The sequence below is a fragment of the Lycium ferocissimum genome, chromosome 4, assembly GCF_029784015.1.
Source record: "Lycium ferocissimum isolate CSIRO_LF1 chromosome 4, AGI_CSIRO_Lferr_CH_V1, whole genome shotgun sequence".
NCBI classification, from domain to species: Eukaryota; Viridiplantae; Streptophyta; class Magnoliopsida; order Solanales; family Solanaceae; genus Lycium; species Lycium ferocissimum.
In genome coordinates, this window is record NC_081345.1 from 48203694 (window position 1) to 48275782 (window position 72089).

Consider the following 72089-nt stretch of genomic DNA (forward strand, 5'->3'; position numbering starts at 1 on the left):
TAAAATATATACAACTTGTTCCAACATATTGGGCATCACTTGGAAAACCTAGAATCACTTAAAAGTTCAGCCGTCACGAGATTCTCCAAGTGTTCAAAACAAAGCTGACCACAGACTGAAGGACCAGATCCCAACAACTGAATATGCAAATGTCCCTTAATTTGTCTTGAGCTTTGTTTATGTTCTTTATCTTGTAAACCTACTCTTCTCCAAAGAAGCTGTTGTAGGTATTCTGAATTCTCAATAGTTATACACTTGTTTGTAAGTACGTTGAGTGGTACCCTTGGCTAGAGTTAGTTAAGGTGTATTAGTTTGGTTTGGTTAGAGTTAGTCAAACCTTGTTGAGTGTGTGGCTAGAGTTAGTCATAGCGTGTAGCTTACAATAGGGTTATTGTAAGGGTGAGGGATTAAGGGTTTAATTCCTAGATTACAAGAGGGTGTAATCTGAAGTTGCTTGGTGTAGTTGAAATCCTACATGGTAGGTCGTGATTTTTAATCCCTTGAGCGAGGAGTTTTCCATTGTAAAATCTTGTCTAAATTACTTACTGCACTGAAAAAGGGAACTGGTAGACAACCAGGTCCCTTCACACTTCGTTTAGTGAACGCATAGCCTTTAACAATACCCCTCTCGTCATTAAAGCTTTCGAATATACCCTGTCTTAACACAAATCCTCAACATTACCCGATTTTATTTTTAAACCCGCTCCATTTAAAACCGACCCAACTACATAAAAAAAAAAATCATATGCGACCAACTTGTTCCTGAGTCCTACATCTGGAGCCACTAGGCACAGGAGGAGGTAACCCATAGGCATTCCCGTCGTTTACTAGTTCTCCCTTTCCTTCTATATGTGATGAATCACTAGTGTTAGTACTTGTAGCTAGTCACGTCTCTGGTATCTTCTATCTTTGACTTCTGTAATTGCGTCTTGTGCTAACGTTCGCTTTGGGACTTTGCTCATATTTCCGTGGAGGAGGCCGAATTTTCACGGGGAGGACTCAGAATATAAAGAAATAAACTCGTAAAAAGACATATGAAACATCATTCTATTAGTGAAAGCTAGTGTACTTGAGTACATTATTACAATTATTAATGTACTCGATGAATTTTCATATCCTAAGATGCTTTTATGATAGTCTCGTTGGAAATAGTATTAAATACTTCTCTTTCAAGCAATGATACTGCTAAAAAATTCTTCATTCATTTGATTCCGTAGAGAGGCGAATGCATCTTATATTCGATTATAATTAAGTTGAATCCATTATTTTCGACACACACATATGAAAAATCACTAATATTAAATGTCAACCAAATATTAAATATCCATATAACTTCAAAATAAAAATAGATTTAGTTGTAAGAATCTTAAAAATTGAACCACCTTTTTAAATCTAAATTTGTCTCTATTTCACTTGTTATTCTTGATAAATTTCATAGTTGAAAGAGCTATTTCAAACTCATTGGTTTTTTTTCTAGTTTAATTTTGATGAATCCTTCTTTTTGCGAACAAATTGTGTTAACAGTGGAAATTAAATGGAAGAAAGATCCACAGAGTGATAAACCAGCAGTTCTTTGACTATTTTAAGTGATGAAATTGTCTTGGTCTCTCGTGGGCCCCGCTGATTTTCTCTATTTTTGTCCTTATGTATTTAAGGGAGATATCTATTCTTCTTTTTTTCCTTTTCTTCTTTTTCCGTTTGGGTTTATTTGATCATCAAATCAAAGCGAGATTTTCATCACAATTCTTCTCTTCACTACATTAAATAAGGGTCCTCATAATTGAGAAGATGGATAAGATTCACAATAGAAAACTTGTGAATAAAAGCCATAAATTTCTCTGTGACTTATAAGCATTCAAGCATTTCTCGACTAATTTGAAGTATTTAAAGATTAAGATAACGATTTAAGATCAAAATTTAAGCTCTTAAATTCGATTACACATCAAGTTGAAATCCATCAAATTCAAAGGTCCTTGAATCTATTTTTAAAAAAACATAAAAATTATTAAAGAATAAAGTATTCATTATATTTTTAAAAAAATGTTACATCTATTATTCAGTTTTTGTGTCTTGATTATTGCCAAGCGTGAGTATTGTTGTTACGAGTACCTACAGCCTCACCTAGCAGTGGCAAGTCACCAAATTTCACGAGCTAAATGTTGAAACTAGTAGGCCGTAGGTATCAGAAAATAGGAATATATAAGTTGTGAAAGTGACTGTTTGACAAGTAATATTTAAGTTATATATACCGCCAAGATTGTAGTGGATTGGTAAGTATTTCCATTTTTAATTAGAAATTTTGGGTTCGAGCCCTATGTATGGAATCGTCTTTAGTATAGGGAGCGGTTTACCCTCCAAAGTGAGACTTCCCGGAGCGAAATCGGATTAGTTGGGCCCCAAAGGGTGTATCGGACACCAGCGGACCCAAAAAAATATTTAAGGTGTATATAGTTTTAAATTCTCTACGCGGTATACGATATACGTTTTTGGAGTTTGACTAATTCAAATTCCCGTCAAAAAATTCTTACTTTGAAGAAAAACGTTTATTACTAAAGACTAATTCATATTCGAAGCTCGAATTTGAGATCTTTGATTAAAGATGGAAAAATACTTACCACTCCACCACAACATTTACATCTTTTTTGGATGGTTTGCTACCTATTGTATTCTATCGTATTGGTACGTTAAATATAATATTTTTTTCTGATTGTACTTAAATTTTATCGTATTGTATTGTCAAAGCCGTTTTTATGTAACGATGAAAAGTGTCATTTTATGTAACAATCATTTTGATGTTATTGCTAAGTTCCCATTTTTTTCTTTTTTGTTGATCATATTGACCTTACTTAGTACTATTAAATAAACTTATTTTGTGCTTCACTCTTTTTCTTTTTTATGGCAACTTTACCTTATACATTTGTTTTTCTCTATAATATTATAAAATGATATTTGTTAAATGATATACCTATTCAAATATATATTATATTCATTAAAGTAAAACAGAGTATATATGTAACAACCATCCAAGCAAGCTGGGACCACCACCCTTGGTTAGGCCGGCTTCATATTATAGAAAACAAAATAGAGTACTATTATACGTGGTGAAACTTTCCGTTTATTACAAGCCACTATGCCCATGTATAACAACTTATATATCAAATGCAAAAAAAGAAGAGTACGGTATATATTGATCCCACAACTCTTTCAAATCTCTAATTCTGCTTTCATGAAAATCAGGTTTTGATCATTAGCGAATTCATATATAGTTAAAGACGACGAAATCATGACGGTCGGAATCAGGACTTCTCTGGTGAGATCAACAGCGGAGTCCGACGATGGTGGCTGGGTGAGATGGTTAATTAGGAAGAAGGGATGCATGGATAATGAGAAGGGAAGATTGAGGGAGGCTGAGAAGGCAGAAAAAGTTATGCACCTCATTTGTTGGGAACCTAAGTAGGTAGAAATAACGTTCACTAGTCATTTTGTCCTTGTTTTCAAAAAAAAAAAAAAAGGTGAAATTTTGGCCGATTATCTCTTTTTAATAATTATTTAGTAAGATCCTTTTTCTATTTATCTTGTAACGTATGAAGTTTTCTTAATTATGATATAAAGATCTCTTTTTGGAGTAAATTAAAAATTGTATAACAAAATATTAGACTATGGTCTAAAAGTTTGTAACTCATTGTAAGTTAAATGACACTTTGATGTTTTGTATGTAAAATTGAGCAATATACGAGTAAACATTAGACCATAAAGACAATCTTAAGGGCTATATTTGCACAATTCTTAAAAATAAAAACAAGATTTAAATGGTGGCCTAAAAAGAAAGGACATATATACATGAATATAAATTACCTAAAGTTAACCATTGTCATGAAATTGAAGTAAACGAAGCCTTTGAAACAGAACAAAATAGATATTTACCCACAAATTATAATATATAAAAATTAGTTAGGACCCCAACAGCTCAAATACATTACAGTTCTGAGTGACTCCTCTGCTAGCTTTCGCCTGTAATTAGCACTAGCATTCGCTTCATTCACAAATTCTCCCTTTCCTTCTTTATGTGATGAATCACTAGTGTTAGTACTTGTAGAGTCAAGTCTCTGGTATCTTCTATCTTTGACTTGTGTAGTTGCTTCTTCTGCTAATGTTTGCTTTAGGACTTTGCTCATGTTTCTGCTGTGGAAATAAAGTTGTTTTGAGAGGATATGGACATACAATATGAAGCCCTTTAAGTTTGCTTCGTGCTTGTCATTCATCAAGTGATATATATAGACATAGTTGTATTTGTTGCGATCGAAATAATTAGGACATAATGTGGTAATTAACGATTGCAAACCTTGCATAAAGATAAATCAGACAACAAAGAGAACAATATAAGAAGAAGCATAATATTTTAATACGGTTTGATCAGTTGACCTATATATGAAAAAACTGATATAAAAGAGAGTATAAAAGCTAGAGACCATTCGTGGATGTTATTCCATTGTGGTATGAAGGAAAGATCCTCAAGTTATAGGTACAAAACACAATTACGGTAGAATTAAAATAAGATAGGAAATTTAGGACAAATCCTAGCGTATTTAAAGGAGTCACTGAAGCTAAGAATACCATTTTCAATTGCAATTTGCAGCTGATATATTTTTGGTTTCTCATTGGTGTCCGGTAACCATTTTGGGCTCCAACATATCAATTTTCAAATTCACACCACGTAAGGCTTCTAAAAGGGTAAACGATCCGTATTAGGATTTTTTTATTTTCAAGGCTCAAATTCAAATTTTTTAATTAAGAATAGAGGAACTCTATCCATCCCGGCACAACTCTTGAATGGTACAACAAACAGATATTTTGATGATATATATGTAGTACATACAATATGAAAAAACAGTTGTGCGCATGTGCATTACAAAATCCTGACTGATTTAGATTATCGTTTCCAAAGGTTATGCTACTTAAATACTCCTAAAATAGTATGTTCTGGTATTCACAGCTGGAATAGTGGTGGTTGTTTTTCTCTTACAATGATATACTGTATAGAATAACAACTTAGAAATGGAGCGAGTAACCTTTTGATCCATTAAACATTTCAAAAAGCATCCTACTTACTTAAGGGAATTAAGTTATATCCACTAATTATATAAAGACTTACACTATTTAATAAATTTTAACATAGTCATAACGAATCAACTAGTAACATTTTGTGTGTATATATATGATCAACTGAAAATGTAGAAAATATTTAGAAAGTCATATTACATATAAGGTTATAATAAATATTAATTATAATTAATTTGATAAAAATGATAACTAATCACATATTTAATGTTCATTGATAATGAAAAACAATTACTCTTACAGTATATAACGAATTAAATTCTTACGAGTTACTGGTATAGTGGTATATTTTCAGTCCAACGACAGTGGCAGACTTGCAGCTTGTCAGAAGATTCGGGCTTATCACTAGCTGAGTAATTTATATGCATTTGCAGATTTGTGCCCTCATTTTTTTTTTTTTTTATAAACCACCTATTGTTGGAGGGTTAGGTATAGACCCCGACCTGTGGATTTCACTGCAAAAGTTGAGAGTACAAGAGGTGGCTTTTTGGCCAAACCTCCTTGAGTTACATTGAGGATGAAAAGCTCATCCAGGTGAAGGAAGTGACCTATGCTAGAGTAAAAAGCATGAGAAAAAAAGGATACAAATAGTGTGAGTCATGGATAAAGTTATACAAAAGTATAGTGTCCTTTGACATGTCTAATTCTAAGACAAGGAAGTCCATCTTGATCATTCTTCAAAAGAGCTCTAACTTGAGTAGGCAAAGATACAGTTTGATTGAAGAAAATGTTTCTCCCGGTGAGCTCACCCCAATTAGCTAACTTGTCAGCCACCATGTTGGCCCTCATCCTTTCTCATAGAGCCTAGGTTTTAGAAAATTATTTATAGAAGTATAGCAAAGATATTATTAATTTATACTAGTGATTCAAATCAGCTTGCATGAATCTGAACTATTCCGGCAGACTAAGTTACTCGGACTCTTCAAAAGTGTTGCCGCACCCGTGTCGGATCCTCCTAAAATACACTATTTTTGAAGGATCTGACACGCACCCGACGACATTTTAGGAGAGTCCGAGTAACATAGCCGGTAGATATTTGTTATCTTCCATCATCATATAGATTTATAGATATCAGGTGATTTTTTACAACAACATATTCAGTGTAATTCCACAATAAGTGACTTACTCCTACCTTGTGAGTAGAGAGACTTTTTTCGATAGACCCTCGGCTCAATCAAAGTATTTCAGCAAAATGAAAATAAATTATTTAATATTTTATTTAATTTTGTTAGAATTTATACTCTGATATGCAAGATTTGCATAAATTTCATAGATCATTAGGCCACTAAGCTTGAGTACTAGATGCATGTTGCTTCTTATCACTCCCTCCATCTCAATTTATACGAGAGTGTTTGACCGAACACATAATTTAAGAAAGAACGAAAGAATTTTAAATTTTATGATTTAAAATAAGTCATAGAGACTTGTGTGACTATAAATCATCACATTAAAAATAAAATAAGTATTTTAAAGTTAAACTATTACTAAATATACAAAGATTTTACTCCCTCTTTCCTAAATTATGTGACACCCTTTCCCTTTAAGTATGTCCAAAAAAAACGTCACGTTTCTATAATTAAAAAAATCTTAACTTTAAAGCTCCCCCTTTACCTAGGATAATATGATTCATAGCTACACAAATGTTTAAGGTTTATTTTAGACCATAAATTTCAAAAGTCATCTTTTCATTCTTAAACTTTATGTCAAATTAAATGGGTGCCACATAAATTGGGACGGAAAAAGTACTAAATATAATAAAAATATCATTTTTCATAGAAATTCACTAACAAAGAAAGAGTATCATGTGCATCGAAAGGAGCCAGTAGTTGATTTTTAATCTTGTGCTTGCATTTTGGGATGAAGTTTAATTATCCAAGATTGCATAAAGATTGCTCCCATGTTGTCTCCACAGGTATTGGAGAAATGGGAATATAAGCATGTGAAACCTTTTCATAAAGCTGGTTTTATATTAGCACTGTTGTACTTCATCACGGTGTTAAGGATAAGATTAACACATAGACATGTCACAAGACTCGAAAATATCTATGTTTGCAAGTGACTGTTTCTTTTCCCTGTGCTTATAAAGAATTTGCATATGAATACATTATGCATGGAATCAGAGGCTGATTTTAAATTCTAAATTTATGAGTTCAACATTTTAGGACTTATAGCTTACTGGTTTAAGGAAATAACTTGCAAATATGAATATATTTTTTGGCAAATATATATAAATATATTAGCTAGCGAGTGTAAATAATTGTTTGACTGAGCGGCCAAATGTGTAACTTCTTCTTTAAAATATGAGGGAGGTGGTGTTATAGACCAACCAGGAGAGCTCAACCCAAAAGACTAGTCAGATAGGTAGGAGAGCTCATTTAGCCTATAAAACCATGAGCATTTCTTCCCTTAACCGATGAGGGACGATTGACACATAACAATCGCCCCCGCATGAGAACCAACAGCCTCATTGGTCACGGCTGGACCCAAGAGGGATGCTTATGCTCATGGGTTAATTAACATGCTCATAGAAAGGAAAGCAAAGAAATGCTTTAGTCGATCTTGATCAAGTCCATCCTAATCCAAGTAACCATTAATCCACTCATTTATTGATGCGCCTCATTTTAACCCGCCGAAATTCAGCCTCTAATCCGTTCATTTGACACCCCTAATCATAACATTTCAACTTCCGCGATTATTTTTCCTTTTGCCTCTTGTTTCCCTTCACTCTCCAACTTTTTTCTTATTCCTTTAAATTCTTACATACATTTTGGAGTGTGCCAAATAGTTATTTAGTTCCTCTTTGCTCAGTAAACTCATTAGTATGGCAAACTTTATACTGGTTCTGCCTTCAGAGAGAAGAAGGAAAGGAATCTCAAAAGGCTAATGAGGCTGCTACAAATTTCTCAGAACCTCATTGATTTGTCACACTAATATCAACAGTCACAATATGGTTAATTTACATTCTAATCATTCATAGAATGTAAAATGGTTTCTTAAGCTAGTTACACATGTTATTGAGAATTTTGTTTATAGGACCTGCTGCATATTATTCAACAAATGTTAACACTTCCATGTAAACATGTATCCACTTGTATTCAAGACAATAGGTAGATATACCCTTCATTTGACGGAAATTCCAAAATGATTCAAATAACCAATTTCATAAAAAATAACTCATTCTTGTATTTTACCCGCCTGACCCACCTCCTAAAATAACCCCTTCTTCCTTCTCTCTCATATTTTCTCCTCCAGCTATCAAGCCCGTTGATGGAGACTTACTTTCTCTTTAGCCGTTGGCTGATTCAAAAGTTAGTGTCATGTTTTAAGAGCTACAATTTTTATGTTTGAGTTAAGTCTTCTTAGGAGTCCTAATTATGTTGAAATTAGTTAGGTAATGGGGTCAACTCTTTTAGCCATTACTCCAGGTCATAGATTAGTGATAAGTTAGTGCTCTATTTATCTGCTTAGTTTGCTCTGCAGTACTAACTATTTAAAGGTATGTACTGGTTGTCTCCAAAATGACTGTCAAGTGTTTCCGTCTTTCTTTGCTTTCCTTTCTAAGAGAAGAGCTTGAACAAAATTTCTATGCAAATAGTGAACAATAGGTTTATAAATTATAGATGTTTGACAAAGATGAAATTTAAAATGTTTTCTGGTTTCAAAAATCACTTCTTAATCTTTCTTCTGGCTATAATTGATGGAATCGACGACTTGAGAGTTGTAGGAGAAAATATGAGAGAGAAGGAAGAATGAGTTATTTTAGGAGGTGGGTCGGGGCGGGTAAAATAGGAAGAATGGGTTATTTTTTATGAAATTGGGTTATCTGAATCAATTTGGGAATTTCCGTCAAATGAAGGGTATATTTGTTAACTTTCATAACTGTAGGGGCATAAATGACCCAAAATTAGTTCGGGGGATATTTTTAGCCATTAAAACAAAATAGAGGAATAATTTTTTACCCTTTTCCCATAATTTTATGATGCTGCTTGCTGGATATAAAAGGCATGCACTTATTATGCTGTTAAAATTATGAACATGTATTTAATTAAATTCTTGAGTTGCTTGAATTTAGTAGCTTAATTTATTTCAAGGCATAATTGGTGATAAATGAGACAGAAGTTGTCTTGCATTATTTTTATGAGCATTTTAGTGAACTTATCAATTATTACGAGAAAAATTATCTTAAACCACAACCTAAGTTGCGCGGACTCTTCGCTTTTGATGCCGCACCCGTATCGGATTCTAAAAAAAATCCCCTATTTTTGGAAACTCCGACACACATATGTAAACATTTTTGAAGAGTCCGAGAATCATAAACCACGACAAACAATACTATCTATACAAACACTGTATCCACAGTACAAAACAAAATGGTACATTATAAAACCTTAGAAAACAACAATCCAAACCGAGTTAGGCTCAAACCTTGCCTATATAAAGTTTACATGTTCCTGAAGAGAGTCGTCAAGGGTCTCTCGAACCGTATGCCAAGTAGTTCTCTATGCAAGTACTGAAATATCAATGCCATCATACCCCACATGAACTTAATATGGAGGATGTAGAAGCAAATTTTGAACAAACATGGTTTACAGAATTAACTGAGGTGAGAAATATCAATGTCATCAGGAATCTTGAATGTCTCTGCTGCCCCAAACTTTCTCTGCTCATCCCTAACCGAATCTTCTTCATCACTGCCGTCTTCGCCATCAGCATCATGATTTCCATGACTTGAAGGGTCATCTACACCTTTAGATATGCAACCATGGGTAGCAAGCATCTTAACTTGGCGAAGATGAGATATTTCTACCACAACTGTGTCGTCATCTACAGGGAGAGGTTGCTTCCATGGTTCCCCATCAATCCTCATGAATGTATGATCAGCTGCACCTTTGTGAAACTCAAATCGGATTCCATGTGCCTACAAGAAAGAAAATTGAACAAACATAAGACAATAGGCAGCTTAGTTTTTAGCGTGAATCAGGTAATCTTTTCTTTTTCTAGCCGAGAAATTCCCGAGTATAAGTGGTGCACAGTCCGAAACTCGGCTGACAATGGGCTCTACCCTATCCACTTATATACCAGGTTTTTGTCTGTGGCAGAGTTTGAACCTGTGACGTGTGCCTAACCCACACATTAATTACTTATTGCGCTCTTATCACTAAGCCGTGGCGGCTTCCATGACACAACAATCTGGTTTTTCAAAGCTCTAAAAGATCTGTTCCTCTCAGACAAATTCTCTATGAATATGCCCTTAAGCAACAAAACTGCAGGCCAAGTAGTTGCAAGTTTCTTAGTAGGCGTTTGACCATCGATTCCAAAAAAAAAAATCACTTTATTTGGAATTCATGAAGTTGGAGTTGAAGATAGAGTTATGTATGGTTGTACCTTGTGCAAAGAAGAGAATAGAGCATTTATTTGAAATTTATGAAGATCAAAAGATGGAGTTGGAAAACAGGTTTGGAGCATTTTTCCAAATTTGAAATCCAACTCTGAGTTGGATCTGGAAATTTTATAACCAAACACTAATTTTGAAATAAAGTGAAAAATTATGCCGAAACACTAATGTAGATCTTATGCAACCTTTTCATCCTAACTTACAATACGGGAGTTCACATAAAATATATAGGCATACTTATAGTTTTAGGAACACAATATTATCCCAAACCTGTGCAATACGTGTCCCATGACCGTTTGGAGCGAGAAGAACCATTCCATGCCAAGCATCTTTGAAGCCAACAACCTCAATAAGGCGATCATCAACAAATGGTGGAGTCAAGTCCCTCTGCCATCACATTGACAAACACATGCATGTGAACATACACTCGAAAGAAAAAAGAAAAAAGGGGGGGAAAATCAAGAAATAGTTTTCAGGCAGAAATATCGATATCCCTGGAAGCTCACAGAAGCATGCACGCACCAAGAAAAAGAAAAGTAGAAGGCCGAAGAATCTAGTAATAGAGTACATACATCTCGGCGTCTTCTGCTATTTGGTTTTCCCCAAGGATTCAGTCCACCAGAAAAGCTAGGCAAGTTTAGGCAAATAATTGACCTAATACTGCAAGTTTGGACAAACAGAAGAATAGAACAGTTTATAACTCAAAGGTTGTCATGCTTAGCAATCAACTTGCAATTATACATACGTATGTACGCGCGAGCTCCTCTCTCACACACACACATATATAGAAAGAGAGAGAAAGAGACGCCAAATGCAATCAGAATTATGCTAGAGGAAAAAAGCCAGAATCTTTTATTTGAAGAGAGACAAAAGTGTGGGATTTAAGTGGAGAAGGGTAAAGGGGCGGACTCATTATCCAGAGAGTTTCAAACTGTGTGCCACTGGCGCTTGAGGATTTCTTGGTTATCCAAAAAAAACCGAGATGATATCTAGTGGTCTTCTAGAGTTCCAACATTACAAATAATTGATGCTACCTGCTAGGGATGTGGACGTCTTGCCATTCACCTTGCCTTTTCATTATCTTAACCTTGACCAGTTGACCTATGTTCCTGCAGGAAATGCAAACATGTAAATTCTCATAACATATACCATCAAAGAAGGGATAGTAAAGATAACTGAATCCTATAGATACTTTCTTGAACCATAGCATGACATGAAATATTCTTCATTCCCTCTTGATGTGTTCAACAAAAGCATGATGATTTTCGTAGTTGTATATATTACTCGGCAAAAGTTATGAGTAGGACAAATCAGGATATCTATGATAGCTGCACAATTTGAAGTTGATGCTTGTTTCTTTCTTCATCCCTCTGTAAGTTGTCATATCGCTGGGCATCGTTATTTTCTTTTTTTCATACCAACCCTTAGGACCAACCTCAGCCTTTGAAAACTCGGGGATGATGGGCCCTCCTTTCACCCTTCTCCACTTAAATAGGACTGAAGTGCACTGATAGCCGATTTTAGGACCCCTATTTAAGGCATAGCCGAAGTTCATAGTCTTTTGTAAGCTTAGCCACTTTAAGACATATGCGTCTGAAGTATGCCTTGCCAAAGCTTAACACTTCAGACATACATATCTGAAATTTTAGTTGTCTGAAGAGATAACTGCTGAAATGAAGATACTAGAATAAACCAAGATGCCTAGCCTAGCAAAAGAGTACGAGAGATTTTGTTTCGACAAAGTTGTAAAGGATGTATCCAGAACCTAAGAAACTTGTGGAATTTTTTGGAAGTATCAGCAGATGAAGAAAGCTACTTCAAGTGTGTCTGAGAAAAGGGAGCTGCTCCTCAAAAGAATTAGAAGAAGAAGAAGAAGAAGCAGCAGCAGAGTAGAATGAAGAATTTGTAACGAAGAAGCAGCAGCAAAGCAACTGAAGAAGGAAAAAAGAGATGCAGTAGCGAAGCAAGAGGAAGAGGAGGATTGAGTTAAATATTTTGGAAAAACTGGATATAACTTAAAAAGCAGGGTAGAAACTGGCCACCCCATTAAATTAACTCAAGTGAGCTAAGCTGTGGAGGCTGCTGGGGATTGTTCCTTAAGCAAGAGTTCACATTTTACTGCATTTTAATGTCTTTACTAGTCATATTGTTGAAAAAACTTTTTATATAGTGTTAAGAAGGGTTTTTATTTCAAGAAAGTGGACACAATTCTATGACGAAAAGGAAGCAGGAACTGAATAAAACAAAAGGAGTGAGTAACTGGCTTGTAGCAGTCATTGAGTTCTGCACAAGTTCTGGTTTTTTATGTTTCCAATAATAAATTTAAGTAGATATACATGGGCACTGAATATTCTTACACAAGAAAAAGGCATCACAAGGCAACCGATAGATATAGTAAGTGGAGCATAAATTAATTCTGAATTTAAGGTTGGAGCTCCAATCCAGTAGAAGATTACGGGAACATTTTTTTGACTATTTGTTATTAAATCCTGATTTCTTCTTCTTGATTGTTTTTAGGAGACTAAACTAAAGAATCATAGTTAATTTTAATTTCCTTAGGTGTTCGAGGTGGCAGAGATACCATTACAAACACTTAAATTAGTATGAAAAGATTTACAAGGACTAGAGCATTAAACCACAGTGCAGATTCACCTTGAGGAAGAATGAAGACGGGACGGCAAAAACGATCCTTGTGTCCATCCAAGCTTTGCATATGTACCCTAAGGAGCAAACAAAAATACGGTAAGACATACTTCCCCTTCAAATACTACCAAAACTAAAAGAATGAGAAAAGCTAGTTTTCAGGATGTATTAATCCAGGTCTTTGCAAATTACTTAAGCCATCTATTTATTGACATGAAGGACCATATACACAATCAAGAGTAATAATTAACGGACCGGAGATCCTCAACATGTGAATCAATACTTATCTAAAATCGAATCATCTTCAAACAATGATCCTCTGTTGAGACAAACTTGCCCCATATACTTCTTAGGTACCAACACTAATTCATTAACCGTTGAATATTAAAGTGCAGTGCAAAATATACTTCCCCGCCAAAATATTTTTGGTCAAGCAATAAAATAAAGGGCAGCCCGGTGCACAAAGCATCCCTTGTTAGCAGGGTATGGGGAAGAGCTGCCCCCCAAGGGGTCAAGCAATCAAGTAAATGTAAATTCCATATAAATTGGGCCAAGTCATCTTAATTCCTGACGACCACTTCATTACCTGATTGACACGCTGGTTTTTGAATTTTTCTGGATGCATCTTTCTTTCTGAATGAAATGCATATGATACTTGTGCATCTATCCCTGTTGACAGAAACAATTTAAGATTAGAGGTGGTACCAGATAAACAATAGTACGAGTAGTTTAAAATGCACTCAGTATAACTCATAGCCAGTTTATTTATGTCTAATAGAATACTAAATTGCTTGGAATCCTGTACAAAGAAGGTTGATGCATGTTTTTTAATTAGAGGAATGTCTCTTGAATTTTGACAGTTTAGAAGGGAGGTCAATGTCATTAGCCCAAATTCTGTTGGCATTTAAAAGGTTCGCAAAAAAAAAAAAAAAAGAAGTGCACCAGCAATTACTTTTTCACAGTGGCATTAGTAACTAAACTTAATCTGCAGTGGCGACATTCACTCAAAATGTCAACAACAACAACATACTCAGTGAAATCCCACAAAGCGGGGTCTGGGGAGGGTACATCGTACGCAGACCTTACCCCTACCTTGGGAGGTAGAGAGACTAGTGACATTCACTCAAAACATCATGCACATAAAAATTAAAAAGAAATCGAGTTTTCACAAAACATGTGTGTGTATATGCACTTACCCATGCTGAAATAGTTCCAGAATCCTCCACGAAATGTGTGGCACCCTTCCTGTCGAATGTTAGATAAATTGTTTATAAAATGGATCAATGGGGAGGGTGGGTAAACGTTTGAACCAGACAAGACTATGAAACGTGATTCCCCAAATCCAGTAATTATCGATGCGTATTAGTGCAAATATACATGTTTTTACTTTTCATTTAATACTAATAATTTAGAATTTTGGTGTAGGAATGTTTAAATGGAATCACATCTGACCAAGCCACAACCTGGACCATGGTTTTCTTTTACACTTTATTGACTTCTAGGTAACATCACACGTGTCATCAAAGAATGTAAAACCAGAAAGAAAATAAACAGTGACAGGGACATCAAGCACACATGACAGATGGAGCCACTATTGCAACTTTACTCTATTCATGTTAGAAAATAAAAGTTTCCTTATGTATAGCTCTTACCACATTGAGTTCATCAGATGAAGACACCCGATGAAATGCATGCAAAGAATGAGGCAATTCTAGTGGTGCAATAGGATCACAGGAACCCTCATTTGGTGCTCTGAACCTCATTAGAAGGTGCCAACTGCATCAACAGCAAATTTTTCAATATTTGTTGAATGTGAATGAGTAATCAGGGTCATCGATTATAAAATGAAATCACTTATAATATTCTGAGTAGTGTATTCAATTAAACAAATCATCAGACCTCAACAAGCATATAGGACAGAGCAATACTTGAACTTCCACAAAACTTTGTTTTGACAGATCATAATTTCAACCAAACTTAAAAATTTCAGAAGTTCAAAAAAAGGAGTAGCTTAGTATCATTCTATAATATTATAACCAAGATGCTTCTAAGACAACCCACCTAAGTGATATTAAAAATTCCTACATCTATAGTTGTCCTTAACATGACCACAAAACAAAGAAAAACTTTTTGGAGATGTTGACAGTGATGGATTGCCAATGTTTACTTGTATTTTGTTAAATAAGTTATCATATCGCCAACATTTCGCACAATAATAGATCTGCAAAATATGGCCCCATTACCAATAGCATATGAAATATAATAAAACAACTGGACTTATCAGGTTGCAGTAATCACTTTTTTGTTTACTTTGGAACAAACTACTTAAGAACCTACAAAATATGGAGACATTGCAACTAGAGAGCATTTTGGCATTCCAAATATCTTTTTTTATTTAGGCTGACTTTCATCATTTCAAAGAATTACTAGGATACTCATTGGTTCCAAGTTCCAACTTAAGACTCCAAAAGTGTTCTCCAATTCCTAAGGAGTATATTTCACACAAGCCACTGTATTACACTTGAACTATCTCAAAGAAGACTAGACCATTTGAATCGAATAACCTGTCTATCTTCATCTCTTTTGCATCCATCACTTGCTTCAAGAATGAGATAACCGAGTTAGGGTCGGTTCCTGGATTCTTCTTGCCCTGCAAATGACCATGAGTGCATATTACATGATGTATCGTCCTCGATGCTGAATGTAAATCAAAATATTACAGATCAAATAAACTTGATATCGAGCAACTAACTTAAGAGAAATGGTCTAGATACTGGTTTGTATTCAAGAATTTCATGTGATTGATAGGTATTTCTACATAGCATAGCCTAAGAATTCATTTCATGTATGGTTAATAAACTTTACCCCATTATAACAGTAAGATCACGAAACTATTTTGACACATTAAAGTAACTGAAGTTTACCCACTATAGTAGTAAAGTCACAAAACTTTACATAAAAGTAACAGTAAAATCACTTTGATGGAAGGTTGTCATTATATTGGGTAAAGTATAACGTCTTTACCGTTATAGTGGGGTTAATAATAGGTAAATCTCTAGAGAAAATGACAACAATGGTCCTTATCCTTGGTAGTAGATTCAAAATAGTCTTTAAGTACCAACTGAGCAGTTTTGGTTGTTTAAGTTTGCCAAAAATGAGTGTTTTTTGTCTCCGTCAAATATTTATCCAAACTTTGGTTGTTAAATTTAATCGAAATTGTGAAGAAAAAACTTAACCAGAAACACCAAAAACCGCAACATAAAAAAATACACCAGACTCTTGACATAGACCAAAAATAACATAAACAACAAAATCTGTACTTCCAAATTATGTGAGTTCCCGTTAAATATTTTTTATTTTCACAGTTCCGATTAAATTTAACAATCAGAAGTTGGTAAATATCTTACAAAGATCAAAAGTGCTCACTTTTAACAAACTTAAAGGACCAAAACTGCTAAGTTTCTGAACCTACTATCAATTTTAAGGGACCTTTCTTGTCATTTGTTCGAAATCTCCATGATAAGCTTAATTGATAACCCGGTAAAATTGGTAACTAGCCTGCTACAATATTTTACCTAACCTGCTACAACATATTATGTGAATATTTTCTATTTTCACAGTTCCGATTAAATTTAACATTTAGAGTTTATTAAATATCTTACAGAGACCAAAAGTGCTCACTTTTGGCAAACTTACGGGACCAAAGCTGGTAAGGGACCATTTTGAACCTACTATCAATTTTAAGGGACCTCTTTTGGTCATTTTCTATAAATCTCTATGATAAGCTTAGTTGATAACCCGGTAAAATGGTAACTAACTTGCTACAACATACTCCATCCGTCTCAAATTATCTATCATGGTTATCTTTTACACACTCCTTAAGAAATACTAATTAGAAGGGTTTTATTTTTAAAACTATTTTACCCTTCATTAGTATCTGAACAATCATAATATCACCCCAAATTAAGGTATTTGTAGTCTTAAAGAAAAATAACTACTAAAGGTGAAACGGGAAAAAAATAATTAATTTTGTCTTGAACTTCTAAAACGACAACTAATTTGAGACAACTATTTTTTAAAAATCACAACAGATAATTTGAGACGGAGGAAGTAGATGCTTAGTTGAGCTAAAGATTGTTACCCATCCAAAAGCAAATGGAAGGTTATTTCCAGTTCCCAAAGGCACAGTAGCAATTGGTGGTGGCTGAGATAGTTTGAGATCAGATACAACTCCCAGAAGCCATCCAGCTGTGCCATCTCCACCTGCAACCTAATTAATAAACAACAATTCCATGTAAATTTATGAGAAACCTTATAGAAAAATCATACTCTCTTATTTTAATTTGTTTGTCTGGTTTTGACTTGACAGGAGTTTAAGAAAGTAAATATAAGCCTCTTGAATCTTATGGTGTTAAATTAAACATACGTAGAATGTACCACAATCTCATTTAATCTTGTGGCCTTAACATGTCATGTGAAAAGTTGAAATTATATAGAATGTATCAAAATGTCATTTAATCTTGTGGCCGTAAACATGCCACTTTGAAAGTTGAAATTATATAGAATGTATCAAAATATCATTTAATCTTGCGACCTTAAACATGTCGCGTGAAAAGTGTTAGAATTAAAGAATTGCGAAAAAAGGAAAGAGATATTCTTTTTGAAACAGACTAAAAAGGAAAGTAAGACAAATAAATTGAAACAAAGGAAAGAATTCCTTTTTTTGTGCAAGATTTGTGCTTACAATTATTCTGAGTCTCTCTTCAAGTAAGGTGGCAAATTCATCACCATTGCTCTTGAGCTTTGATAGATTCAGATATAGTCTGCGTAAAACACTATCAGGAGTTTCTTCTCCCAAATCAAATACCTGAAAATCAAATTCATCATATTGAAGTGCTGCTGTTAGCGGGGGACTCAAAATTTTGCATAAGCAATTTTATGTTGGAAAAAATGAACTTTGTATTGGAAGAACAAAAATATTTTGATTTCTGTGCTAGTATATGAATTATCTTAATTCATGAATTAGAAGTTTATTAATCCCTCCGTTCACATTTACGTCACTATACTAAAAATAAATTTTCATTTTTTACTTGTCCACTTTAGCATATTAAGAGAAAAATATTTTTTTTTTCCTATTTACCATTAACATTAACTACTCATTCTTAAATCATTTTCCAAATTTATTGAGATGCACCAATTAACATGAGTATTATGCTAAAACATGTGCATAATATTTCCAAAAGGGAGTGCAAAATTTATTGTGGACAAGTTAAGGTGAACAGAATAATATCTTAGACTGAATTTATTATTTTATTCATGAACTAGGGTTGTGAGAAAATTAAGAACTAAATTATGTACATGTAATAGAGTAGGTACATGCTAAAAAAGTCCTATAAATACTGGGCACTATTAACGTACTGCAAAAGCAAGTTGAGTGAGATAAAGAAAAAATAATTTTCTTACATATCTTCAAAGGAAAAATGAATGATTGAGAGCCTGGACTTCCCTTTAACCCCTCAACTATTGGATCAGGGAACCATGGTAATCCAATTGGTTAACTACTAAATCCCCATATTCCCCACCTGGTTCTTGCTCTTACTTCCATACCTTTGAACTTTTGTGAAATGGTCAAATTTGTTATTAATTAATAATGAGGTTTGATTTACATTTGTCATTACTTACATGAGATAGATTTTGCCGTGTTAACTAACGATAGAAGTTTTCCAGACACATGAACATTTTTTACAAGAGAAAAATGTCAAATTTGCTCTTAAACTACGAGAAGTGATCCGGGTTCACCCCTAAATGGTGAAGAACATGATCATTGTTTTGGCATTGACACTATTGTCTTCTTCAACGCTCAAAACCTCCAATAGCCAGGTCTCTATCCCCCAGCTCAAATTAACTACCATCAAGCCATCAACCCAAATGGAATTCGAATCTGAGAAAAATTAAGGGTCAAATTTATTCGATTTTACCCTTTGTTATACTATTTATATAAAAATACCCCGCCATTACCTAAATAATTCAAATATACCCCTCCTTCGTTAGGGTTGTCTAAGGTGAACACTCAATCCCACGTACCACTGACAACATTTCGATGAAGTGGACGCCACGTGACATGCCACCTCAGTGCCCCAACCCTCTTTACCCCTCCCTAAAGTCTAACTCTCTTTATTTGAAGAATTGGTAAAAATGATTAGGAAAAGTGATTATTTTTAGCTTCTTCTTATATAGTTCAAGGAAACCAGCTTAAACAAATACCTGATATCTGTTAAGAAGTGATCGATAAGTATGAAGAAGATCCCCACCAAGTTGACCTCCACTTCTTGAGTTGATAAAAACTAACACAGGGCATGTAGGTACATCAGCCAAATCTACATCATCACTACTTTCATCCTCAGAAAGTATATATGTAGGAATATAGAACTCTCTCTCATTGAAGTTGGAATCAACAGTCTCCATAATTAACTGTACCTGTAAGAAGTTAGGTAACAAGAAATGTGATCATTTGAATAAATTGGTCGAAAACTAATTCAGTATACATAAATCAACTAACTAGTTGAGGTGACCATTTGAATAATTTAGCAAAAACTAATCCAGGATACATAAATCAATTAACTAGTTGAGGTGACCATTTGACTCCTCTTATTCATCTTTCTGTGATGGTGATTTACAGTTTTCTTAACCAGAATAATTTAAGCAGAATTTGTAATTCTTAAATAGAAACAAAAACAGTAACGTTTAAACCAAAACCAGAATATGTAATGCTTACACAGAACAACAACAACAACACATCCAGTGTAATTCCATAAGTGGGGTCTGAAGAGGGTTCCTACTCATAGAGATAGAGAAGTTGTTTCAGATAGACCCTCGACTCAAGGAAAGCATTTCGCAATAGTTTAAAAAAGGGGGTACGGAAATAATGAAAGCAGTTAAAACAGCGAAATGATGTGATAGGAAAAGCAGTACATAGCATTCGGTAAAAAGACAGTAACAATAACGAAATAATGCGATTATAAACGAAGCACAAGAAACACAGGTGGTAATGCTTAAACAAAAATATAACATAAAATTCAATGTAGGCAGAGAAAAGAGAAGAACAAAAGTTTGAATTTCAATCAATCAGATCATTTGACTAAAGCCAAAGTCGAAGTCAAGCGAGCGAAGCGCGAGAGGTTTTTTTCTTCCCAACTAGATCAAATTAAAAAGAATATAAGCTAGCCAGGAGAGAAATTTTACTCAAGAAAGCAGAGGATTTGATGGGAAAATCTCAGTTGAATCAGAAAAAACAAAAACCAATAACTTTTGTTGAAAATAAGGTTTCAGATTTGCACGTTTATATAACATGTTCTCCATCAGTTAACTTAGTCTGCTAAACTACCTATGAGTCAAAAAAGCATAACGTCTGACATCTTTTAAAATTATAGTAATCATATTATATTCTTGAATATATATTAGTACTGTCCTTAATTTTTTAATAATCTATACAAGTGTGAACATTTTTTAAATTAAACGAATTTGTGTTCACATTGAAGATGCATAGTTGCACGTTGGAGTAGGAGAGTATTTGGTAAATATTGGAGTATGAGAGTATTTGGTGAAAATTTACTCATTCAGTGTACTTTTTCCTTTTTTAGTCGGCCAAAAAAAGAATGACATCATTCTATAATTAAAAATAATTTAACTCTAAATTTTATTTTACTTTTAATAAAATGATTTCTATTGACAAAATTTTGTTTGGCTTGTTTTTGACACAATATTCAAAAGTCTCATTTCTTTCTTAAACTTCGTGTCTAGCCAAACACGCTCATATAAATTGGGATGGAGGGTGTACATCTTTTTCAAATACTAAAATAATTAAATTATAGTTAATTTACGCACATTATGATCTAATTATTGAACACAGATAAATTTTTGGTGAGAGTGTTTTCTGTTTATGGGGACTTTATGATTCTCTTGTTTGAAAAGTGGGACCTCTCAAACAAATCCGCCATCTACTAAATTCATTTTGGTAAAGTTTACTTGATATGTTTGAGCATACTTGCTGTATTTGAAAAGGACGATTGGTAAATTATGTGTGTAAGATTGATGCCAGTAAAACTGTAAATGACTCTGTAAAGCTCAATTTTTCAGAAGTAGGTGATTGGCAGTGCACGGTGATGTTTTAGGAGAAACTAAATAAAGAAAAAGAAAAGTAAAAAGTAAAAATATATACTCCATTTTATAGTACTCTTCCTCTCACAATTTATATGACGACGGTACAAAATTTAAGAAAGAAATAAGATTCTTGAAACTTATTATTTAAAAGATTAGATGTAGACATTGTGTAACTATAAATTATGTCATTAAGAGTGTGTGTATGGAGGAAAATGATTTTCAAGGAAAATATTTTCCTGAAAAATGTGTTCGTGGAAAAATAAGTAAATTTCTTACTTATTTTGTCATGTTCAATTGATTAGTAAAAAATATTTTTCGGAAAATACTCACCACTCACCCTCCCCCCCCCCCCCAAAAAAAATCCCCACCCACCCAACACCCCCTCCGCAACACACCCCACTCCCACCATCCACCCCACGCCTGCCAAGACCCTCACCACCCAGGGGGTGGGGTAAGAAAAGGTTTTAAGATATATGAAATAGAAAATTTCGGGGTGGGCGGGGGGGAGGGGGAGGGTTGCAGGGGCGGGGTAGTGGGGTAAGAAATCTTTTTTTTCATCTTTTTATATAAGTAAAATAAAAATAGAAAATTCGGGGGGGGGGGGTGTGGGGGTAGGGGCAAAAAAATTCTTCGTTTTTATAAAAGTAAAATGAAATATATGAAATAAAAAATTCGGAAGGGGGAGGGGTGGGTGGTGGGGAGTAGTGTAGGGTGGGGTTGGGGTTTGGCTTGGTGGATGGGGTTAAAACGTGCGTGGTTGATAGGGGAAAGTTCAAGGGTGAAGAGGAGACAATTAATATAGAATGTCATTTGTGGATTTATTTTCCCTACTTTCATTTGAGAAGTCATTTTTTTCATTTTTAAGGAACTTGTTTTCGTAAAGAAATTATATTTTTCAAAAAACGGAACATGAGAAAATTGGAAAACATTTTCCTCCATACCGAACACACCCTAAAGGTAAAAATGAAAAATTTAAAATTAAACTATTTCTAAACAAGGAACTTAGAAATTCTTTTTAAAATAAATTAAAAATGAAAATATGCACTTAAATTAGGATGGAGAAAGTACTGTTTATGTAGTTTCTAAATATATAAGTTTCATTTAAAAGAGACTTGAAGGTTATGTCTGAATTCATACTGAAATTCTTGACCTAAACCTCATACTCCAAACAATATGGCAAAAGCGCTTGGGACCCCCCTGAACTTGCAACTTTTTATACAGTGCACAGCTAAACTATGCGGAGGATTAAAAACCCCCCTGAACTTGCAACTTTATGCGTCGCGTCCCCCTTAAGTGTCCACATGGCACAGAAGGTGACTTCAAATGTTCATTGGCGCGTGAGGGGGTCATTTTTTGTCCACATCAGACCCCCCAACGGTTAAAAACTTAAAATAACCATTTTCCTTTAATATTTTCCTTCCCCAACGTCTCTCTCTATTCTCTTCCTATTTATACACCACAACCCCTTCTCCTCCACCATATATTAGAAATTTCAAGAATTCCTCCATTAAATTTCTTCTCTTTGCCATCAATTTTCTTCCTTTCCATTAATCTTTGAACCAATGATTTATAATACTAGACTAATTATGGGTTGCATTGTATAGCGTACATGTTAATTGTTAAACACCACGAGAGGCACGAACCCATTGTCATTAACGTGAGATACTAACTACTATTCGCTTAATTCGAACAATTTATTGTTAGGTTTTGAAGTATATATACGAGGATCCACACGAATCTGCGAATATTGATTTGTTAATTTCTTTGGGATATAACTTAATTACCACAAACTCACCGTCATGGACGCAAAGTTTTATGGTTACTTTAAATTTAATAGCTCGATTCGAAAAAATCTAGTACTCTATATTCCGTTAAGTTGGACATATCGCTTGGGTTGCTTGTCTCAAGTCGAATTCATACTTATGTTAATTGTTGTTAATTTGTAAACCGAGATTAAGCATGTGAGTTGGAACAATATCTGCATAAGAAGATTAAAATGCAAGCTCGATCGAGGCATACTTTCTTAGAAATGCAAGTGAATATCTTTGGAGGGGGGCGTATTTTTAGTTATATTTAGTTATGCCGGATCCGAGACTTTTAGTTGTGTTTAACTAAAAGTCCGCCGGGAAAAACTTTTAGTTATGTTTAGTTATGCCGGTCCCATGAGACTTTTAGTTGTGTTTAACTAAAAGTCCGCCGAGGGGGCAGACTTTTAGTTATGTTTAGTTATGCCGGTCCCGTACTTTTAGTTGTGTTTAACTAAAAGTCCACGCCGGGAAACGACTTTTAGTTATGTTTAGTTATGCCTCCGTTCGTTCTCATATCGTTTCTTATATTCTTTGTATTGTCCGGTTATTAGTATTAGGAAAACTTAATACATTGATCTGTGTGGTGATTTTCGGGTTCAAGAGAGTTGAGTATTTTGGAAAGGAAAGCATCACCGATAGAGGAAATAACAAAAGAAAATATGAAAATGCGAGGAGTTAGCCGTATATCCTTGAATGCTTATTGTTTGGGCTCCTTCTACCGAAAGTTAATTATTTATTAGATTAGCTCATTGGTGGAGGAGAAATGAATCTACTCACTCCCCTATACTTCCTAAAGAACAAATGTAATGGAAGGCGTACAATGAAACGTGCTTTCGAGAAACATATGAAGGGAGACAAACCATCGGTGAGGGTTGAAATTTTGACAGATAAAAGAGGTTTAAATCCCAATGTTTAGTTTAAAGTTAAAATAAATGGGTAACTTGGGTCGGGTTGTAATTATCTACGTGGATATCTACGTGACAACCACACGCATTTTTTACACCGTGTACAGTGCGTGTTTACACGGCTAAGGGGTGTGGACACTTAAGGGGGTGTGGGCACTTAAAGTTGCAAGTTCAGGGGGGTTTTTAATCCTCCGCATAGTTTAGGTGTGCACTATATAAAAAGTTGCAAGTTCAGGGGGGTCCCAAGCGCTTTTGCCAAACAATATCACATAAAATGGAATAGATAACCATGCAGTTTAACCGAAAAATAGAACAGGGAAATTTTTATAAATAGCGAAATAAGGAGATCAAAAACTTTAAAATTTCTTTAATTATTTGAAGATTGTGGGTACTTTAGTTACATGATTCATCTAGATATAATGAATAGCATAAATATGAGATTTTCTTGAAATTTCAAGTTCAAGTTACAATAGGGAGATGTCTTCAAGCATCTCCAGATTCATCTACTTACAAATTCAACTCACATTTACACTGAAATTGATCAGAAAATTAGCTATGCAGATACTGAAATGTCAAGGTCATAATACCCCACACGAACCACCATTCAATCTACTATACCGCGAATTAATATGGAGGTTGTCATAGAAGTAAATTTTGAACGAAAGAGGGATTAAAGAATTAACTGAGATGAGAAATATCAACTTCATCAGGCATTTTGAATGTGTCTGCCGCCCCGAACTTTCTCTGCTCTTCAACAACCGAATCCTCTTCACCACCACTATCACCGTCATCACCATCATGATTGACATGACTTGAAGGGTCGTGTATACTTTTGGATCTGCAATCGTGGGTAGCAAGCATCTTAACTTGGCCAAGATGAGCAATTTCTACCACAACAGTGTCATCGTCTATGGGAAGGGGCTGCTTCCATGGTTCGCCGTCGATCCTCATAAATGTGTGGTCAGTTGCACCCTTATGAAACTCAAACCGGATTCGATGTGCCTACAAACAGGACAATTGAAGAAAAAAATCAAATGAAAAAATGCAGCTCAGTTTTTTTAGCAATGAATCAGGCAATGAGTTGACAAAATGATCTGGTTTTTCAAAGTTTCTAAAAGATATGTGCCCTCTGGCAAAGCAGGTTATGCTTTGAACTGTTCATCACGGGTATGCCATAAAGTGGACAAATTCTGCTGCAAACTTATGGATCTTATATGCAGTAGGAAAGTTAACATTTGGACCATCTTGAACCAACTGACCATTGATCACTAAAATGATATCACCTAAGGTCTACATATGAATATGGTATGTCTATACATGTGCATGCATAATATATACACGCAGTTGTATTTGAAAGAACAAATCAATATCCCAAACCTGTGCAAGACGTGTCCCATGCCCATTTGGAGCAAGAAGAACCATTCCATGCCAAGCATCTCTAAAGCCAACAACCTCAATATGGCCATCATCAACAAATGGTGGAGTCAAGTCCCTCTGTCCATAGGTACATGGATTTGAAGATAAATTAGAACAGAAAAAAAGGGGAAAGGGAAAAAAGTATTTTAAGACAGGAATCTGTTGATATCGCCACACGTGTAAACACACAAATCTCACACACAATGAAAATAGAGGGGGAAAAAAAAAAGAACGGTAGATGAGGAAGAATCAAATAGAGTACATACATCTTGGCGTTTGTTGCTATTTGGTGTTCCCCAAGGATTCAGTCCACCAGAAAAGCTAGGCAAGTTTAGGCACACAATTGACCTGATACTGCAAGTATAATTCGACAGCCAGAAGAAGAAAAATGTTAATTACTCAAAAGTTGACATGTTTAGCAATCAACTTGCAAAACATAGAGATAGATGCCACATGCAACCTGAATTATACTACAGGAGAAAATCCAGAATCTTTTATTTGAAGAGAGACACAAAAAGTAGATTATCTGGTGGTCTTCTAAAGTTTCTACTTTACAACAAATAATTGATGCTACCTGTGAGGGATGTGAAGGTCTTGCCATTCCCCGTGCTTTTTCATTATCTTGACCTTGGCCAGTTGAGCTATGTTCCTGCAATAAATGTAAACCCGGATATTCTCATAATATACATCATCAAGAGGTGATAGTAAGCTAATGAATCCTATAAATATTTACTTGAATCACTGTTCTTTCCTCTTTATATATTTTAGAAAAGCATGATGTTTGTCCTACTTGCATACATTTAACAGCACAAGTTATGCGTCAGACAAATGAGGAAATCCCTGACCTGTAGCAGTTACTGAGTTCTCCACAAAATTTTGGTTTTTCATGTTTTCAATTGTAAGTTCAAGGAAATATATATAGCTATTTACAATTAGTGTCAAAGGAGAAAGCACTATATCAAAAGTTGAGTAGAAATAAATTTCTGAAAGTTAAGTTGGGGGTTCAATCCAACCGAAATGCACATAACATTTTTGACTATTTGATACACAGTTATGAATTTTGGCCCGGCCACCATCACTATAAGATTAAAAATATCAATATAATAGAAATCCTCTTGGTTGTTCCGAGGAGACTTAACTGAATTAATCATATCTAGCTAATTATTTCCCCTCGGTAATCAAAAGTGGCAGAGGTTCCATTACAATTATTCAAAATTTTGAGTAAAAAAAAATTACATGTATTAAAGCACACTGCAGACTCACCTTGAAGAAGGATGAAAAAGGGATGCAAAAAACCATCCTTGCGTACATCCAAGCCTTGCATATGTACTCTAAGGAGAAAGCCAGAAAAACCATAAAGCAAACTTCCACAAATAATACCTAATTAAGAAGATAATGAAATGCTCGTTTTCATGATGTAATCCAGGTATTGCATTTATATAAGCCCAGAGTACAGCAAGAGATTAGAGGCTTAATCTCGGAGAATGCTAAATCACTACCACAAGGAAAAAGTACATAATAAATTTATTTTAGCATGAACACTGACAATAGAGACCATCAATCCCATTTACTTAATAAATATTAAGCTGAACAGAAAATGTGATATCCCTTTTCTGATAGTACATAACGTGATCGAAACAATATTTTCAATGTTCTGTAGCAATTTTAAATAGCTCCATATTGCTCAACTGTGTTACAAACTTTACATCATTCAGTACCATGCTATTTGCAGTTTATTGTGTTTTGCTTTTTCCTTTTGAAAAAAGAAGAAAACATTATGAAAAAAGTGAGCAAAAGTAGAATTGGGAGAATGTCCTTAAAACACATAACAGAGAATGCAGTCTAACTCTAGCTGGTTATATATATATATATATATATATATATATATATATATATATATATATATTGTCATATACATCAAGATGTGATAGTTAACAGAATAAAGATCCGTGTAATATGCAAATCAATACTTATACAAAATGGCATCATCGTAAAAAAAGGATTCTGACTTGAGATGAATTTGCCCCATACTCCTGAGGTGCCAACACTAAATTTTTTTAAATGGTAACAGTGAGGTGCCAACACTAATTATTCACAAACCATTGCACAATAAGGGAAAGTGCAAATTACACTTCCCCACCAAAACATTATTGGTCAAACAATCAATTAAATGTACTTTCAATTTTTCACATGTACAAATTAACTTGCAAGCAACTGATCCCTCTATCATATGCAACTTATCTCTATAGAATAATCACGTGAAATCTTCATGACTAGAAGCAAAATCCCTCGAGATCCTATCAATGACTCATCACATTGATTAATGTGGATTATTAGAAGCATGCTATTCCTAAGACAAAGGTGGATCACAGGCTAATGAAAATAATGGACGAGAAGTAACATGAACAGAAATGGACAGAAACAGTCCCCAGAAGTGTAATAGATCTTAAAAGCAATCCACTAGGAAGCAAAAGTGTCGTAACTTTGAATCTTCTCATAGCTATCTCTAATAAGCGCACTCTCACCGATTTCCCTCTCAAGCTTGAATGAAAAAGAAACTAGAACAGGCCCTAACCTTCGTCCTTTTATTCTCATCACCTAATCCTCTAATAAGTAATAACCTAGCTTAGGATAATGAGGGCTGTTCTTTTGCATTCTTCTCTAGTCCATTTTTTTTTTTTTAAACTGGTAACTTTGTATTCCTCAGCATTAAGGGTATGCTGGCCACCTCCAAAATTTTACACTTTACTGAAAGAGAATTACTTACAGTAATCCTAAAAAGTCCACTAACTGAACTTCTCTAGTCCATTTTAAGCTAAACTTTGAACTGTCTTCGGTCTCAACAAGGGAGATATAAATCAGGAGGTCTGACATATCCAAATTTTAATAAGCTGAAACCCGTACCAAAGTTAAAATTCTTAAAACCTCCTTTTACCACATGACTGAAAAATGAAGCTGCAAATAAGTTTCCGATAGATTAAGGATTCTCCTGGGCAAGAACCATTACATCTCGCCTATTGGTTTTATCAGCTCAGTCAATTGCTAACATTCACAATAATTTTGTATTTTCTACTTTTTCAGGTAGCACAGAACTAGAATCTATTGAGTACAAGGTAGAGAGACATTGACCTTGCTACAAAAGGATACACAATGATTCAGATAATATATGAAAAGGGATCCAAGTCATCTTAATTCCTCACATTCAAGAATAAATGTATAAAAGTGGAGCCAATTCATCTTAATCCTGCCATTCACTTTAATACCTGATTGACAAGCTGGTTTTTGAACTTTTCTGGATGCATCTTCCGTTCTGAATGAAATGCATATGATACTTGTGCATCCATCCCTGACGACAGAGAGAATTTGAGATAGATGTGATACTAGATAAACAATAGTACAAGCAGCATACTACTTTCAAAATACACTCAGCTTTCCTTTTCGGGTTTGAGACAACTTGTAGCCAATACTTAGTTGATTTCACATCCAAATAGAGGTTGTCATTCAGTAAAACCATTGTCCAGTGCAGTAAATAGTAGGAATGTCCCTTAAGACAGTATAGATGGATGTTAATGGCAATATGGCTAGTTACTTTGGCTTTCTTTTTCACCTTTGCATTAGTAGTTAAATTTTTTTTTGAGAAGGAAAATATCGTTAACAAGCATTAATAGTTAAAATTAACCTACACCGGTAACATTTACTCAAAAGATTATGTATATCAAAACGGCAGAAAAAGTCTAAATGTGGAAAAGAATCCATTTTTCACTAATTGAGATAGTTTTGTCTTTTCTATTATCAAATATTTATGATTAACCACAAGATAGTACAATACGTTTTTGAATACTCCTGACGGGGGCATAAGATATTCCAACCTCAAGTAAGGTAGATTTTCTTATCATATCCTTTCCTGTTTGATGTTATCAAATGTGGCAGGAAAAACAGAAAATGTTGGATGGCTTTCAGGGACGTATTTCATAATCAGGAGAATATTCCCTACCCATGCTGAAATAATTCCAGAATCCTCCACGAAATGTATGGAATCCCTCCTGTGAGATATTAAATAAGTAGTTTAATTGTTGTTATGAAAGAAAAAGGAAAACAGAGGAGCTTATGCTCTCTTCATTTTCAGCAAAGATAACGCTTTGTAACAGATAATAAAATGGAATATGATTCTCAAAACCCACAAATTATCCATGCATGTGTACACTTGTCATTTAATAAGCAAACAAGAAATTTGGATATGAATGTCATAGTGGAATTACATACCTAGCCTGAAGCAGGCTCTCATATGTGCAAGTAAATACATAAAAGCCAAGTTCGAAAATTGTATTGGCTCTAATGAGTGTAGAAGAGGCTTACTTATAACAGATAAGTGTGTTGTAGTATTTCAATTTACATTACAATTGGTGGTATACTTGCACCTTATTCTGTAGCGAAGATTATATTAGAATATTTTACATAAAGAGGTCAATGAATTAGCACACTGCAAGCAATTGTAAAACATGATATTCCAATCCAACCATATCCACCCAATCCAACCATATCCACTTTTCCAAATGAAGTCGCCTTTGTATAGAAAAAGGAAAAGAACAAAACCAAAAGAAAGATTTAAGATAATGCCAAAATTTGGTTTATGGAGCAGGAGACAAAGGTTTTCATACAGTCTGGTGTCACAAAGAATGTAACACCAAAAAGAGAAGTACAGATGACAGGGACCTTAGGCACACATGGAAGGTAGAGTAGACTAGTATGATACTGTAATTTAGTCATGTAATAGAAGTTTCCTTATGTACAGCTCTTACCACATTAAGATCATCAGATGAAGAAACCCGGTGAAACGCATGCAACGAATGAGGCAACTCAAGTGGTGCAATTGGTTCACAGGAACCCTCTTTTGGTGCTCTCATCCTCATTAGAATGTGCCAACTGTTTAAACGGCAAATTATTCAATATTTGCTGATTGGTCTCAATCAGTGTCATCAATTAAACTATAAAATCACTTATAATATTGTGAGTACTGTATAAAATTAGACAAATCGTCAAACCTTAATAAGAATATCGGATAAAGCAATACTAGAACTTCCATAAAACTTCTTTTTGATAAATCAGAACTTCCAAAAAACTTGAAAATTTATGAAGTTTTGAAGTAGTTTATTATGATTGTGCAATATTTTAACCAAAAAGTTTTTAAAACAATAGACAAAAATGATATTTTTAAAACCCACATCCACCAGGTTTTGAATATATAATTGTCCTTAACGCAACCATAAAACAAAAGAGTTTACGGAAGTATCAACATTGCTAATGTTACTTCTATTTTGTGAACTAAGCTTTCATGTTACCAACAGTTCTCTCAATACACATAATATCTACACAATGTGGCCCCATTTAATAATACATGAAAAAAATTAAAAAACGGGTGTGTATGCTTCCAGTAATCACCTTTTTTGTTTACTACAGGACAAACCAGAAACCTACAAAAATATGAAGACACTGCAACTAGACACCACGTATGCCATTTCAAATGTATTAGTCTTTCATGATTTCATCAACCGGTTTAGGTACTTATCAGTCCCCACTTAAGACACCTGAAGCATTTGTCCAGTTCCACAAAACCGAACTCTTTAGGAAAGATAAAAAGGAATAGCACATATAAGACGTCGGGCCTACAATTTTACTTCTCAATGTTACTTTTCCCCTTCTTTTTCCATTCTAGGAAAGAAAAACATGTTATTACTCGTGACCCCTACATGTCATGCATTTAGATTAACCGTAAATTACTGACTCTCATCTCAAAAATTCTAACCGGATACTCAAATTTGGTTAGAGCATACAATAACTCCAGTTTGTACCAGCCACTGACAGGAATCTTAGTGAACAATTGAACGTCGTTTTAAAGGGATCATTCAATTTAGAAAAGCTCACAGCGGCAACTGTCAAAATGCACGAACTAACTCTTTGAACCATTTGAATGGAATAACCTGTCTATCTTCATTTCTTTTGCATCCATTACTTTCTTCATGAATGAGATAACCGAGTTCTGGTCGGTTCCTGGATTCTTCTTTCCCTGCCAGTTACAACAAATGCATATTATATGGTGTATGATCCTCCATGATGAATACACGTCAATGTATTACAGATGAAATGAACTTGAAACCCAGCAACTAATTTAAGCGAAAATGTCTATGTGCTGATTTGTCTACAAGAATTTCATGTGATTAATTGGTAACTTCATCATAGCATAAGCTAAGCTTAAAAAAAAAAAAAGTTACTCAGTAAGATAGCAGTGAGCATTTTAACAGTTCTCTCACACAACTCCATTTGGAGCAACCATTGGCAGAAGAATATATCCAGCACATATTGGTGAATTGAGCTGTTTCAGCTAAAGATCCTTACCCAGCCAAAAGCGAATGGAAGGTTGTTTCCAGTTCCCAAAGGCACAGTAGCAATTGGTGGTGGCTGAGATAGTTTGAGATCAGATACAACTCCAAGTAGCCAGCCAGCTGTGCCATCTCCACCTGCAACCTAGTAAACAAATGTGTCAGGGCTAGATGCTGGAAAGTAATCATCTGGTAAATTTATAAGAAACTCCATAGAAATAATAAACTATTTAAAATGTACTCACAATTATCCTCAATCTCTCCTCAAGTTTGGTGGCATATTCATCACCATCATTCTTTAGCTTTTCCAGATTCAGATAGAGTCTGCGTAAAACACCATCAGGAGTTTCTTCTCCCAAATCAAAAACCTGAAAAGTTAAATGCAAATGAATGATCTGCTTAAATTCATGAAATGAGAAGAGAAAGAACAGAAAAGACAAAATGATGTAAAAGAGCCATAAAATTTTCAGGCTTAAAAGGAAACAGAGAAATGGAGTGGTGTGGTGTCTCTAAATTCCATATCCCATTAAAGAGTTGGAGGTACTGTAACAACCTGACCTAAAGTTCTAACATTTCGATTGAAATTGATAAAAAATATCCGAAAAAGAATTTATTTCAATTTCGTCTCACAATTTACATTCACCAAGCTTTGCTATGTGAATCAAGAAATCAGCTACAATACCTGATATTTGTTAAGAAGTGATCGATATGTCTGAAGAAGATCTCCACCAAGTTGACCTCCACTTTTGGAGTTGATAAACACTAGTACAGGGCATGTAGGTACATCAGACAAATGTAAATCTTCACCCTGACTTGCATCCGGTGAAAGTATATAGGTAGGTATATAGAACTCTCTCTCCAAGTTGCCACTGAAGTTGTCCTCAGGAGTAGCCATAACTAATGCTATCTGTAGACCAAAAGGAGTTCGCATACATGAATATGCTACTTGTTATATATACAATCAATCAATTAATTAATCAACTATCGCTCAATCTCAATTAGTTAAAGTCAGCTATTTGAATTCTCTATATCCAAATTTTCCTGAATTGGTGGCATTCGGGCAGGGCCACTTTTTGTTCAACTTTACTAATCCACCCGTCAGCCTGCTAAAACTCACAAGACTACTTGTCAGGTGAACTTGCCGAAGGTTGGACTAGGTGGGCGAGTGTTGTAGGTAGGATTCAAACTGAGATATATAGGTTATTACTCCTATGTTTCAAGTACTTAGTCGTCCCCTGAGGCACATGAATCCTCTATTTCATAGTTTTTGACTGTTTTGGGTGGTAGTTAACTATGTTACTACAATCGTCCGCACATAGGCTGAGTTAAACAAAAGAAAAGAAAATGATCAAATGAAGGATGTCATGTCAACTAGGGAAACAAGGCTTTGAACATATTGAATTATGGTATTCACTTTGTGGAAAGCTCATAATGGAACACTCAACAAATATATATTGTACAGAAGATGTTAAGCAAAGTGGATTATTGATCTAACTCAACTCCAAAAGCTAGCTCAACTGGTGAGGATAGTCCAAAATCATTTAAAGAGAATACAAGTCATACCCTCAATCAATGTAGAACTCTAATGCCTATCACATGCTCAGGACTAGATATCTTGAGCGTAGATAACATGCATGGGCTGATGGAGAGCCCAATATTAGGTAACCTGATATCAGGATTAACATATTACTCCCTACGTCCCAATTTATGAGGCACCTTTCGCATTTCGAGAGTCAAACAAGTTCTTCTCTGACATAATTTTTTCATATGCCTTTGAATATTTTAAATTTTTAATTATTGTCACTTAAAGTACTTCTTGTATAGTTTCCAAATAAGTAAATTTAAAAAAAAAAAAAAAGATTATTTGCCCAAAAGTCACATCAAAATTAAGAAATTTGACTCTCGAAATCCCAATTGTGCCACATAAATTGGGACAAAGAGAGTATAAAAAATGAACATTAGAACAAAGTCAACCCCATAGCTAGCTCAAATGGTGTGAATTTCCTAAAATCATATAAAGAGACTACAATCTGAAACCTCAACCAACATGAGATTGTTACAGAAAGCATTGAATTCGATGAGATTAAGGGTGTGTTTGGCATGACGAAAAATGTTTTCCTTTTTTCCCTTGTTTTGTAGCACTAAATATCTCGAAAAATGTTTTCCTGGAAAATATTTTCCCAACAACAAAAACACGCGAATACATCCCCAACCCCACCCCACGCCCTGCCTACCCCACCTTCCACCCCCACCACCAAAAGTTGCAATATGAATTCAAATGCATCGAATATATACAAAATTACAAATGCCACATTTTACGACGCATACCAAACACAAGAAAATGAATAGGAAAATCAAGACGGTCATACCAAAAACACCCTAACTGTTACTTTTGATTCCAACGATTAAAAAAAAAGACTGCAACGTGAATGAATTCTGATGAAAAATAGCAAGGCAAGATAGAATTTACCTGAGAAAAAAACAGAGTATTGGGTTGAGAAATTCAGGTGGAAATAGAAAATGCAAAATAACTTTGGGAGAAAAAAAGAAAATGAATGGGATCTAAAAAGTAACCAATGAGAATGTAGACATGTGGCATGTGGGGGAGGGGTTGACTGATTAGTGATTACTAATTGCATATATTAGTTTATTTATTTTTCAAAATTAGTGATACATTCACAAAAATAATACTTTATCACAAAAAGTAGTAATGCAATCACATGTTTTCGTTGGTTAACCTGCTTTGCTAAGCAACTCATGAGTCATTTACTTGTCAAACTTTACTTTTTAGTTTGTCGAAAAAAAGTTATCTTTTTGTATTTAGAAAAAATTTAATTTTATGATATAATTTATAATCACGCAAATATCAAAAATTTACTTGGGATCAGAAATTTCAAAAATCTTTTTTTATTTTGTAAACTCAGTGCCTAATCAAATGATGTCGCATAAATTTGAAAGGAGGGAGTATTATTTAGGAGAAAGAGGGAGGGGAAGGGGAGGTGGGATTTAAAATATATTTATGCAATAAAGTCACTTAAAAGTTAATTAACGTAACTTTATTTAACAGTATTAATAATTTGTAATATAGAATAAATGGTAAGTAATTTGTTGTAACAAGTTAAAATAAAAGGTTAAATCCTTTATATTTTTGGACTCTCTTCTTTTATTTTTTTCGTTGTTTGACGGGACGAAAAAGTTTAAGTAATCTTTAAAAATTGTGGTTTTAAACATACAATAGATATTATTGTGGTTATAAAATTTTATCGTTAGGGTGAAATAAAAGTTTAAAGTAATTATTTTTAAATATATAAATGTATATTGTTTTAACAAATAAATTTAAAAAAAAAAAAAAAGAGGTTACTAACATAGTAGAGGCGTGATGTATATGTGTGGAGTCCGGAACCAAAATTCCCTCAAAAAAATCATTTTGAACCAAAATACCCCAACAAAAAAAAATGTTACAAAATTAAAGCACTTAACCGTAACGGAGCCGTTAAGTGCTTTAGCGCAGTAAAATACTGCGCTATAGCAATTCCTCTGTAACGGGCCCATTGACTGCTTTAGCGCAGTAAAATACTGCGCTATAGAAATTTGTCTCTCATCTATAGCGTATTATTTTACTGTGCTATAGCGGTCCGCCATTTTCCAAAACCAACCTCTTATTACATTTTCACTCCTTTTTACGTAGTTTAGCCGTATATTAATCATGCTTTGAAACTCCGAAACTTCAATGTTTTATATAGAACCCTACTTAAATTTGTACAATTAATAAAATAGGCTCAATACATCAAGAATACGCAATACTTTGGATTGTCGTTTTAGTGGTTGAAAAGTGCTCAAGTCCTTTTTGTTTGAAGACATGTAGTCATTAGCTTTACGTTATTTATCTTTTAGGGTTTCGTCTTATTTTTAAATTGATGCTTAACTTTATTTCGAATGTGTCACGTTTTTTTTTTATTATCAATTTAGGATGTGAAACTATAAACAATAATAAAGACTAAGATAATATGTATAAATATGCAAAACATTATATAATATTTACGATAAATTGTACAACACTAATGTATATACACTATCGAGGATGGGTCCCACATGTAGTATGCCGGAGACTATCCCTAGGCCTAAGGCTCATACTATCCCCACCGCCCTCGCCATCGTCTCCATCGCCCCTTTTTCTCTTAATAACTGGGCGCTCCAAGTCATGATCATCTCCTCTTCCCCCAGCCCTCGCGCCTTTAACTAGAACGTGCTTCTTCGGGATCTAGTCCCGCCGACACGCTCGTAACCTCGGCCGAGCTAGGTCCGAAACTCGACCTCTTCCTCGTCGGGAGTCGCCACCTCAGGCGCCGAAGGATGAACCTGAAAAGTATATAATAATTAGTACCATTTCTTATTTATATTGAATACATTAATGTTATTTATTTAATCAAACCTGTGTGTCAACGGGCGCCTGAGTAGGCTCCTGAGATGGGTGTGGTGGTGAATATGGGGTAGTCTCCCGGACGAGATCTTCGTTCGAAGTCCAAGTAAAGGTTATAAAAATTAAATAAATATTTACCTTATATTGAATAAAATTAGTTTTAAGTAAAAAAACTTACATGCGCCTCGGTAGTCTCATGAGAAGACACCTCTGCCTCGGCAGGCTGATGAGAATGCTCCTGAATGGGTCGCTCCTGTGGACCCACTGGCGCCGAATCCTAAAATATCAAAAAAATGAAATAATAAGTAACATACATATTTAAAATAAGTACTTTAAATAATCAAATATATATATATTAAATATTGACCTTATACTGAATAAAACATTTTAATAAAAAGCTTACCTGTGGCTCGGTAGTCATATGGGAAGACACCGCTAGCTCACGAACGACCCATGAGAAAAACGCACAGTGGGTGGCTCACGTGGACCGGCGCCGAATCCTAAAATATAAAATATTACTAAATAATGAGTAACCTATATATATTTAAAATAAATAATTTAAATGAACAAATTAGTATTTTAAATACTAACCGGGATCAAAAACTCATTGAAGTCAAGAATCCTAGTTTCCTCTAAATTCCTCACAGGCCGCTCATCAGCTAATGAAGCGCGTAACGCCGCCCAATCAACGTTATCACGCTCTTCCATGTATGCATTCTGGCTCGGCTGTGATGACGACCCGGGTATCTCAGCAAGTAAGAGCGCCGGCGTAAATGTAGGTGAGTCCCCAGGTGAGCTGCCACCGGCCTGGAACGGCCGTGGGACGGACTGGACCGTGAACGCCCTGCGGAATGGGATCGGCCTCGTCCCCACCGCATGGTGTCCTCCACCAGCACCGCGGCCTCTGCACGCGCACGGCGCCCTCCGGCGACGGCGTCCTCTCGCCAAAGACGGTCTCCTCGGGAGCACCCGGTCCTCCTCCGGCGCCGCCCGATACTCGCCCTCTCCGAAAGGCTCCTCTTTGCGCCTAATCTCACCTGCCTGCCGGATACCATCCTCCAATATCCGTACCATCTCCGCCGCAAGCCCCGTAAGCCCAGGGTAAGGCATATGCTCTAACCCCAAGATGCGTAAACGTTGTACGGCCACCAGCTGCATTTGTGTTCAACAGAAAAAAATAAGTTATTTTTTAAAACTTAACAATTAATGCAATTAAATAAATCTAAATACGATAAACTTACCAATGCCTCGTACTGCCCCACGAGTGCTGAATATCCTACATCTCTAGGGGGACGCAAAGCTGGGTTGCCGATTAATCGGCGTGTGATCTGATGATTCCAGCGCATGTAATGCTCAATGGGAGTCAAATGGCCGACCACCGCTAAAGTGCCCAACCTGTTCTCCCAACGGTGAGGGTGGACATCCATGAAAGCCGAAAATCATCATCAACGGCAGCCCGATCGTCCCGCTGGTAGTGTTGGAGCTCATGACGGACGTCAGGGGGTATACTCTGTGTATGCCCAAACTGTCGTAAGACATCTCGGGCATGTGATGCTCTACGATATCCAGGTGTATCAATGGACACCGCGACCTCCAAACTCCCTGACCTGCCCTACAGAAGGCCGGCAAACCATCTAATATAGCAGCGTACGGCGTCCATATAAATAGCTGCATAACATATAAATACAAATCAGTGATCACCAAGTAGAAAAGACGTTTAATTAAATTATTAATGTAAATTTAAATAGTTTTACCGCATCGTTCCTCATGTGATCAAGCTGGTCCCGGAATGGAAGAATACTGTGGTGCGTATCTACATCCCGGTCAAAACCCGCTGTCCACCTCCTCGCATAAGGCATGTCAATCTCGAGGTAATGCCTAGGTACGGGCTGAAAAGGCAGCATCCTCTCCCACGCTCATAACTGTAAGCGATATTAGAAAATACGATTTTTAAGTCGTCATTTCAAGAGGTTTGTCTACATTAAAGGAAGGCACACTTAAAATATTACCTGGGAGAAGAGCAAAATCCACACACATCTCTGACAACACCAATAGACGCTCGGCACAGGCATTTGTAAAGATACGCCAAAACAGCACCACCCCAGGTGTAGTCTCCCAAGCGGTCCAGATGCTCCAAGAAAACCAAATAACGTAAGCTGAAAAAGGCACTCGATGAGTTCGGGAACAAGATGCCCCCGAATATAATAAGCAAGTACAAACGGGCATGACGATCAACATCGTCCTGCGGGGTGTCGTCGTCAACCGGATCCAGACCCTCCAAATAAGTGCAGAGTGCACTAATCTTAACCCGACTCTGTCCCGAAATCTGGCCCTCGGCATCAGGCACGAAGTGGGTGAGCCTAGTCAACTCGTCGCCCACGTCCGACCGGGTGAGGAGACTCGTACCTAGTGTATAGTGGCTCTCCATCTACCCGCAATCCAAAGAGGACCTCCACATCCTGAAGTGTAATCGTGGCCTCACCAATGAGAAGATGGAAGGTATGTATCTCTGGCCTTCACCGCTCAACCATGGCCGTGATGAGCGCCCAATCATGCTATACCCGACCAACGGACACGCAACGGTAGATGTCGCCCCGAAACAATATCTCCAACACTTGAGGGTGTGGGGGGTGCTCGCGTAAAAGAGTCCACGCTCTCTACAGCCTACGGGGACGGAGCCTAGTAGATATCCCTATAGTACCGGCCCATAATAACTCTGACCTATGATTGTCTTGCAAAGACAATACTGATCTATCAGCGGGCCCCGGGTGAACAGCGGGCCTCGGGTGATCATCGGGCCCCGGGTGAGCATTGGGCTCCGGGGGAACATCGGGCCCAGGGGGAACATTCGGATCCATGAAAGAGTCTGGTCTGTACAAACTAAATTAGTCATTATTCTTGAAATGAAAGATAAATTATATTAACTAATTAATAATTTGTAGGGAATATGTGAATTATGTAGTATTATATCTTGTGAATAATTAACATGAGATATGCAGTAAATTTAATATGTGATAGTAAGGACACATATGTGATGGCAAAGACTTTTAAGTTAATTACTTTTGAATTATGTGATGGCAAAGACTTGTTAAGTTAATTAGTTTGGGAATCGAAATTCAGCAGTAATATTTGTTTAGAACTCTATTTTGAATATGTGATATATTTCTAGTTGACCAAATAGCCAACACAACTACGATAAAATTAAACTAAAAGAGTATATTCGTTGACCACATATTTTCCTACAAACTTTACATTTTTTTTTGTTAGCTTATGTATTTATGAAAAGAAGAACTTTAACTATTCTTTTTAAGATAATCTTTTTTTATTTAACATATATATTCACGCTTTTAAAATTATATAGATTAACAATTCATAATCATTTACAACTTGTTTGGATGGTTGTTACCTATTGTATTATATTATGGTGTTAGTTTAAATACAATGTTTGCTTTGATTGTTACTTTAATTTTATTTTTATGTAACGACGAAAGGTCCTATTTTATGTAACCACTGATTTGGTCCTATACAATACAACACAATACGATAAATGTCAAAACAATACATAACAATCATCCAAACAAAGTGTTAACAACATAATAATTCATTACCAATCAACTTCTTTCAATTCATAAACAATATTTAACAACTAATAAATTCATAATCAATATTTAACAAATAATCAATTAACAAAATAATAATTCATTAACAATTCATAAATAATTAACAAATTAACAACTCATAAACATATAACAAATTAACAATTCATAAACATTTAACAAATTAACAATTCATAAACATTTAACAAATAATGAATTAAACAAAAAAAAAAATCGGAACAAAGGCAAAAGCCACGCCTGGGCCGAGCAAGAACAAAAAAAAAATGATTTTTTTTTTTCGAAAATGGCAAGGGTTAAATGTTAAGCATGCTTAGAATATAATGTATATAACAAAATAATAACAAAAGTTCATAGTAGAAAACCTTAATCGAAGATTTTTTGTAAAGTTATTTTAATCGAGTTGTCGCCACTTTTTCCCAAAATTCGAACTTAGAATCTTGCTCGACTTGAATATACCGAGAATCTAAACTTTCACGGACGAAATTTAATAGAAAATGACGTTTTTGGATGTGGGGACCACCTCGGTTTCGCCTCCAATGGCGTTTTTTTTTTTTTTTTTTTTTTTTTTTTTGACCGGAGGGACGGTGGTGGACCCCATGGGTTTAAAGTGGAGCGCTATATAGCGCGCGATAAATTCTTGCGCTATAGAGAGAGAGAATTGCTATAGCGCGATGTATTTTCTTTCTTTGAAGCACTTAACGGCTCCGTTACGGTTAAGTGCTTTAGCGCAGTAAAATACTGCGCTAAATGTAGTTTTGTGACATTTTTTTTTTTTGTTGGGGCATTTTGGTTCAAAATAATTTTTTTGGGGGCATTTTAGTTCCGGACTCTAGATGCGTGGCGGAGGGGTTGACTGAATAGTGATTAATAATTACTAATATTGTTTTTTCTTGAAATTAGTGATGCATTCACAAAAAATAATAATTTTATCACAAGAAGTAGTAATGTGTCACATGTTTTCGTTTGGTAACTTGCTTTGCTAAACAACTCAAGAGTCATCAGCATGTGGATATAATTAATTTAGGAGAGAGAGGAAGGCCAAGTAGGGGTGGGCGTTCGGTTCTTCGGTTCGGTTTTATCAAACTTCGGTTCGGCCATTTCGATTTTGGTTTTTTGAAGGTGGGCACCGAACACCGAACCAAACTAGTTCGGTTCGGTTCTTTCGGTTTCTGTTTCTTGAAGTTCGGTTCAATTCGGTCCGATTTTTTAATTTTCGGTATTTATGCCCAGCCCTGGGGAAGGCGGAATTTTTGACCAAAATGGTGTCTTTTAAGGGAAATGGATTTGTCAGAATTTTATTAATCAAAATGGTGAAAACGCACGCCTAGTGGAGCATCTTTAGCGGACGATTTTCACGTCTAAAAACAGACGGTTCGTTAAAAATATTTACACTGAAGGTGCTCTGCAAACCATGAGCCTTCAGTGGATATTTCAAACTTTGGAGAAAGGCTCATCTATTGTAAAGCAGCTTCATTGTACATTTGAAAAATCAGAGAATTTGAAAAAGTAAATTTTTTGGAGTGATGTCACATAGCATGGTAGTCTTTCCAAACCTAAAGGCTCATATAATACAAGGCACCTTAAGTGAACTTACAAAAACACCTTAGCCAATCAGCATTATTTTCACGTTCCTCTATATATGGAGCCGAATACATTGTCATATATATTCAGTTCACAAAATTAGTTTACATTGCCCTTGAATGCACACTTCAATCTGAATTTTCAGAAATAAGGTTAGTGATTTTTTTCAGAGTGTATTGTTCTTCTCCCATTTGAGTAAATAACTTACTAATAACAAGCGTATTTTTGCAGGTCTAAAATTGTCAAATGAACGTCATGTTAGAGTTGCATTGTATTGGAGCGGCGATACAATATATGAATTTGACACAGTTAGATATAACTGTGGTGCTCGTGTTGTTGTTAAACTTTAATATAATTTCATTAAATGTTGAATACGATTGGTTAGTTAGAAACTTATATCGGCTAAGGGCGTTTTTGTAAGTTCACTGAAGGTGCCTTGAACACTATGAGCCTTTAGGTTTGGAAAGGCTATCCCAATTGTCACATCACTGTAAAAAAATTTACTTTTTCAGATTCTCTGATTTTTCAAATTTATACTGAAGGCTCTTTACAATAGATGAGCCTTTCTCCAAAGTTTTAAATATTCACTGAAGGCTCATGGATTGTAGAGCACCTTCAGTGTAAATATTTTTAATGGACCGTTTGTTTTTAGACATAAAAACCGCACACTGAAGGTGCTCCACTAGCAGTGCGTTTTCACCATTTTGGTTAACAAAATTCTGACAAACCCATTTGTTGGATTTGTCTCTCAAAGGACACCATTTTGGTCAAAAATTAGGGAAGGCGCGTATGTAAAATATATTTATGCAATAAAGTCACATAAAAATTATTATATACTTCCTCCGGTTCATAATAAGTGTGCATTTAGTTTTTTATTTTGATTTAAAATAAGCTTCACTTACATAATCAAGAATAAATTAGTCTTATTTTTTGGATTTGTCCTTATTAAGTGTTAAGTGACTAGATCACAATGTATTTAGTTACTCCCTCAGTTCACTTTTACATGTCCACTATTCAAAAAATAAATTTTCACTTTTACTTGTCCACTTTCTCATATCAAGAGAAAAATACTTTATTTTTCCTGTTTTACCCCTTAGCATTAATTACATATTCTAAATCATTTTCCAAATAGACTGTACACCAATTAATATGGGTATCAAGGTAAATTACACACTTCATTTATTATTTTTTAAGGGGAGTGCAAAGTCCATATTGGGCAAGTGAAAGTGAACAGAGGGAGTAATATATTTTAACTAATGGCAGTTTAGTCAAAATATTTATTTAATCCTACGAGTTCTAGTATTTTTTTAAGGAGTGTGCCAAAGACTACGTTGACACTTATTTTGAACTGGAGAGAGTACACCTTTATTTAAATAAATGACCGTTAATCTAGAATAAATGCTGAGTAATAGACTGTAACAGTTAAATTATATTTATGAGGTTAAAATTTATTATATTAGCGGTGCATATTATTTAAGTTTTCTTTAATATTTTGGACTCTCTCCTTTCATTTTTTACAGTGTTTAACTGGAAACAAGAGTTAAAAAAAAAGTACTGTAAGATTTTTAGAATTTGTGGTTTTAAGAATATCATGATATTTGCGGCTATAAAAGCATGTTATTAAGAGTGAAATGACAAGTTTAAAGTAAAATTATTTTCAAATATAGAAACATGTCATTCGTTTTTAACAAATTAAAAAGAAAAATGGCACGTAAAAGTTAAATGAAAAGTTTAAAGTTAAAGTATTTTGAAATATAAAAATATAATATTCCTTTTGATAAACTTGATATGTATATTAGAACAAAGCAAAGGTGCTCAACTTTATCGCCTGAAGACAAAATTGAGTGATTTAGTTTAAGGTAATTCAAATGTACATAGGAGGTTACCTCACAAAAGTCAAGAGACTTTGGAATTAATTAGGTGCATTATATCAGTAATTGTTCTTAGGGCTCGATAAAGTATGACATCAATCAGTTAATTAGTGGAACCAGGTAGGTAAGCTTTACATTTTCTAATACAATCAAATCACTCTATAACCACATCACGAGGTCCGAATTTTTTTTTGACTATTCTAGCAAATTGCTATTATATACCTATAACAATATTAACATTTAAATAATATTTCGCTCTTATACGCAAAAGATATGCATAAAATTTAATTTTTCATTTTTCAATTGTCAAATACTAAACTTAATCACACTTTATATAACGAAGAAAACTCTTTTAGTTATGAAAATATATATTCATATAATATATTTTGTCATAAATAAAGTATAAAAAATATATGATCAAAATCTGTACACCTATTATTGATAATTTTAGAGATAATCACTATATTACCAAAAAAAAAAATATACTCCTAATTGTTATAGAAGGATAATTTTACAAACAGCGTACTGATATAAAGATAGTTGTTGTTATAGGTAAAAAAAAATAGTATTATAGAGAAGTAAAATATATCATAAAAAATAGATTCTAAAAAAACATAACTTTTATATATAAAAAAAAAATATTGTTATATGAAGATGCCGTTATAGAAAAGTTTGACTTTAATCAAATTTTTTAATTTCCAAAGTGAAATCATTATGCCGTAAAATTCGTAGTATTATTTATGATTAAAGCGCATAATTCATAATTAGCGGATTTATTTACTACTCAACAAATTAAATAGATTATCTTGTCTGGAAAATGGACCCCCCATAAGACACGACAAGATTTCATGATGCATAAAGGGTATTCGTGTGGGGTTTACTACTCGATTATCGATTTAAACAGGTGGGTCCAACCAATCACGTTCAGATTGCTGTTTAACGTACATGAATCACATGATTATAACATTATAGTTGTAGGTTTCTTTTCTTGAACAATAAAATGATGATAATTTTTTTTAAAAAAAAAATCTACTATGGGGGTTGGAAAGAGGAAAGAAAATCTGGAACAATAAGGAATTGAATCCACACAGACCTCATTTGTTTCCATTTAATGAAGATCTGGATCTTAATTTACTCCTTTTTACAAGCCCAAGAAATATTAACTAGGACGGGTGTTTGCCTAATTTTATTCTTATTTATATCTTAATTATAATCTCTCCATTAAATATTTATTATATTTATGTGTCATCTCCATTAATGAAAAAATTATACTAAGGGCAAAATAGGGAAAGGTAATTAATTGTGCCTTAATCTTCTAAAACGACAAATAATTGGAGGCAACAATTTTTTAGTGAATGTGATAAATAATTTGAGACGAAGGGAATATTTAGTTATCTGTTATTAAATGTGTTAATCTTTTAGGTCTGAATTTTAATTATTAAGTGTATTGTTATTTATTTTGCAACAATTAATGAACCTGAACAAATATGAAAGATTAAGATTTACTGTAGCTAAGTTTTAATATCCTTAAGGTGATATTCATTCAAAAAATTCTACAAAGATGATATTTCATCACTACTTCATTTATTTTCACTGCTAATCGCCACTGCCATCCACCATCACATGTTGCCGCTCATCACTATCAACTACTTCCACCCACCATCTATAAGCACTATCCTCAACCACAACCACCATCATCATCAATCATTACAGCCAATCGTCATCATCACTAGTCACCACTTACAATCATCACCACCAATCACCAATCACTATTGTCAATTACCACCATCAACCCCCACTATATATTCCAAACCACTGTTATCTGTCATTATCGTCACAGAGATTGATCTTTCTTACCAACCAAACATTGCAATGATATATACAATGATTTAAATACAAAGATTAATTAGCTCTCCACCAACACCAACCACATAAGCCGTCAAGTGCTCAACTAAGATGTTGTAATACCTGCATAAAACCGGATGATTTACAATAATAACCTTTGAAGTGAGTAATTTGAACTTTTAATCCTGCTTGCCTCATGTATAAAACTTAAAGTTTAATAAGTTTTGACTTTTGATCTTGAAAATTTATCAGTAAAAAACTCAAGATCACCCACTTTCAAGATTATTAAGTATAATTTCCTTCGTAAAACTTGACCATTTATGCAAGCGCATAAGGACAAAACCCAATGTAATTATGTCATAACTCACAACCAGAAAAACTCAGCGGTCCCAATTACGAAGGGACAGACTACAGTACTCTGTGGAAATGGGAATCAAAATCTTGTGCAATCAGCAACGTACAACTTTGCTTTTAACATTGTTTACTATTCACATATGCTTGTGGACTAAATTTTCTGAAGCTGAGCTATCAACTTCACTTTGTTTTCATTTGAACTCATTGATAACAAACGTGAAACATATGATCACCATATGATCTCCAACTAAAATGATGAACTTTTCCATGATTTGTTATTATTAATTTTGATGTATGAGATGAGTAACCAAGCAAGTTATTGAATTTTCATTTTTCTGTTTCTCGAGGAGAGATATATTTAGGATTTGAAATTTATGAATTTTGACATAATGCTTGCTTGCCATCGAACCAGGGGCGGACTACTAGAAAATCGTGATTTTCCGACAACAGTTGTAGCCGGAAAACGAGGATTTCCCGACCTTTTTCAGGTAGTCGGAAAATCGTGATGTGCGCTGATTGTTACACTCATGCTTCACTTGATGCACTTTTTGTGATCAGTACACTAGTGGAGCTGGAGTGCGGGTCTAGCAACTGTTGGAGATATTTGGGGTGAGCTCCTTGGATTTGTTCGCAGCACTAGACACCCTCCTCTATCTTTTTATTGTTGTCCTTCCTTACGGACAGATTTTAATTTGAGATTATTGTATTGACTATGTATTGGTAGCTCATGACTTGTAACACCATATCTCTGGGGGTATTTTTGGTATTTCTGTACTGTTTGGGTTTACGAAATTTTTTCACTATGTTGTTTAAACCCTTTCAAACTTATTATCGCCTTTTCATAACTAAAAAGGGTCCTGGTATGCTAGTGGGTTCGCCTAAATAGGTCGGGGTAGGTGACATTACAGTTTATTAGACAAACTGGATCACGATACTCCCTCCGTCCCAAAAAGATTTTCTCCTTTTGACTTGGCACAAAGTCTAAGGAACAAATGAAGACTTTTGAAATGTGTGATCCAAAATAAGCCTTAGATATTTGTGTGGCTGTAAATCATCTCACAAAGTTAAATTGTTTCTAAATATAGAAAGGGGACAATCTTTTTGGGACAGACTAAAAAGAAAAGGAGAACAATCTTTTTAGGACAGAGGGAGTAATATATTATTCATAATTTAAATGTCGTGCTTAATCAAACTAAAACAAAACATAAAAGGGATGGAATAGCTGGTGATCATCTCTAGTCCTCATATTTGCTTTTCTACCTGCAACAAATAACGAGTATGTAAGTAGGTTAAAAGACTTTAGGTGAAAATCATTTGTGCACTAAAAAAACGTGGAACTGAATTTCTGACCCACACCTAGCAGCATTTATCCAGAGATTCTTTTACTTTCATGTTCAGACAAATAAAGACGAAAGGCCTCCATATTGGCCACACATATGCACTACCGTGTTGTCAATAAGGTACATTTCATCAAAAGCAACATATTCATATTGCGTGCAATTCTATATATTTATTAGCCAAACAGACTCCCCTTTACCGAATTTTTTAGCCAAATGGCAATGGCTTCAGTGATTGAGCAATGTCAAGTTGCGCCACCTCCCGGTGGTGCAGCTGAACTGACACTCCCTCTTACTTATTTTGATCATATGTGGTTAGCTTTTGGTCGTAATCGACGGATTTTATTCTACAAGCTCCCTATTTCCAAACCCGATTTCGTCCAAACCATCATTCCTTCTCTTAAACATTCACTCTCCCTCACTCTCAAACACTATAAACCCTTAGCTGGCAACATTGCTTGTCCTCTAAATTCGAGCGGTTATCCTGAGTTGCATTATGTGACAGGAGATTCTGTGTCTGTTACCTTTTCTGAGACTGATATGGATAATTTCAATTATCTCATTGGTAACCATCCCCGAAATGCTAAGGATTTTTATCCCTTTATTCCTATATTGGCGGAACCTAAGGATGCACCCGGGGTCCAACTAGCCCCAGTCTTAGCCATTAAAGTGACACTTTTTCCGAATCTTGGCATATCCGTTGGATTTAGTAACCATCATGCCGCTTGTGATGGAAATACCATAGTAAGGTTCACGAGAGCATGGGCTTTACTCAACAAATTCGGCGGAGATGAACAATTGTTAGCAAATGAGTTCATTCCATTTTATGATAGGTCCATAATAAAAGACCCTCATGAACAAGGAGCTGCTATATGGGATGTAATGAAGAATTTTAAGCTGGAGATGCGTGACATAATTGTGACTCCTCTTGATAAAGTTCGAGGTACATTTATTATAGGACGGGATGACATAGCTAAGCTCAAGAATTTAATATTGTCAAGACGACCAAGCCTAACTCATGTGACATCTTTCACAATAACATGTGCTTATGTATGGACTTGCTTGATAAAATCAGAGGCCGTGATAGGAGAAGAGATAGATGAGAATGTAATGGAGTTCTTCGCATGTGCAGCAGATTGTAGAGCACGACTCAGTCCACCACTTCCTCCATCTTATTTCGGGAATTGTCTAGTAGGGTATACTGCAAAAGCAAGACATGTTGACTTAGTTGGAAAGGAAGGCTTTACAATTGCCGTGAAATTAATTGGAGAAAGCATTCAAAAAAGGATGAAAGATGAGGAATGGATCCTGAATGGTAACTGGTTTAAGGAATTTTATACCCTAGACATGAAACGGTGTCTTTCAATTGTTGGATCTCCAAAATTTGATTTATATGCTACTGATTTTGGATGGGGAAGGCCGGAGAAGGTAGAGTCCGTTTCTACTGACAGTGGAGAAGGTGCATCGATATCCCTTAGCAAGTCGAAGGACTCAGATGGAGATTTAGAAGTTGGCTTGTCTTTGTCCAAAACTCGAATGAATGCTTTTGTTGCTATATTCACTCATGGACTAAGCTTTCTGTAGTAACTCTGGTTAAAATTCTATTTTTACCCAAAAAGATAGAATTGCATTTTACATGTTCTAATGGATCGATTTTGAGATGAATCACTTGAAATTGTAGCTGTCATAATTGGACGCTTTTAATTGTAGTACTAGTCAAGATCAGAGTCCATATCATTTTCGAAATAGTATAGTGATATAAGTTGATTTTATCGAAGTTTAGATACTCTGTTACTTATAATCAAGATCAGAACCGTCATTTTATAATTAGCAGAGTGTAAAAGCTAACAAATAGATGGATTAATTTTACGTATGGATTAGGTTTACTATGTGTTCCTAAAAGTAGGCTGAAGTAGCTGAACCCCAACAAATAATTTCCTTAACAAGATATTGGATTAGGGGTCAAAGTTGGCGTCCCAATGCCAATGAACATTTTAGCAATATCTTGTAATATTCGTTTTTTATCTAATTTAACTTTGTGATCTGTTCTCTTGAGACGTTATAGGTGATGAAGAATAACTTTTTTACTTCAAAAATTCTTTTCCTTGATCAAACGAGCCCAACCCCTGTCTCCTTGCCAAACTACAAACAACGAGTGCGCGTGTTTCAAAGTGCTGTGAAAATCTGGGAAGCGATCGGTATAAATGATTTGCATCCAATAGGATCAAAATGACGGTTTTGTAATCGATAATTTTTTTTGAATTTTTCTATTTGTTCATTATCAATTAATTTTTGATAGCTTTATTTTCTGTCAAAACTCAAACAAGCTTTATTTTCTTGTTAACAATGTCTGAGAAAGAATAAACCATGAGATTGCAAGCATCTTCCTGTAGTCTTTAAGTAGAGGACTTTCAGGCTAAATGACATATCCTTGTTTTACTCTTTAACCTGTCTCTTCCAATGCTATATAACAATCAGAGTTCCTATAGGGGTCAAGAGTGAAATATGCTTCAATTGTAAATTAAAGTATGTTTCCATCGCTGAAAAGTAGATGGAACATTGTACCTTAAGCCTTAAGAAGGTTTATCGGTTACATCATTACTAAAAGTTGTGTCATTTTCTTTTCACAGAACTGGGGATTATATAGATTTTGTGTTTTATCACCATTACGCAAGGGTGAATTCGTATTTAAACATAATGTGTTACGTTTTCCATTGAACTAATTTTAATGATGAAATTATATAATGAGTTCGGACGTTAATATTTGAGGTCCTAGATGATTGATTAAGCGCAACTAATTAAAAATGAAGTTGAGTGGTCTCTTTTTCCCAAATTAGCTCCTTTTCATCTCTAGTCGCTTAATTTTCTGTCCACAACAGAATAAGTAGGTAAACTGGACTTGTGCAGAAAATCATTATTGAGAAGAACAACCAAAATTCGGACAAATAAAGATGAAAGCGCGCTTATACGTATGCAATATTGCCCTGTTTTCGATAAGGTACGTGCATCGAGACCCAACTTGATTCTATCTGTTCACATATGAAGTCACCCTTGAGTGATCAGAAGCCAGCGATGGAGCCACATACACTGAAGGGTGGTCAATTGATCCCCTTTATGGGGATAAAATAGTGTATATAGAAAATTATATTCCGTATATAGGTCAAATATCACTATTTATACAGATATATTAAATCTTGAACACCTTTAACGAAATTCCTGATTTCGCCACTACAGAAGCTATAGTTTCATCATATGTAGTTCTATATATTGATAAGCCAAAGTCCAAAGCCCATCCTCATTGCGAATAATCTCTTAGGCCAAAAAAGAAAAGGCAATGCTAATAGGAGTTTTGATGATTGTCAAACTGCTGGAGAAACAGAGAGAGACCTAGTTTGAGATATGTTCTCTCTCAGACGTCGTATAGTCGGCGATAGAATTTCGTGAAAAAGCATCGTTTCTTATCGCACAACTGTACAACAGTGTTGCGGCTCATGCTTTAAGTCAAACATGGGATGAGTGGTCTCCATCACACCCACGTGCTCCCCAATATATATACAACATGTTCCAACATATTGTGCATGTTGAAAAAGAATGAAAGGATCTTGGTTCTCAAAGCAGCAAGGGGAGATTCAAGCGATGAGGAATCCGAAATGGCTTATCTCACGCAGAGATCTCATAAAATGATCAGGAAAAATGGCGGAATCCTCAAGCCAGGAAGTTCCAGCAAAAACTTCAAGGGAAATGACAACAGCTGCCTCAAGTGTGGAAGATCTGGTCACTTCTTTAAAGAGTGCCCTCAAAACAAGCAGGACAATTATGACAGAACTGCGAGGAGGAACCAGGTTCCTGACAGAAAGTTCAGAAGAAAGGAAGCCACTGATGAGATAGTGAAGCAAGCACTTGCTGCATGGGGGGACTCCTCTAGTGAATCTGAAGATGGAGACGACAAATGGACTACATCAATGGTGGACATAGAAAATGAAGCTTCTGAACATAGAAAATGAAGCTTCTAAAAATGAGTCAATCTCTAAACTCATGGCTGAATCAGAAACAAACGATAATGATGATGATGATGATGATGAGAATAGAGAGGTAAACTTTCTTGATGTCAAGAAAAATTTTAAAGCATACTCTCAGAATAAACTCATATTACTATCAGGCGTGTTAATTGATGCATATCATGCTCTCATTGCTGAGAAATGTGAGCTAAATGATGAGATTGAGGAGGTGGAACAAGAAAGAAATTGACCTGTTAGTCTCCATTGGGGATATGAAGAAATAAATCAATAAGACTAACCACCTAAACATTATGTTGGAAAGTCAAATGAGAAAGGGTATGGAGACTTCTTCTAAAGGAAAGAGTGAAGCCAGTAAGGCTTAAGAGGAGCTTGAGAATGAGCTCAAGAAAGTGAAACTGAGTCTTATTGTGGATATGGAGAAAAATGAGCGACTGAAAGAAGAGGCAAGAGGTCAAGTTTGATCTTGACAAAGCTCTCAAGTGGACCTGGTCCTCTGATGTGATCACTTCCATGTACAAGAGTAAGGGAGATGGTAGAGAAGGACTTGGTTTTGAGAAAGAGAAAACGCCCTACAACCCACACAACAAGTATGTCTCCACAAATGAAAATTGGTTGTGCTCTCATTGCGGGAAAACATGTTATTACAAGAAGGCATGTAAAGCAAGGATTGAGTCCTTTCAGAGGAATAACAATTTTGTCAAAAAAGGAGATAGAATAGAAGGAGCTGGTTCTCAGAAGAGGGGCTCTCATAAGAAATGAAAGGAGCAAGTCCTCAAAAGAAAGGATCTCAGAGAAGGAAAAGAAATGTGTTGCCCATGTGGGCCAAAAGAAGTTTGATTCATCCTTTTTACAACTACAAGGGACCCAAACTTCTTAGGGTTCCCAAAGCAAACCAGTGATACCGCCTATAGATTGGGGAGAGTTAAAGGGTTGCCGTCAATATGGTTGATAAATAGTGACAGCTCCTAGCTCATAACAAAGGTAAAGAGGTCTCCCTTCAAAGCCTTCGTAGTAGGATGTGTGCCTTTGGTGACAAAAAGGAAGGACTCATCCTTGATGATTGATGCTGCTGGAAAGTGTGGAGCTTGATCTTGATGGATTTAATTGCTTAAAAATCTACATGAAGTTGATGACTGATGAGGATCAGAAGGAGAACTGGAGTCTGTGGATGTTGAAATCGAAGAACCAGGTGCTTGAAATCTCAGGGAAGACATCAGTCAAGTTTTAGCAAAGAGGGAAAGAGAACCTGTAACGATAAAAGGTTCTTTTTGGAAGAATATTTGATGTCAACTTATGCGAGGAGCCTGGTATGAAAGAATCAATGGAGATGGTGGAATTTCAAGGCTGGACTAATCTCTTTACTCCACCAACACCTAGCGTGTATGAAGCGGAAGTGACTAAACTGTACAATAGCTTATGCAGCTTTGATGATGGTGCTCTGGCCTTAACTGTAAATGGAACAGAGTTTGTGCTGACTGAGTCAGTACTTGCAGATATTTTAGGAGTAAAGACAGATGGAGTGAGAGCCGTAAAGGGAAAGGGATCCACTGGCTTCAAAAATGTCATTGTAAAGGTAGCAAGGTCTGAAACAAAATCAAGTCTTTACAAAAATGAGCTTAAGCCTGAGCACCAATTGGTCTTTGAATTAGTCAACAAGGTGCTTTTGCCAAGAACTGAGGGACGTTCTACCGTCACTTTGGCAAACTTGGTCCTCATGGAAGCTTTGACATCCTTTGAGCCAATCAACTTCCCAGCCATCATGATTGAGAAAATGATTAAAGTGGCAAGGACTGTGCAAGGAAAACCTGGTCTCCCCTACGGATTTTTTCCTAACCAAGGTATTTGTGCACTTCAAGGTGAGAACTGGAAAACCTTCTTTAGGAACAAAGGAGCACATGTTCTCTCTAGCCACCTTGGAAGACTGTGAGTATGTGCCAAAAGTAACAGGTGTTGCCAGCCCTTCCACCATCTTAATCTTGATTGAAGTTCAAGAAGCGGAGAATGCAGAGATTCAGCAGCTTAAGGCAGAGAATGCCCTTCTGAAAGCTCAACTGGCTGAACAAGCAAAAGAACTAGGTTCCCGCACAAAAGCAGCAGAAAAAATTGAAAGACTGTAGGCTGAGAGGGATCAGTTAAGGGTCAGGGTGGATGTACTTTGAGACCAAATGATAAAGGATCAACGAGCTAATAGTGATAGAGTTGATAAACTCCTTCAAGCATTAAACCGCCCCAGTAATCCTCCCTAGTCCCTGTCTTTCCAAACATGCTCCTTTTTTTTTTTTTTTTTGTTTAGATCCTGTACATCCGTTGGTTGGCTTCTATTGACTTTTGGTAAAATTGCAGTTTAATCATTATAATTTGTGTACTAAATTAATTACTATCTGCTTTTATGTTAATCTTTATTGGGAAATTACTCTATCTGTGTGCTTCATTGTTGGCTTGCTCACCTCTATTCTATTCATGTTTTGTTGCCTTAGTGGCTCCGAGTTAATATATCTGAACTTCTTACTGGCTGTTTTTTAATTACTTTTCGATGATGCCAAAAGGGGAATTTTGATTTATTACATGAGCGATGCTGTGTTTAATGGGGAAGGATTGAAAGTGATTGGGTAACCTAGTCCTCCAGGCTGTATATGCATCCTGTTGCTAACATGTTGTTATGATTTTAAAACTGTTCAACTTCGCAGAGGGAACATTGTTTCTAAGTTTGTCATCATCAAAAAGGTGAAATTGATAAGACTTCTACGTTTTGATGATTGTCAAACTGCTGGAGAAATAGAGAGAGACCTGGTTTGAGATCTGTTCTCTCTGTACGTCGTACAGTCGAATGAAAAAAGCTGTAAAGCTGCACTGCCCACTGCACAACTGTACAACAGTGCTGCGGCCCATGCTTTAAGTCAAACATGGGATGAGTGGTCTCTATCACACCCACATTCTCCCCAATATATATACAACATGTTCCAATATATTGTGCATCACTTGAAAACCTAAAACTATCTCATGCAAACCTTTCCTCTACAAGTTCTCAAGTGCTCTCAAGAACAAAGCCACTTACAAGCTGAAGTACCTGATCCAGACACCAGATTATGTCTATGTTCTTTAGGTTGTTGTGAGTCTTTGTTTGTTTGTGTCACGACCCGACTAGGGGCCATGACGGGTACCCGGAGCCGACTACCGAGCACCACTCATTATGCTAATCATCATACCCATCCTGTATGCATTTATTATACTCAACACATCTAGCCATAAGGAAACCATTATCACTTCCAAAACATGTCTACATTCATGTGCATAAGCCCCTCGGGCTATCAAAATGAACAAATATACAATGTAGTCATCATGGGACATCTACTACCTACACGTACGTATCTACGAGCCTCTACTAGAGTGCTAGACATAAGGACGGGATAGGACCCCGTCATGCCCAAAATATATACACAAAATAATGCATCAAAAATGGCACCTCCGGAATAATGAAGTGCTCCTCACAATGCCGAGTAGCTCCTGTGGAATGCGGGCCACCTCCCTGTCTACCTGTGGGCATGAACACAGCGTCCAAAATAAGATGGGCGTCAGTACGAACAACGTACTAAGCATGTAAGGCATGAATAATACTAACATAATACAGAAATAATGAAACATGAGGCGAAGATATAACCTGTACATCAATTGCCTCGTAAGGCGAATATTATGCCTGCTTAACCTTTTAAAAGAAACACATGTCATGCATATCAAGTATACCATCATCGTTAACCCGCGTCCGGGTAAATATCACACGCCGCCCACTAGTGGGGTCATATCCGGCCATCTAGGCACGGTGTAATCGTATGCAGCCCACCTTAGCGATGTCATGTCGGGCCATCTAGGCACGGTGTAATCGTATGCAGCCCGCCTTAGCGGTGTCATATCCGGCCATCTAGGCACGGTGTAATCTCATCATGAAGAATGCATAGGAGTTCAAGTAAAAGCTGTGACTCTATCGGAGTGACGTAAGGTCGGGGACCTCCGATTATACTATGGAGTGATCATAATCAGCATGCCTCACCTTGAAGGGACTAGCATCATAAGATGAGACTAGCAACAATGAGCAACATCAAAGAATTCATACCACAAGACCATTATCCTCACAATAACATCATGTCATAAGCTTTAAAATCTCTAGACATAGATTCATCATCATCATTATCATAATCATAACTTATTTTTTATCTATATCTCATGCGTAGATCTTAATAGTCATAGCCTTATAATTTCCGGAATATGAGAAAGTCATGGAAAGTTAAAGGAAGTCATATTATAGGAGTCATTCCTTAGAAAAAGAAGGGACTATCCTCACATACCTTTGTGTCTCCTTAACCCTAAACGCTCTTCTTCCAAGCTTACGATTCCACATTCAAGAGAGTTCGCACTATAATTAGATAATCGAAAACATACTTAAGCTTAAACTAATGCGACCAAGAGCTAATGAAAATTGGGCAGCATTTCCTTTGTTTTTACAACTTTCTTCATATAATAAACAACTCCCAAACATCCATAACAACATTCATAATATCATAATCAATAGATTCTTCAAGTTCAATGTTATCCAATTCTCACAATTCCTTACCAAAATGATTCATGACCATAACTATGGCACAACACTATATTCGTTCTCATATAATACTTCTTTAATGTCATTTGTATCATTTACAACAAGATTTTACTCACAACATATCAAGAGTCATGATTTATGTCAAACTACTATTCAAGATTGCCATCATTTTCACATTTGAGGTCCATATTCTACTTTCTTCCCCAATCCAAGTCTTTCAACCATTCACTATTCTTAATAACATAAAATGATCATAAAACTCACCTTTGATTAGGTAGGAATGGGTTTTGGATGAAAATGCTCCATGTGAGAAAACCCCAACTTTAATTCTAAAGGGCTTCTTGGTGTCACGCCCGAACTCCGGGCTCCGGACGTAACACGACACCGGTGCTCGATCGCATATGACCGAGCGAACCAATCGGCTGGCCGAATCAACATGTGATATCAAAACATAACTGAATGTGGAAACAACAAAACACATGCTGATATACTAAAGGTCTGACTGAAATCATAATGCGAAAATACTTAGACAATCTGAAATGTCTGAACGTAGCCAACATGGCATAAACCAAAACAACTGAATAACTGCCAACAAGGCTAACATAATAAATATCTGACTGTCTGAACTGTGTCTATGAAGCCTCTAAGAATACTGAATAATAGAGCTGTCTATGAACTGAAATAACTGGATAGCTGACAATGCCCCGAAGGAATTTGGGGCTCACCAGTAGCTGATACGTGTATTCCTAAAGAGCTGAGTCGTCAACCTGTATATCGTTGCCTGCATCGCGAGATGCAGGCCCCCAAGCAATAAAAAGGGACATCAGCACATTTGAATTGTACTGGTATGTAAAGCAACTGAAGCAATAAAATACTGAAACTGAAACGAAATCGATAATCAGAATCGTAATAGCAAGGAAGAGAGATACGAATACTCCCCGCTCCGTATCCGAATCATCCGTATTATCTCGTGTTTGTATATGTGGGGCCCTCGGCCCAATAATAAATGCACGCTATGGCCTCGGCCTAGTAGTGCGTCGGTCAACGGCCTCGGCCATGTATACGTATACACAAGACCGTATCGTGCCTCGGGCAAAATCACATATGTTTAATTATGGTTAATTAATAAGGACCGAGACCATAACAACAATGAACAATGTCGAACCGAAATAGACATGCGGACTCGAATTGGAAACACCGATCGTTTCGAGCATACCGAATTTCTAGACGAGACTCATGTGGTAACAATACATAAGTCTATAAAGATTACGTGCCGAGTTCATGATATTCAAATTGACAACCATGAACGAATTCTCAGAATCGCAACCCTAGAAGATAACAGCTTCTATATCATATCATGAAACTAGGGCTAAACTATATTCTCGAGTCAAATTACCGACAAGTATGAAGAATGAGGCGTAGGAGAATCATGAACATTCCCTAACGTAGATAGTTAGCCTCACATACCTTAATTCCAAACCTTTCGAGCGTAATACAATGTTCGTCACCCCTTTCAACTTTGATCTATATGAATACAAGTCAAAGGGATTCTATATTAGCAATAATATTCATGTTTTGGTCATCTAAGCATTTTATCAAACACTTGGTGGGCATGAAGCTCCATAACCTTCATTAATGGTGTTTTCTTCACCCAATCCCCATTCTATTACTTCTAGTTGATTCTACAATCTCAATTAGGTGTAATTAACATCATTCTCCATCACCCATATGATTATAACAATCTCAAGTCAACAATCCAAAACCCTACTATAGTTCGTGTAATTCTCTTTACTAAACCCATTTACTATTCTCCCAAGAACTCATCAATTCACTATTATGAATGATTAGAGTGTGAAGCATTACCTTTTTGGCGTTCAATCCTCTTGAATTTGGGTTCTAGGGTTTTCACCTCCAACAATAATGTTCCAATCACAACTCTATGGATTAGAAGGGTTTACTCAAGTTAGAAAGCGATTAGGGACTTGAATTCAATCTAGAATCATGATAAAACTTACCTTGGAGGGTTCTTGAGGCTTGGGACTTGTTTCCTCTGACTTGAGGGTGATTTTTCGTGACTAGGGTTGTTAGGAAAATAAACTCCAAGGTTAAATATAACTTAAAACGCGAAATCCAACTTTTAACCCGAAATCGACCTGTTTCGCGATGGGTCCGCGATGCGGGTGAATTGCGCAACATTCTGCAGGTAACTACTCAGAGTTTCGTGATCGGTGTGTGTCGGTTTTGCACAGTGTTCGGTAAAATAGGCATAACTTCTTGTACATAGCTCTGTTCAAGGCCCATAATATACCGTTGGAAAGCTATTTCAAAGGGCTACAACTTTCATGTTTTAAGTTTCCTCAAATTCCCAACGGATGTTTACGAAATTCGACTGGAATGCAGACGTATCAAAAACTTAGCCGATTCTATAGACTTTTAAACGCCTTACTATTAGCCATATTGAGACGATCATATCTCCTTGCTCCGATCTCTCGATTGGCCTGGTCCTTATATCGTTAGAAAGCTATTTTTATGTACTACAACTTTCATTGAGGGTACTTTCCCAAATTCCCAACTAATCAAAGAGTTATCACTGCCCGAAGTAGGCCTATCAACCATTTTCGCAAAACGTTCAAGCCTTCAATTTTTCCACTAAAACTCTAATGATATGAGTCTAACCTTAGTTCTAAGATACGGGGTGTAACACTTGGCCTCTAACAACCCTAGAGATCATCCTTGCACTTAATTTCCTTGGATTAACGATGTTTGATCTTTGATGTCTATTCAATTTGTGTGGGTATGATGTATAGAATACTCTATAGACTTCAAGAGATGTGGAGAAAGTGATAGAAATGAAAAATAAGAACTTGGGTCTAATATATATACTTGCAAAAATCTGACCCGTCGTGGATTTATACGGATACTTATACGGTCCTTATAATTTTATACGGTCCGTATAAGTGACCGTATAAGTCCATCAGAGACTGTTCCATTCTGAAACTATTATACGGAACATTATACGGACCATATAAAGTTATACGGACCGTATAAATGGTCGTATAACCCACTTTTCTCCCGTACTTGTTCTCGTCGATTCGTTTGATCTCCAATCCTTATGGAACCTTCTTAGCACTTGTTTAACACTTCCTTAACAATCTAAGGAGTGTTATAACTTTTCCTCAAGACATTATTAAATCAACATTAGCTCGGTACTTTGCAAATCTTTTTCAAAACACGACTTATACTTTACATTCTTCAATGAACTTTCTTCTCTTGCCTCGAATGTTTTTCGAACCTTAATTAGAATCGTTAAGTACCCCTTCTTACTTGTAGGGACATCATATACATCTTACCCTGCGTTAGTCTATTTACCGTGCAACGACATGAAATTTTTCGAGGTGTAACACTTTTCCCCCCTTTAAAAACATTAGTCCTCGAATGTTAAGTTCTCGGGAATCCTACCGAAATTTTGCCAGAGTTTCGCCTATAATATGGCGCTACCATCCTGTCACAATAGCCCAAAATAACACTGCCACTCAGGGCTACGATATCACATCACACAATATGTTCACACACGACCAAAAGATTTAAAAGTATTGCATTGCATACCTGGGGGCAATGGCGTTTCATCTTGAACCTCTTCTGGGAGTGGAGATAAATGCGTATAGTTGGACTTCGTACCCTCTTTCGCTTCTCAATGCATCTCTTCTACTTCCGCGTCCTTCCCTAATATCTTTTCAAAATGAAATTTTCGCACTCCAATGATTTAATACCCTCTCATTCTTGCAAGCTTTATGCGACCACCGATGTATATATCAATTCTAAGCCATCTTACAGGTCTTTTCATCTTTCTTAAAGGCTTAACGTACGTGTCCTTAACATACCTTGGGAAGTTAGAAAACAAGCTCTATCCGCTCATTTATTCCAAAACGGAAGTTTACTAGAATGGCCCATTTTTCCCAAATCTCTCGAAATGTATCGATCTTCAGACACTGGTAGAGAACTAAGAATTTTGACAAATCTTTCATAGTAGCTTATATGATTCTTTTCAATTGCCACGCCTATTTCAGCTCTAGATTCATCCTCATTCTTGGCCAGTACCACGAAATTGTCTTACACCAGTTTACTCCTTATTCTGTTCTTTATCCGCACTGTTAGCTTCCCGTTTCTCGCCTAAATCTATCTTACTGCATTAACTTCATTATGCAACCTTAATTCCTTCGTGTTTGAGTACTCTAAGATTGAATTTCTCATATCACCCATACATTCCCTCTTCTACACAATCATACCTGTTTGTTCCTTTTCATTGGGGGTCGCTACTGTCAGATATTCACATGCTTCCAATTAGTTCATTTCCATTTCAATCCTCCTCTATTGTTAGCCCCGCATCTTTCCGTTAGCAAAGGCATTACTAAATTCAGAGTCCAACACTCTGCCTTTAAGGCTTTCCTTGTACGATGCTTCTTAAATTGGTATGCGACTTTGGAACTTCGCATCCCTGTAACTTGCTTACGGTGGCTATTTCACTTGACTTCCCGTCTCAGTCCATCATTCACTCCCCCCCTTAATCCAAATCTTACTCTCATCGCCTGTATCTCCTCACTACAAAATCATTCGCATGAGCCCTTATTATATGGAAATACCGTTTTATTCTTGTCTACCTTACGCTTGAGCCGAAGCCGCAATACTCATGTGATGCATCTTCTTGGGATTAATACTGCTCTTTCGTCATATGTGTTGACACCTAGTTCTGGCTCGCCATGCTTAAAAATAACGTTTTAGTGCGCGAAATACATTTTTTACACATTTTTACATTTTTTGACAATTTATTGATGATTATCCTTATTTTATGAATTTTATCAATTTATTGTCATTTTCCAAGAATCATTATTCTGCACATGTATAGCGTAATACTACCATTTTTGTGCAATTAATAATGGTCTCTTTATTTTATAGCAGTACATTTTTATATCTTATACATTAATATTTAAATTTTATACTTACATTATTATTTATAGATGTATTAGTTAACTACATTTTAGAACAATCACGTTGTAGAGAAAATCGGAGCAATTAATTTTTAAACGCAGAGCAAAAATTCGATCAAGTCAAGGTCTCGTCACCTTTTTAAAAGTTGACATTTGAGGTGATAGGTTGAGTTCTTGATCCATTGATTAATAGATTTTTATACATTGGTTAAAAGGGTGAAATCCCCATTGAACAATAACTCAAGGATTAAAATGAGCATTGAGGGGACACGGGGGTATGGCTTTATATTTTTTGGACAATAAAATGGGCCACTTTATATTATAAAAGAAGTTGGGGTGTTTAATTTTATTTTTTCATCTTCATTTTACACACACACACAAAAAACACTTTGCAACCCTCTCCTCCCTCTCCTCACTTCTCTCTCAAACAGCCACCCACACCCCTACACCGCCCATCTCCCTCTCTTCTCCGCCATTTCGCCGCCGCCGGATTTTCTCACAGGACGGACGGAGACAACGACGCACCGACCACCACCCTCACTACCACGCCGCCCTTCCCCCATTTTTCCCTTCGCTCTTCCTCACCACAGTCACACGTCTCTCCCCACTTTGTCTCCCTCTCTCTCTCCATTTTCAGCCGCCCGCCTCCACCAAACCACCACAACGCCACCCACGAACCAAACAACCCCTTGATCTCCTCCATCGGAGTAGCAAGCAACCACATTACCACCGTTTCACTCCACCACGAACCACCACAGCCTACCACCACGAAACCACCATAACCCCTAACAACACCAACGAAAAACCTCACCACACCCCTCCGTCCAGCCCGCATACCACCACTCCACGACCCCGCTGCCCCACTCCCTTTTTCCTTTTCTTCTCCAGCCAACGCAACCACCGTCCCACAGCGCCACCATTTTCCTCTCCTCTCACCCACTCCACCACGAGCTCGTCTCCGGCAAATCAAGAACGACCAACACCGCCACTGCTCCCTCCCATTTTTATCACATTGCCACTATTAAAACAATACTTGTTGAGCCTTGGATTCCGCCGGAAATGGCGGTCCAGATCTGATTCATTTTTCTTGAAGTTTCTCGACGAGCGTTGGCCAGATTACATTAACCATGGCGTGCTCCGGCGTTCGCCTTTGAAGCGGTGCCACCTCTTCTCCCATTGAGTATTGTTGTTTACACTAAAAATGCTCCAAAGAACCAACATTGTTATTTGCTGTTACCTTTTCCTACTGTTGGGACAGATCTGTGTAATCTTAATTTTTCTATTATTATTTTCCCCGTCACGCTTTATTGTTGCTACATTTTTTTTGCCACTGGTCGTTGACATTTTCGGACACCTTTGGACATTTTTTTTAAAATTTGTGTTGATTGTTGCTGCTGCTCTGTTACTCCTACTAATGAAATTTTATCTAAACAGCTTTGGTATTTTGCTAGTTTGGAATATACTGATTTTAACGAATACTACACCATATGGCCGATGAAGAAATTTCCGTCGATTTCCAAGGCCTCCCATGTACAAAAGACGGGTTTTTTATTTTAAGTTTATTCATTATTTCTTTAATTCATTCGATAGTTATTTATTCTCTTACTAACACTTGTACTAAGTGTTTATACAGTAAAAAATTCGAGATACATCCCGAAGACGACACTCGGAAGGAACTCGAAGACTTCATCGAATCACTGTTTGTATTTACTTTCCGCATTTTTTTTTTATAACTGTACAAAATATAAACTCATAGTATAGTGGAAACTTTATTTTTGGAATGACAGGTTGATATATTTATTTACTTGTCGCCTTGTTTGTTAAACTTAAAATTGTCATTCACTTTAGGCAAGACTTAGGTCGTCACTACTTTCATAACTAGATTAAATTGACTTGGTATAAATACTTTGTTAAATAAATTCACACTTTTGACGTTTAGGCAAAATACTAGTCCATCCATTATTTTATATTCTTTACACACTCTTAATACAACTTACATTTTATATTGTTTCGTGTACACTAATACGTATTTTAATTAAGTTAAATCCACATTTTGAGGCTAGGCAAATATTAAGTCGTCCATTTACAAATCTTTTATTCTTTAGAGGCATTACACATTTTCACTCATTTTTTATCCACAATCTCTTATACTTATTTTTTACCAATACTTTTTACAATTATTTTGTTTCTTTATTCTTTTGATAGGATATTCATTAAATAAACACTCTTTTTAACTAAACAGTAGAAACAGGTCAAATAAACTTCACTTTTTTGAATAATTTTGTTATATAAAATCTTTACACCAATGAATATTCGTAAATTATTTTTTTACATTCTTTATGCACTAATATACCTAGTTATACAATTCTTTATACATTTTAGGTTTGACGTACACTCTTTTACACTTGAAATATGTTCTTTATATGTTTAATATATATACATTCTTTTAATATACATAGACGCACATTACATAGACAACATTCTTTATATCCTTGATATATTTATTTTTATATAGTCTTACATTTTTTTATATATTCTTAATATCGTTATACATTCTTTACACTAACATATATATATATACGCTCTTTGTACTAGCAGATATACTTTTATACTTACGAGGTACATTCGCTTTATACTCTTTTATATATTCTTTTTTTTTTTTTTACTATACATTCTTTATGAATACTTGATACTTGATATAAATACATTTTTATACACTGTATATACTTAGTATATTATCACCTAGTGTAGCTTTTCATGAAGTCATAACATTTTGAAAACAAGTAATAATAATGATAAATAGATAGATAATCCCCCTCTAGTGTTTCAGTTAAACTAAGTTTAAGGACTGTCTTCGGACAGGCTTTGAGGGATGCTTAATACCTTCCCTCGGGGTAAATAAAACCCTTATCTAGAATCTTATAGGTTTCGTGGACTAAAATGGAGTAGACACACAAGTACATATAGGTTTCCTGATTTTTCTAAAAAATAAGGTGGCGACTCTAACCCTTTTTAAACCAGTTAGAAGAATCGGGAAGTTGCAAACTATCTTGGTCCAAAATAGGGCATAACAGAATGGTGACTCCGCTGGGGATTACCTAGGTTTTGACCTTAACAGACTTAGTTTAAGTGAGCATCTGAGGGATATGTGATTATTTATTTGTTTTTATTATTATTACTTGTTATGTATATATCGTGAACTGCTACAATATTATCTTTGAAAGGACACGAGTCAAAGCCAAACTTGTGTTCCTTATTTGATTGAAGAAACTACATGTTACTGTTTTTTTTATACTGTCATCTCACTTTCAATTGAGTCTTTGGCCGTACACATACACACATTGTGCACGCGAGTTGTGCTTTTGCGCTCCTCTGAACCTTCTTCAAACTCCTTAGTTTCAGAGATTGGTGGGCTAGTCTTATTACTTGCCATCTCGCAGTTTTCCGAATATTCTTTATCAACTTAGGTCAATCTACTCTTAGAATTCTTAGGCCGTTGTATGTATAATTTTGATCAATGCTCTAGCCGGATTAATTTCATTCTTTATTTGCTACATGCTTTTTGCATCTTACGTATTCTTTATTTGTTTCACATACTGTATTCTTTAGTTGTACATATATATTAGACATTCTTTAGTTGTACATATATACTAGACATACATATATACTAGACATATCTTCTTCCGCCTCGTCTGCTTTATCGGACAATTTTGGTTGACTTGTGTTGAGCTTGGAACCTTTCCAAACCCTCACACCCATTTTTTCGTCTTTACGACCACCGTCACAGCCACATTATTTTTCATACCCATTTCCGGTCTTTGTACCATTTTTTTTTTACTTTACCATTCTCTTTTTTAATACAAAATGGCCTTGTACATTCTTTCCATCTCCGGAACACACTTTTCCATATCCGAATTCTTGTTCGTAGCCTCACATCTTTTCAATACAACCACCAATTCATAGTACAAATCACATACAACACCGTATTTGCCCGAACTACGTCTGACTTGATTCTTGTCCTGACAAGATACGTAGGCAACCCTACATAAGGGTTCGGTCTCCCCACTGTTTCAAAATAATTCACCGAAATAAAACTGGGATAATTATTTTGGAGCAGTTCAACGACGCTCTCCAAAAAGGCTTAAGAGCGTCAATCAACCCCTTGAAATCCAAAATCCAACAACGCCAATACCAGCCTTACCCCAACCATCACCTGGCTTTGGTCCTAAATTTTGGGATATAAGCTTTTCTTCTTCTCCCAAGCATCGCAGGCCATGGAACTTTGGTTTGTCGGCCTTTATTTTTCAACCCCAAGGGTTCAACACAAATAAATCCTTCCCCCCTCAACTATACAATAATCGTGCCAACTGAGAAGGAGTAATGTCAAAGCTCCACAAACAGTTTGGCACCCAATCATCCCAATATTACCGATGGGCGTGGAGTATTTTTAGAAACTCCGTAAAGGTTGGCATCCTCTCTTATCACCTTGCAGCGGAGGCGGATTATTTTTAAAGCTCCGCCGACGTTGACATTTCCTCATAGCCAACCATGCCAATGGATGTAGAGTAGTGTCAAAGCTCTGCCAATGTCCGACCTTCTCCTCCATAACAATCTTGTCAGTGTACTGGAGTAATGTCAAAGCTCCATCTACGGTTGACATCCTTCTTCTCGGCCACCTGTTAGAGTATTTTCAAAGCTCTGCCTGCGATCGGCTCATTTTTTCTGATCGGCTGTCAAGGTATTTTCAAAGTTTGGCAACGATCGTTCTCCCTTTCGGTCGCCTGGCCATAGTATTGTCAAAGTTCTGAGCCTACGATTGGTCCTTTCCTGAATAATTTTCAAAGCATCGTGCCTACGATCGACACACGCTGTTATATCCGGCATTTTCGCGTATTCGAAATTTGGAAGTAACCTTGACTTGCAAGGAATGAGGTCAAGTTTGGATTTTTCTTAGTATGTGTATGTTGGTTATGGAAACTTGAATGCGGAAACAATGGAGAAGGCCTAAGGGCAAAATTGGAATTTTGGAAATTTGTTTCGGGAATTACAAAATAAGAATTATGATGAATTGGGCTTGAAAAAAAAAAAGGAAATAAGGCCCAATTAAGGGAGGCCCAACCGGCCAACATGGCCTTTGGCCCAAGTCCATTAAATTGTCATGTGATGATCATGTGCTTTAATAATGTAAGGAGCTAGCATGTAGAATATTCAAGAAAGCAAAGGAAAAATCAAGAAAAAAAGAGAAGAGCCATTCGGCTAGAGAGAAAGAGAGAAAAGAAAGAAGAGAAAAATTCTTGGAGCTTGGTTGTGGATTCAAAAGCTTGGTTCTTCTTGGGTTCTTACTAATTTCAAGGTGCTCTTCAAAGTGATATAAATATCTTGGCAAGAAAGAGCTTCTTTTGGCAAGTGGAAGAAATTGGAAAGGTAAGGATTTCATGTTTTTATTATGTTATGGAAGGATATATATATGTTATGATATGTGAAATTGAATGAGAATCATGGAAGGGTGATTGTTAGTGTATAAGCCGTGTGGTGTGTGTGTTGTGTAGGGACCCCGTGTGTGTCCATGTTGCATGGTTGTGATTAGTTGAATTTGGTGTTGTGTTTTAGTTGTGGTTATGATGGAAATTCATGTTGAAGATGAAAGTTGAATGAGTTAGGGTGAAGTTAGGAATATGGAAGTTGGCCGTGAGTCATGGAAAATGGAAATGAAAATGAATTGTTTTTGTTTGTCATGTTAGTTGTGTCGTTAAGGCCTTGTGAAGTAGATGGAAGAATAATGGTTTAAGTTAACATGAAGAATTGGTTGTTAAGTGGTTGTCGGAAAGTATGCGAGTTTATATAGTTTATGTAAACATGAAATGGAAGTGGTAAGATGCAAATTACGATAGTTGTTAATGGAATTGAAAGATAAAAATATGTTATGGAAGTTCATGTTGGAAGTTGGAAGTTTTGAACGAAATATGATTTCGGTGGAATTTTTGTATAATTTGTGAAATAATGCGAAATGCTCCCGAATTGTATTTGAATTGTCTTGAATATGTAAATGAGTATGAAAACATTGATATTAGCTTGAAAATGTGAAGTTAGTTTGGAAGTTGTTGCTTTATGAAGAAAGAAGACTAATTATGTTAGTAAGCAATTCTAGTCGATGATTGTTGTTGTTGGTGTTGCTGTTGGCTTGTTGTTGGTTATTCTGAGCCGAGTTAAATTCTCGGGGCGTCATATTTATAGGGGAGGTCTTGCCGAAATTTCGGTAGCTAAGTATAAACCCAAGATTGAAATGTTAACTCTCATGAATAGTAATTGGTATAGGTGACCATTTGCATTTTTTGACGAAACGAGATTGGAGTTTTAGCAAGCGTAAAGGGCAAGGAAGGTATGTAAAGTCTTCCCTTTCATTCTTTGGCATGTTCTAAATGTATTAGACTCGGACGCGAACCTTAGATATGACTCTGTCTCTTGAAACCCGAGATTGAAATTGACCCCATTTCTTTCAGCGCGATTGAACTAGTTTCCTTACCAATTGTCATCAAAGTGACTTGTGTGTTTGCAACCTTCGCAAGTGAACTCGGATTGTCTCAAAACTTTCATGAATGACTCCATAAGGCCTATGATTCATAATTTGAGTTCACCACCTCGATTCACCCGAGGTGGGCCCACAGAATCCGAGACCTCTTACTATGGCCTTGTTTGACTAGTTCCTACTCAGTTCTTAAAAGAAATTTCTGATAAATGCTCCGTTTGTCAAATGATAAGTGTGACGAGTCCATAATATGTTGTGATATGTGTTATGATTCTTAAAGTATGATTTGATATGACAATCGTGCCATCCCCAAAAAGGGCATATATATATACACTATGATTGACGTCCGACTTCTTGGAAAAGATCTGTTATTTGAACCGCCCTATCGTTAAAGAACGACCATTCGACTATACCGTTGAATCCCATGGTATATTTGTTATGTACGAACAATCTCGTAAATTTCCGCCTGACATAACCCGTCGCGATTTATGAAAGGTACGTTCTATGGCTTAAGGTTTGGCTTGTCTGTTGAGTCTGGATTTATATGCATATGTTTCCGCACTACTCTGTTCGTGCAAGTTACAGTATGTCTTTTCACTGAGCCCGGCCAGGACATGTTCTCGTGCGCGCTTCTTTGCATTATTCACCGAGTCCCTCGTACTCGCGGCGCGGGACACGTTATCCGTTTATGATTATGATGTGATGATACGGGGATGGTGGCCGTGGATGGCACATGATTATTATTCACCGAGACCCGCGGTAGAGGGCCGGGACACGTTATGTATACATGATATATGATTTTGACAGATATGATTTCATATTACCGAGTCCCTTAATAAGGGCCGGGACACGTCATCTGCACATATGGTACATGATTTTGTTATGCATGACTTCACTTACCGAGTCCCTCACCAGAGGGCCGGGACACGATACATGTTCGCATGACATTATATGATCTGATATGCAATATGTCTGCTGAGGTCTCGGACAAGGTATTACCTTTTGTACTTCAGATTCCAATCTCAGCTCCGTCTGTTATGTTTCTGTACTCCTGTCTTTGATCATGGTTATACCTGTTAACTTTCTCGCTACATACTCGGTACATTTTTCGTGCGACCCCCCCTCGTTCCTGGGGGCCGCGCTACATGCCCGTGGTACGTACGCGCCGCGTGACACGCCGCCAGTTTAGGACATCGGTTTGCTGTCTGAAGAGCTCCCTTTGATCCGGAGCCGATACTTTTGGTATATATCTTCTGTTGTTTGTCTATTTTGTACACATGGTCATTTGGGTACGGCGGGGCCCTGTCCCGTCTTCTGATTCTGTTCTGTATGTTAGAGGCCTGTAGACATGTTTGTGGGTTGTCACTGTTCGAGTAAGTGAGTACGGGTCTGCGATCTGAGTATTTCTGTTTATTATGATAGCCCTAACGGCTTCTGTACAGGTTTAAGTATATATATATATTTCCGTGCGATGTAATTTATATCTGTATGAATTTAAGTATGTCTGAACGGAATTAGCTGTTTGGTACGCCAGATCCGTCAGGTAGGTACGTATGGGTGTCCAGTTAGGACACCAGTCGCGGCCCACGGGGTTGGGTCGTGACACACGCTTCTGCTCTCTGTCGGAGTACTTGCAAAACTCCGCGTTCAATCGGCACCTCTTCTTATATCTTATCTGCAAGAACTACGCACACTTGATTCTCTTCTTTGATGAGATACGTAGGCAGCCCTTTTGGGTTCGGTATTCATTATTCAAAATTCACAAAAAAAAAACTTTATTTTGAAAAATCACAAAAATATTTTATTTCTTTCTTTCTATCCTATCTGAACGAACTACGCGCACCTGATTCTCATCAAAGATGAGATACGTAGGCAACCCTTCTTGGGTTCGGTACCCCGTATTCAAAAAATACAAAAAATATTTTTTAGATTCATACCTTTGACTTGGTTGGTACCAACACAGTTAGGAATGTGCATAGGAAAGAAACAAGTAACAATCAATAGGATGGAGAGGACTGACTTCGTGGTAAACCATAGATTCTTTTGGTACCTCTTATTCACACTTTAAGTGACACTTAAAAAATTCTCTTGCATGCTTGTAAGACAAGAACAAAACCAACCTCATTGTTTCATGTGCATTGTGTGGTGAGCTTTAGATAGCGTTCAATTGCATTGCATTGGATCTAGAACTTGGCCTGGATGTCTGTTGAGGCGAAATTATGAGTAACACTCGGTATAGGAAAGGATCGTAGGCCTTCTTTGACACGTTTGAGCCTTTCTAGCCTACCAAATGACATTATCCCTAGCATTCCCCCTTTGAGCCTAAAGTCTTTTCTTTGACAACCACATTATAAGCCTATACCATTTCTGAGTGCTTACATGCACTATCCCTCTCTTGGCCCAACCTCCCTGAGCTAGGGTACTAGAAATGTGCAATCGCGGATAAAGATCCAAGCTGAAGTTTCCAATGACAAAAAGATACAAAAGTCCCATAAAAATAAAGACGAACAACGTCTCCAAAGCAAGAAGGAGCCAAAAAAAAAATCAGCCATTCGGGATCTCGGACATACAACCCGTTATTCCTTTTTATTTTTCACACTCCGGCATACAACCCGGAATTAGCATCAAGACTTCGGGCATACAACCCAGGTCAATTCTCTTAATCCCCACAGAGTCTCGGGCATACAACCCCGAACTCCCAAAAAAAAAAAAAAAAAAAAAAGCTCCAACTTGCAAAAGAAGTCGCACAAGTACAAAAGAAAGGGACAACAAAACGAAGCAGATCAGCGTCAGAGCACACAAATACCAAGCACAGACATAGTGCAACGCTCAGGGAAGGATTAGTCACTCCTTACCCAAATAATATCCTACCCTTTTCCCAAGCCTACATTACAAACCCGTAACAAGCCCTACGTGATCCTATGCCAAGAGTTCTCACATTAGTGGATACTTACATGACGGCCAAGCTTATGGTATCACAATTGCATGCATTGAACATCTTTCTGAGGATGAGTATACTTCTCTAAATGTTTATATCTTATACATTAATATTTAAATTTTATACTTACATTATTATTTATAGATGTATTAGTTAACTACATTTTAGAACAGTCCGTCAGTGTAGAGAAAATCGGAGCAATTAATTTTTAAACGCAGAGCAAAAATTCGATCAAGTCAAGGTCTCGTCACCTTTTTAAAAGTTGACATTTGAGGTGATAGGTTGGATTCTTGATCCATTGATTAATAGATTTTTATACATTGGTTAAAAGGGTGAAATCCCCATTGAACAATAACTCAAGGATTAAAATGAGCATTGAGGGGACAAGGGGTATGACTTTATATTTTTTGGACAATAAAATGGGCCACTTTATATTATAAAAGAAGTTGGGGTGTTTAATTTTATTTTTTCATCTTCATTTTACACACACACACACAAAAAACACTTTGCAACCCTCTACTCCCTCTCCTCACTTCTCTCTCAAACAGCCACCCACACCCCTACACCGCCCATCTCCCTCTCTTCTCGGCCATTTCGCCGCCGTCGGATTTTATCACAGGACGGACGGAGACAATGACGCACCGACCACCACCCTCACTACCACGCCGCCCTTCCCCCATTTTTCCCTTCGCTCTTCCCACCACAGTCACACGTCTCTCCCCACTTTGTCTGCCTCTCTCTCTCCATTTTCAGCTGTCCGCCTCCACCAAACCACCACAACGCCACCCACGAACCAAACAGCCCCTTGGTCTCCTCCATCGGAGTAGCAAGCAACCACATTACCACCGTTTCACACCACTACGAACCACCACAGCCCACCACCATGAAACCACCATAACCCCTAACAACACCAACGAAAAACCTCACCACACCCCTCCGTCCAGCCCGCGTACCACCACTCCACGACCCCGCTGCCCCACTCCCTTTTTCCTTTTCTTCTCCAGCCAACGCAACCACCATCCCACAAAGACCACCATTTTCCTCTCTCTCACCCACTCCACCACGAGCTCGTCTCCGGCAAATCAAGAACGACCAACACCGCCACTGCTCCCTCCCATTTTTATCACATCGCCACTATTAAAACAATAATTGTTGAGCCTTGGATTCCGCCAGAAATGGTGGTCCAGATCTGATTCATTTTTCTTGAAGTTTCCTGACGAGCTTTGGCCAGATTACATTAACCATGGTGCGCTCCGGCGATCGCCGTTGAAGCGGTGCCACCTCTTCTCCCATTGAGTACTGTTGTTTACACTAAAAATGCTCCGGCAACCAACATTGTTATTCGCTGTTACCTTTTGCTACTGTTGGGACAGATCTGTGTAATTTTAATTTTTCAATGGCTATTTTCCAGTCACACTTTATTGTTGCTTCATTCTTTTTTTTGCCACTGGTTGTTGACATTTTCGGACCACTTTGGACATTCTTTTGTTAAATTTGTGTTGATTGTTGCTGCTGCTAATGAAATTTTATCTGGATATCTTCGGTACTTTGCTAGTTTGGAATATCACGATTTTAACAGATACTACAACATATGGCCGATGAAGAAATTTTCATCGATTTCCAAGGCCTCCCATGTACAAAAGACGGATTTTTTATTTTAAGTTTATTCATTATTTCTTTAATTCATTTGATAGTCATTTATTCTCTTACTAACACTTTTACTAAGTGTTTATACAGGTACCCGGAGATACATCCCGAAGACGACACTCGGAAGGAACTCGAAGACTTCATCGAATCACTGTTTGTATTTACTTTTCGCATTTTTTTTTATAACTATACAAAATATAAACTCATAGTATAGTGGAAACTTTATTTTTGGAATGACGGGTTGATATATTTATTTACTTGTCGCCTTGTTTGTTAAACTTAAAATTGTCATTCACTTTAGGCAAGACTTAGGCCGTCACTACTTTCATAACTAGATTAAATTGACTTGGTATAAATACTTTGTTAAATAAATTCACACTTTTGACGTTTAGGCACAATAGCAGTCCATCCATTATTTTATATTCTTTACACACTCTTAATACAACTTACATTTTATATTGTTTCGTGTACACTAATACGTATTTTAATTAAGTTAAATCCACATTTTGACGCTAGGCAAATATTAAGTCGTCCAT

General features: G+C 36.2%; 3 protein-coding genes across 8 annotated transcripts; 1 reads left to right on the top strand and 2 right to left on the bottom strand.

Moving 5' to 3' along the window:
• Positions 1–9470: 9470 nt before the first annotated feature.
• LOC132053394 (diacylglycerol kinase 5-like) lies at positions 9471–20514 on the bottom strand. 2 transcript variants are annotated; one of them, XM_059445410.1, is made up of 13 exons: positions 20399–20514; positions 19421–19633; positions 17901–18023; positions 17298–17426; positions 15721–15806; positions 14809–14932; positions 14353–14401; positions 13743–13825; positions 13166–13233; positions 11548–11622; positions 11086–11173; positions 10784–10900; positions 9471–10036 (listed from the first exon to the last, which is right to left on the bottom strand). In XM_059445410.1, the coding sequence occupies exons 2-13, from the start codon at positions 19619–19621 to the stop codon at positions 9713–9715; spliced, it is 1467 nt and encodes a 488-aa protein (XP_059301393.1). In that variant the 5' UTR covers positions 19622–19633; positions 20399–20514; the 3' UTR covers positions 9471–9712. The 2 variants fall into 2 exon arrangements, with proteins under 2 accessions (XP_059301393.1, XP_059301394.1); XM_059445411.1 differs by having other exon boundaries at positions 19421–19627; positions 20399–20499.
• Positions 20515–24449: 3935 nt separating this feature from the next.
• On the bottom strand, positions 24450–34363 carry LOC132053395 (diacylglycerol kinase 5-like). Of its 5 annotated transcripts, none has more exons than XM_059445415.1 (13): positions 34293–34363; positions 32505–32729; positions 32068–32190; positions 31839–31967; positions 31424–31509; positions 30245–30368; positions 29440–29488; positions 28709–28791; positions 26709–26776; positions 26020–26094; positions 25712–25799; positions 25407–25523; positions 24450–25031 (listed from the first exon to the last, which is right to left on the bottom strand). In XM_059445415.1, the coding sequence occupies exons 2-13, from the start codon at positions 32715–32717 to the stop codon at positions 24708–24710; spliced, it is 1479 nt and encodes a 492-aa protein (XP_059301398.1). In that variant the 5' UTR covers positions 32718–32729; positions 34293–34363; the 3' UTR covers positions 24450–24707. The 5 variants fall into 5 exon arrangements, with proteins under 5 accessions (XP_059301398.1, XP_059301395.1, XP_059301397.1 ...); XM_059445412.1 differs by having other exon boundaries at positions 32505–32745; positions 34310–34328; XM_059445414.1 differs by lacking the exon at positions 34293–34363 and adding an exon at positions 33860–33886.
• A 12570-nt stretch (positions 34364–46933) lies between these two features.
• LOC132053397 (phenolic glucoside malonyltransferase 1-like) lies at positions 46934–48593 on the top strand. Its single transcript, XM_059445417.1, has one exon. It carries the CDS (start codon positions 47064–47066, stop codon positions 48429–48431), a length of 1368 nt encoding a protein of 455 aa, XP_059301400.1. The 5' UTR covers positions 46934–47063; the 3' UTR covers positions 48432–48593.
• Positions 48594–72089: the final 23496 nt, after the last annotated feature.

Coding starts and splice junctions, on each gene's coding strand:
- LOC132053394 (XM_059445410.1), bottom strand. CDS start 19,621: ATGGAGACTGTTGATTCCAACTTCAATGAGAGAGAGTTCTATATTCCT. Junction 14,402..14,808: donor CATCTGATGAACTCAATGTG/GTAAGAGCTATA, acceptor AACATTCGACAG/GAAGGGTGCCACACATTTCG. Junction 13,234..13,742: donor AAAACCAGCGTGTCAATCAG/GTAATGAAGTGG, acceptor TTTGCTCCTTAG/GGTACATATGCAAAGCTTGG.
- LOC132053395 (XM_059445413.1), bottom strand. CDS start 32,753: ATGCGAACTCCTTTTGGTCTACAGATAGCATTAGTTATGGCTACTCCT. Junction 31,968..32,067: donor AGGAGAGATTGAGGATAATT/GTGAGTACATTT, acceptor TTTGTTTACTAG/GTTGCAGGTGGAGATGGCAC. Junction 25,524..25,711: donor ATAGCAACAAACGCCAAGAT/GTATGTACTCTA, acceptor ACCTATGGACAG/AGGGACTTGACTCCACCATT.
- LOC132053397 (XM_059445417.1), top strand. CDS start 47,064: ATGGCAATGGCTTCAGTGATTGAGCAATGTCAAGTTGCGCCACCTCCC.